This window comes from Hevea brasiliensis, chromosome 8 (genome assembly GCF_030052815.1).
Source record: "Hevea brasiliensis isolate MT/VB/25A 57/8 chromosome 8, ASM3005281v1, whole genome shotgun sequence".
Taxonomy (NCBI): Eukaryota; Viridiplantae; Streptophyta; class Magnoliopsida; order Malpighiales; family Euphorbiaceae; genus Hevea; species Hevea brasiliensis.
The window spans coordinates 52,201,033-52,273,121 of record NC_079500.1 but is presented as its reverse complement, the minus strand read 5'-3'; the positions used below and the strand labels follow the sequence as shown (position 1 = coordinate 52,273,121).

The 72,089-nt window shown below is 35.4% G+C and overlaps 1 protein-coding gene across 2 annotated transcripts; it reads left to right on the top strand.

Moving 5' to 3' along the window:
• The first annotated feature begins 24,806 nt into the window (after nt 1-24,806).
• LOC110669105 (vesicle-associated membrane protein 727) lies at nt 24,807-45,078 on the top strand. Of its 2 annotated transcripts, none has more exons than XM_021830604.2 (6): nt 24,807-24,962; nt 25,705-25,952; nt 26,046-26,244; nt 26,319-26,439; nt 44,536-44,598; nt 44,684-45,078. In XM_021830604.2, exons 2-6 carry the CDS (start codon nt 25,763-25,765, stop codon nt 44,825-44,827), a joined length of 717 nt encoding a protein of 238 aa, XP_021686296.1. In that variant the 5' UTR covers nt 24,807-24,962; nt 25,705-25,762; the 3' UTR covers nt 44,828-45,078. The 2 variants fall into 2 exon arrangements, with proteins under 2 accessions (XP_021686296.1, XP_021686297.1); XM_021830605.2 differs by lacking the exon at nt 24,807-24,962 and adding an exon at nt 24,968-24,997.
• Nucleotides 45,079-72,089: the final 27,011 nt, after the last annotated feature.

The following is a 72,089-nucleotide window of genomic DNA, read 5'->3' as shown; positions in this document are numbered from 1 at the left end:
CCACCTGAAGGTATTGTACCTATAGGGAACAAATGGGTTTTCAAGAAGAAAATTGGTTCTGATGGAAAGGTAGAGACCTATAAGGCAAGGCTAGTAGCGAAAGGGTTTCGCCAAAGGCAAGGAATAGACTATGAGGAGACTTTCTCGCCTGTTGCCATGCTTAAATCAATTAGGATTTTATTAGCAATAGCTGCATACTATGATTATGAGATTTGGCAGATGGATGTCAAAACAGCTTTTCTCAATGGATACATTGAAGAAAACATTTTCATGGAACAAACTAAGGGATTTGAATCCCAAGATGGTTCCAAAGTATGCAAGCTAAAGCGATCCATTTATGGGTTGAAACAAGCTTCGAGGAGTTGGAACATCCGTTTTGATGAAGCCATTAAATCTTTTGGTTTTATCAAAAATGAGGATGAGCCATGTGTATATAAGAAGGTTAGTGATAGTGCTATCACTTTCCTTGTCTTATATGTGGATGACATACTGTTGATGGGTAATGATACAGGTATGTTGACGACTATAAAGGTATGGTTGTCAAATACATTCTCCATGAAAGACTTATGGGAGGCAACCTATATTCTTGGGATTCGCATCTATAGAGATAGAACGAAAAGAATAATTGGTTTATCCCAAAGTCTATACTTGGAAAAGGTGTTAAAAAGGTTTAACATGCTTGATTCCAAGAGAGGATTGTTACCAGTGAGACATGGTATCCACCTTTCTAAAGAGATGTCTCCAAAGACACCTAAAGAAAGAGATAAGATGGCCAGGATTCCATGTGCTTCGGCTATTGGAAGTTTAATGTATGCAATATTGTGTACTAGGCCGGATATCGCATATGCTGTTAGTTTGACTAGCAGGTATCAATCTAATCCAGGTTTGGAACACTGGATAGCTGTCAAGAATATTCTTAAGTACTTAAGAAGAACTAAGGATTTATTCTTGATTTATGGAGGTGGAGACTTGCAATTGGATGGTTATACTGATTCTGATTTCCAATCAGATATCGATGATAGAAAGTCTACCTCTGGATATGTGTTCATTTGTAATGGAGGTGCGATCGGTTGGAAGAGTTCCAAGCGAGCACATTGCAGATTCCACTCTCGAGGTGAGTATATTCTGCATCGGATCTTGCAAAAGAAGTCATTTGGATAAAGAAGTTCGTGAGAACTTACAGTAGTTCCTTCCATTGAGTCGGCGGTTCCACTACTCGTGACAATAATGGAGCGATCATACTGAGCTAAGGAACTAAGGTCTCACCAAAATCCAAACACATAGAAAGGCACTACCACATTATCAGACATATAGTTGGGCAAAGGCGATATAGCCATGCAGAAAAATAACATCAGCTAAAAAAATCCGGCTGATTCATTCACTAAGCCTTTGTCATAAGCTCAGTTAGACTGACATCTTGAGAAGATGGGTCTAAGGTATTGTAATGAATGGCTCTAGTGCTAGTGGGAGATTGTTAGTAGTATGCCCTAGAGCATATCATTTAGTATGTATCTTGTATATATTTTATTAATAAAAGGCATTTCCACTTTTCCGTTTACATAATATATTTATGTGTAATAGAAAAGGTCCATTGATATTTTGTTAGAAATATTATTCTTAAGTTGTTAAGAATATGAGTGACAATATTTCTAGCACAAAGTATCATAAATAGGTTCACAATCAAGGATACTTCATAATAAGGACATGACTTATCCAGAAAGATTGTATTCATGTTTGTTCCCAAGTTATTTATATGAGATATAAATAAGATGGAATGGTGAGTCTCATGCCATATAACATACATGATAGGCACTTATACATGATAAGTAGGCCGAACCAGTGACACTTATGACAAGCACATGGAGTTTACTCTTGTCAATGTTTTGTCATAAATCATATCAGTGCATATAATCTTTAGACCTGAGATAGCACAGTTATCTTGTATATAGGTAGTTTGAGTTTGATCTGCTTTCATACTTATCTGTGTATGGGTATATGGGCATCTGTTGGCTCTGCTAGTTATATATGGAGGTAGGTGTTGATCAAGATGGAATCTGTTCCTCTAAGTAAATAGAGATAAAATCCTATGTTCATTTAATTGTTCTTGATGTTTCAAGTTCTGGCAGAGACAGATAGATTTATTGAGAAAGAGTTTACGATGAGAAAAATCTTTTAATCAAGAACTGGAATTAAAAGAGAACATAATATTCATAGCAAATGGAGTTTGACATAAACCATGACTCGGCTTGAGTTGGGATTTTATGTGAGAGAGATTCTAGTGCATGGTAACATATGATTATAGGTTCATTTAAGGTAAATCTTATTACTAATTGGGTGGCCATGGCATGCTATGCTAGGTGTTAACCATGGTCTATGAGGTTCATAAAATGATTTAGAGAAATCATTTATGGTAAGAAAGAGTTCGATGATATTAAGAGTTGATATCATGTCTCATTGCCAATTAGTGATGAGCCTAGTAAGTCACACACATACACAAGTTATCACCTATTTAAATATGATTTAATTAATTAATTAAAGAGTTTAATTGATTAATTAAATAGATTTGGTTTGCAATAAAATTGCAAAGTCCCTAGCATGACTTGAAACCAAATCTAGATTATTGGATGTGTAGTATAAATTAAATTTATATTTAAAGTGTTTAAATATGAATTTAATTGATGAGAAATTAATTAATAGAGATTAATTAATTAATTTATATTTGATATAAATTAATTAGAAGAAGAAAATAATTATTTTGGGTTAAGAACTCAAAATTAAGACACGAGGCATTTTGGTCATTTCACGATTGTGACACGTGGCACCATGAGATAGTGACACATGGCATAACACATAAGCTTGCCAAATATTTTTAATCATGTAAGATGATTAAAATCAAGATTAAATATAGGTTTGACACTTGGCACAATGTGATTGGGTCACTTAAACCTAGAGCTAATCAAAAGGTGACATGTGGCTAGGGTTTAATGTGTTAACCTAGCTATTTAAGTGGGGTTATGAAAAGAAAACACAACCAGCAGCCTCTCCTCTCATATGTCACGCCACTTTGAGCCTCTCCAGCTATTTCTCTTCATCTCTCATCAATTCAAAGAGATTAGCCATCAATCTCTTGAATTAAGAACACTAGAAATTGTTTCTAGTGTCCTGTTTGCATCTCTAATCTCTTAAAAGCGTAACTTGAATTTCTAATTAATAGAAAAGGCTTTAGAAGCTGTTCAAGGGCTGCCATAGGTGTTCTTGGTGTGGACAAGCTAGAGGGACAACATCCGGTGTCAAGACGAATCTCAAAGCGCAGAACAGCTGCAGCATATCAAGAGGTTAGTGTAATCGTTCTTGATTTAATCTAGGGTTCTAAAATTAATCTGATTAATTTTAAAATCTTAAATGGCAAATACAGATCCAAAAACATATTAAAAGAGTTTTAATATGTTGTTTATCATTGAAATCAAATAGATAAAAATAAATCTTGCATGGTGCTTGTGACCCTAGGTGAAAATTTTTGAATTCAATGGTATAATCTTGTGTTTTTCACGCTTCCGTTCCTTCATCATATGCATCCCCTTGCAGAAGTGATACTGAATATTTGAACTTTAACTCTTCAGCACACTGTAGTTTTCTAAAAACCCATTCCATCCTCTCTAACCACTGTTCCTTTGAATTCTGTAGCCCCAAATTTCATTAACTTCTCATAGTCTTACTGGGGGCTGTGGTTGTGCTGTAGGGGCTTGTGTCTGAGCTTGTGTTGACAAGTTTCCCCCCATTTGTTGAAAGAATGCAGCCATCTGCTATGCAAACTAAGCAGGAAACTGCGGTGCTTGAGGAGGAGCTGGAGTGGCTGACCCACTCACATTCAGGAGTGCTGGGGCTTCTCCACGGGCCTCAGCCTCGACAGATTGTTCTATGGAATGATCTCCCTCTTCCATTCTGTTTTCCAGAATTTTTATTTCTTGAGATCAAACATAAGGAGGTTGACCTCCATTAGTGCATATTCATGAAGTAAATATGTCATATGTATCAATTTAGGACACTTGAGCAGTTGTACTTATCAAAGGAAATATGTGCATGCACAATCAAAATTCATTTCAAAACCATGTTCTGATACCACTAAAACATATCACACCTTACCCCTCTGTAAGGCATAACATGATCCCTTAGTATACTTAATGAATTACTGAACTTCACCTACCGATAAACCATTAAATACACTACAAGGGATTTTAAAACAATTTTCTTACTTTTCGAAGGTGGCGAGCACTTTTGGTAGGAATTAAAAACTTTTATTTGAAGATAAACCACATATCAAATTTTTAATCAACTTAAAGTTTCTACAAATTTTTTCATAAAAAAAATTTGGCAGAGTGCCGTCTATAATTGGGAAAAATCAATTCTTCAAAACCTATGAAAAAAACTTCCAATTAATTCATTTCAACTGAATTGCAACCGCCAAAACTCAAATCATCACAAATCCAACCAATCTCCATAATTTATAACAATTGCAAAACATTTAAGTAAATCCATTCGCATTGCATTGAAAATATTTGATTTCATTCACAATATAGTTCACAGACATAACAAGCCAAAAAATAATATTTTTTCATATGACTATACAACTGCTCAATTAAAAAAAAAATACATATGACTATAACATTATTTACATCAAGTCAAATTTACAAGGGTATAACTAAATACCGGTATAAAAGTCTCAGTGTAGTCCCAACAATTAGCAGCTCACTCTATTGCTTTTTCCTTGTTTCTATCTGCGACAGCAAAGAAAGCTTTCGTTAAGTATAAAAATACTCAGTGGTGTACAATAAAATATAAAATGCAAAATATAAAACATTTTGTTATTAATTCACAGTTCAAATATTTCACAATCACATTTAAATTTTCAAATCACATTTATCACAAATCACAATTTAAATATTTCATTATTTTCAAAGCTTAATATAACACAAATTTGATCAAACAATTTAATAAACATAGTGTTGTCAATCAATAATACAACTTAAGCCATGACACAAAATTTTCAAACATGACGTGTTGTACACCACGACAAGGCGAACTCACCCCACTACTCGAAATCAATGAGGGAGGTGGCTAGCTAGCTAATGAGTACTCATCCAAACTCACCTCAAACTGGCAAGCCAGAGAGGGAGGAATATAGTCAAACTCATCCCATAAATGGAGGAGGAACATAGTGATATTGCTATGCCAAGTGTGAATTAAAAATAATTTAAAACTATGATGTTCAATTATAATTGATACAACCATCAAACAAACTTTATTTCAAATCTTCATTTCTAGAGTAGGCAACACACAAATTCTCAAATAAAATTTTCAAGGCCATAACCAAATTCAAAACCATATTGTTCAAATATTTCATACAAATTAATAAATAATTTTCATTCCAAATTTCGATTGTAAAATAGGTAACACAACATTCTCGAAATTCATAATGAACAAAACACATTCACAATGTATAACAAATCAATTTTCATTGTGAAAACTATAATTTGAAAATTTTTGTGCACAAACCTAATGTGAGTCACCTCTAGGCCTTGACTCAGTTTGCCCTATCCCTTTTCAGGTCTTTTTCAGTTGAAACACACAATTTATAGTGTTTCAGTATCTTATTTCACAATAAATCCAATAATTAATTCATATATACTTAATTCTAGCCCCAATATACTTAAACTAACATTCTTGAAAATTTTCATTTCAAAGTTACTATTCATGATACTATTCAAGTCAATTTGTTGACTTTCTTATGCTTAATAGGTATAGGGATTTCAATTTCACCCACATACTACATTTTGGTTATCAATTTTGTTTGTTTTAATTGCTCCTTAGATTTTTAGGTTGTAACACCCTCCCTGTAGCAACTCCGTACATTCTACTGTTCCGGTAACCAGTGTCGGACCGGACAGGTAGCACGTCCGGAAAAATATTTAAACTAAATTGGGTAACCATAATTAACTCAAATATTAATAAGAAAAATTTAGGAAAAATTTTAGAAATAAAATACAACCAAGTTAAATGAGCCGGTGCCCAAGCGATGGGTAACCTAGTAGGAAGTTGCGGTTCTCGCAACTAGAAGCCCTAGACCTAGGGGAAAATTCATAAAATAATTTTTGGGACTCTAGAGAAGGGTCATTGAGGTTTCTATGGCATTAGAATGCCAAGGAAATACTTAGAAAAATTTTTCAATTGGCACAGAGAATTTTGGTCTGTTAAGCCAAACGGTATTTTGGTCATTTCGCCTTTCAGAGGTGATTTTTGACCAACTTGTCCAATTAAGTAAATAAATTATATGACATAAAATGTGAATAAATATTGCTAAAAATTAAATTAAAAATGAGTAAAAAAGAAAGAAAAAGAAAAATGAAAGTAAATGCTTAAATATGCCATCATGCTTAAGTAAGCATGATGCAATTAAATTTTCCCACCAATTGGAATTTGACAAGCACACATTAAAACAATTAAAAAGGGAAAAAAATGGACAAAAATTCAATTTTCTTCCTCATTTGTTTCAGCTGGCCGAACCCTTCCATTGAAGCACCCTCCCATTTTTCTTCATTTACCTCAATTCTCTCACTCTACTCACCATATTTCCTCTATATTCCAATATTAAAAATTACCCTAGACTCTAGCTAAAGTGTTTGGCAGCCAAGAAAACTAAAGAAAGTGAGGGAAAAATCTAAGTTGGGTCAAGAGAAAATTCTGCCACTAAGGTTAGTGCTATATCTCTTCATTTTTCTCTTTAAATTTGAAGTTAGGTATATGGATTTAGTTAGAAATTCATGAAAATAAAAGAACATATCCATGTATGGACCAATTAAAATTTGTTGGCAGCCTTAGTGATGGAAGTGTTGATGAGTTTTGAATGAATTTAAGTTGTATATGGGTGGTCTTGAACATGAGTATGAGACATAAGCATCATTAAGTATGTTGAATTGATGTATGTGCATTAATGGATATTTGAAAATTAGGGTTTTGAGCTATGTTAGGGTTTGGCCATATTGATGGTAAATGGAAGTTTTAATGGTAAATTAGTGACCATTTGGTTATGGGTAAACAAGAAATAAAGTGTGTTTAGTGATGGGATTTGGGTTTAGTGTGGCTGCCCTAGGTGACCTGCAGAATTGGACATGAGTCCAGCAGGTTTGGGCAGCCATAACTTGAATTGTAGAGGTTCAATTGGTGCAAAGCTAATTGGACATGAAACTAAACACATAATGGCACAACTTTGGTGAAGAAACCATGCCCATAAAACCAAACCAAGTGGACCAAAAGCTTGCCCCAATCCCGGTGACCTGCAGTCTATTTCTGCAAAATGACCAAATGAACAATGACCATTACTCAGTGTAGAATGGTCCAATTGACCTGAAATTTTACCAGCAACAAGTTGAGATATAGACCAACAACTTTCATGAAGAAACCTAACCCAAATTATGACCAGAACATATCCAACAAGTGAGTTGCAGTCACTGTTCACTGTACTGTAGATATGGTCAGTCTAGAAAAATTCCAATCCAGCCAGTTGTGGTTTTTGGACCATAACTTGAGCTACAAAACTCCAAATGGAGTGATTAAAAAAAGGAAATTTAATTAGACAAAATAAGAAACAACTTTCATGTTGATCATTTTGCCAAATTCCCACTGCAAAAATGACTAATAGAACAGTAAAGATAATGTATAAAAACTGAAAATTCTGTTCCATTAACTTTAAGCTTAGAAATGGTATTGGCAACCAATACCAACAAATTTTGAATGCAAAATGTGGTATGTTGGGAGTATTAAAACCAATATACCTATTTTCTATGCAAAAGTCAACATTTTGGTTAACTAATGAAGTGAATAGTAACACCAAAACTTGAAATTCAAAAATTGTAAAACTCAAAAGTGTAAAATGCCCTAGTATACCTAACAAGATTGGTTTGGATAGCTTGGCATACCAATAGGGTTCAGTTAGCAGTACTGCACATGGCATTATGCCATTCTGTGATTTTATGGCTTTTAGCCATTCTGACATTATGTTGATACTTAGCTTTGTGCCTAATGTTATTACAGCTTATTAGCTGTTCTATTGCACACCGGGAGACACATATGTGACCGATGGTGTGACGGCCCGAGATCTTGATACCCAGTGCCAGTCTACCCGTTTATCCAATCAAGTCAATGAGTATGGGTTACTCGGGCAATGTTAATGAACCTTACCAAAATTTTAATCGTATAATAATGCAATAATACCAGAAATTAAGTCTACCCAAAAATGAAATCATACATTCTGCATAATTATTTTATTCTATTTTATTTTATTTTATATTGTCACCACTAAGTGGAATTGCTTAGCGCGTTGCTTTTGCCACGCGCAGGTACTGGAGACCGGTACATTGTGTGACATATCTTGCTCGGCTACACTGTAGACGGGTAAGGGGTGTCACATAGGTTTTCTAGGCACAATTTCAAATTTTCTAGATTTAGTGTCCTATTTTTTATTGTTTCATTGGTCATGTTGCTGTTAGAATTTGACAAAGTTTTCTTCATAGAAGTTGTTCCTTATTGTCTCCATTTGGAGTTTTTTATCCCAAGATATGACTATTTGAATGGGGCTGGCTGGATTTGGTGTTACCCAGAATTCTGGGCATTTTTTGGATTTTGACAATTTTTGTATAATGATTGTAGGTGACTTTTTGACTATGTTATGGTCAAAATTTGGGTTTGTTTTCTTCATGAAAGTTGTAGGGCTATGTCTCAGCTTTCCATTGGTATAAGATTCAGGTCATTTGGACCTTCCTAGACTAAGTTATGGTCATTTACGTAACTACTATTCATTTGGTCATTTTTATACAGGTCAGTGTGCCCTAATCCGGATTTGGCCTAATTGTTCACTAAGTTATGGTCATTTTCTGTGCATGATTCCTAAATGAAAAATGGTCCATTTTGTGTCTAGTTTCATTTCAAATTGGCCTCACACCAATTGGGTTAGTAAATTTTTTATTTTGGTCCCTGAAAGGGACCTAGGTCAAGCTGTCTGCATAATGACCCTAACCAATCCGAATTGAAACTTATTTCTAACAATTCACACACACCACAAAATGGTCACAATTGACCATTTCTCAACTCAAATAAGGTCAACTACATCAATTGACCAATTCTCAAAATTTTCTCCAATTTTTCAAAATGCTCAAAACCCTAATTACATAAAGTTCAAATCTAATGCATTCAAAACATATATCCATACTTCACATACACAACTCAACCTAAACAACCATTCAAACATCTCAAAATTATTTATTTCAAACCCTAACTAAGATTGGCTGAAATTTCTTTTTTGATCACCCAACAAGTGTTTTCTTTTGATTTTAAGTTAAGATCTAAGCTACTTAAACTAAAAACATAAATATTAAACATAAATTTTCAATTCAAACCACTAACCTTGAACTTTGAAGTTCAACTATTCAATTTCTTCCTTTTCTTCTTTTCTTTCCTTCTTCTAAAGCTTCCTCAAGTTGATCTAACAAGCTTTTATGGACTAGTTTGGGGTCAAGTGGTTAGAAGCAAGCTTAAAGCATGCTTTAATGGAGGTTTTTGGTGAGAGAAGAAATGGGATAGAGAGAGCTACGGGAATTTAGAGAAAAAAAAAAAAGAAAAAAAATTGTCTTTTTAATTTTGTTTTTATCCCTTTAATTGACTTAGTCAAATAGAATAATTAAATGGTAATTATTTATGAGGTAATGCTTAGGTTATGTAGGTGATGTCATTATTCTAATTTTCTTTTTCTTTTGCATTTATTTTTCTATTAGTTCTTTAATTTAATTCTTGATCTCGAAAATTTTTTTTCTCTAATTTTATTAGACAGTTAGGTCAGGAGTCAGCTCTAGGGGTGAATTGAACAAATTGCCCCTCGCTGGTTCAATCCGGTTTGAAAGTTATTCGGTATTTCTTTCGGATCCCTGACCTAATTATTTGACCTGCTTAACAACTCTTTTTCGTGATTTTCTCTTTTCCATTGTGTTCGCAATAGTCCTAAGGACCGCGTCGTCACATTTTTCGATTCGAAATTTGAGTTTAGACTGATCTCACAGTCATTTTTCGAGAAGGTCACCCATTGCTGTGACCCTCGGCTCATTTAACTTTTTATGCTTTATTTTTCTTATTTTTACTTTTTCATCTGGTAATCACTCTTTATTTTCGATCAGGGCTTTTCTATATGTCTTAAACATGGTCTAGTCCTTTTAATTGTCTAGACCGACACCGGTCACCGGAATAGTATAATTTATCAGGCTATGCAAATAGGAGTGTTACACCTAGTGGTCCTACCAAAATACACTGTACAGATGAGGTGACATCGGACTACATTGATGTAGATCAAACTCTATCTCCCAGTCGAAGGGCTACTAGGCTCTCTCTCTATATCTCCAATTTCTATGCGTGGCAAAAAACTACGCGCTAAGCATAAAGTTTAGTGGTGCCAATATAATATAAAAAAAATAAACTAAATAATTAAATATACAAAAATTATGTTATTAATTAATGCAGATTGAAATTTTTTGGTAACTATTTTTGTAATATTTTTAATTTAGTGATTTTTATGTTCATTATTTGGTTATAAATTTTAAAACTTATTTTTGTTGCCCAAGTAACCTATACCAGTTGATTGGACTGGATAAATGGGTAAACTAGCATTGAGTACTAAGTACCTCGGACCATTACACCATCGATCATATAGTATCTACTAGGTGTGCAACAGAACGGCTAGCAAGCCATAATAATCATCGGGCATAAAGCCAAGTATGTCAAGAGTATCAGAATGGCCAAAGGCCAAAATGTCACAAAATGGCACTAAAGCCATAAATCACGAAATGGCATCAAGCCATAAGTAGTACTACAATCGGAACCCTATTGGCATGCCAACCTATCCAAACCAATCATACTAGGCATACTATGACATATTAACAAAGTTAGGTATTTAGTTCTTTGCATTTGATATTATGGAGGTTACTATTAACATTACTATTCATGCAAAATGTTAACTTTGTCATAATTAATAGGTATTCAATTTCTAAATACACCATAATACCACATTTTGGATTTTACATTTGTTAGCATTGGTTGGCAATTTGAATTCAAGGCTTGTTAGAAATTATTTCAAAATTTCAGATTTGGTCAGTTATATTTACTGTTCTATTGGACCATTTTACAGTGGAAATTTAGCTAAACTTTCTTCATTAAAGTTGTTTGTCACGACCCAACCTATGGGCCGGACCGGCACTAGGACCTGGGCCAGCCTAAAGCCCCCGAGGCCCGTAGTAAGCCTTAACTGTTCATTTACCCAATTCTAAGGCCCATTTGGGCCCAATATCAAGAAAACAAACGGACAGAGTCCGGCCATAAAATGGACTTACCAACGGGGAGTTTTCGACTCACCCGACCTGTAAACACAATACATAGTCAATTGGGGAGCTCAGCTCACCCTCCACATACTCATCAACATAATAATAAATGGGAGCTCAGCTCCCTCATCCAATCCATCAAAACAGACATAGAATATTAAGTTTACAGGTCCAACATGATAATAATATTACAGACCAAATTCAAATAATTACTGCTAACACATGCGGAAATTCTAGGAATAAATAAAATTACACAAATATTGATAAACAACCTGCGAAGTAGAAAGCAGGTTAACCCAGAACAAAATATCCTCCTGTGGCCTGTAAAAATTTTTGAACAGGAGTGAGCGTTCGACTCAGAGAGTAAAATATCAATTTTAACCATAATCTCTATAACTATCTAAATCTAATGCACCCTGTAGAGTGAAATGCAACATCCACATCATTTTCACATCATAACATCAAAAAGGGTAATTTGGAGCACTCACGCACCCTGTAACATCAATCATAATATATGGGAGCTGATCCCTATCTGACTCTCTTAAATCCAACACGTGCAGTGAAGAACTCAGCTCGGACTTCCACTTAAATACCAAATCGGGGTCCCAGCGAAGAACTCAAGCCGTGTCTACCCCGAAGGATCGGGTCCCAGCGAAGAACTCAAGCCGTGTCTACCCGTCCTATCCATAGTCCACACCACATCACACGCATGCCAACGCACGCACACTGCTCCAAATTACCACAACAACATACATGGCACTTTAACATTTATCAATGCATCATAAATCTTGCCTAGAGTTTAACTACATAAATATATGCATATAAGTGATGCATGGGCATGCTGAACATATAATAATATCGAAATTACAATTAAAATTAATATTTTACACACAGACTTGACGAAAATCACTGTGGCGGTGGCGGAGGAAGAAGGTCATCGCTCACTTGACAATTATATTACAATTATTTAATACAATCGACTCAATACAAAAAGAAAAAGACCAATTACGCCCTAAGTCGTGTAGAAAATCCGTGAGTCTCCCTATACCTAGGAACTACCCAACCTGAAAATGGGTTCAAAACAAACTGAGATACTCACAATCAATATATCCCCAGTTCAATCATATCACACACCCCTCCCGGCCCATCAAATCGATCATCCATCACAATATGTAAAATTTCAATTTAGTCCTTATTATTAATCATTTTTGCAAAAACTGCCCAAACAAGCTCTAAAAATTATAAAACTTTGCCCCGCGGTCCTTAGCAATATTACTAAGCTATTGCAAAAAGAATCGTAATTTTCTAAGCTACCACGAATATTTTATGGATTTTTAATCCTATTTAAGCACTAGAAAGTTACGAAAAAGCAAGGTTCGGGTTTACCTTTGTCGATTCCGACTTCGGGAACGCGCTCGGGACGTCTGACAATGGGGGGCTAGCCAAAACCTCGGTCCAATTCGAGACTTTTCCGTAGCAGTGCATGCGGCCTGAAATTTGCAGACCCGGTCAACTGTCGAATTTCCGCGAATCGAGGATACCTACACGAAGCCCATAACACGGGGGTTAGTACATAAATTTTTCAGAATTTTCTAAGCTCATTAAATGCTCGGAAAAACACTGCGAAGTTTCGTGGGACCCACCGAAAAACGGTGTCGAAAAAATTCGAAATTTATGTCGTTGCGAAGCTCTCGACGAATGGAGCGTCTTTGGTGGCCTCGATTTTCTCGTGGGATTCACGGTTTCGAAATCTAGCCCAAAAGTCGAAATGGGCTAAAATCTTCCCGAGCAAAAATCGGACAATCCGCTCGATGGATTTGGCGTTCTTGATGTCTATGGAAAGCTCTCGAGTAGATGATTTTGGACACAAGACCGGTCCAATTGGTGGCGGATCGGCGGTTGGCCGGGAAGTCGGCGGCGTTCACGCGCAGGGCGTTGCGCGTTTCCGGCCGTTAGAGGCGGCCCAGCTGGTGGGGCAAGCGGCCAGCCGGCTGGCCGGGTGCGCGGTTGGCCCGGCGGTGAGAGGAGAGAGAAAGCGAGAGAGAAGGGAGAGGGACGACGCGAGGAAAGAAAAAGGAGAAGGAAAAGGTCGGTCCGATTCGACCGGTCCGATCCGTCCGGCTCGATTCGAATACAAAATTTTGAATTTTTACTCGCCTCGGGAAACGAGGTCCAAAAATTCCGAAAAAATTCCAGAAAACTCAGAAAAATACGTAGACTCCAAATATATTTTTAGTTTTGCCACGTGGTCTTTAAATTAATTTTTAAAAATCATCAAAGTTTATATTTTCGGAAAATCGAACCCGATTTTTAAAATCCGAAAAATCTCAAAAAAATTCCTAAAATTTAAATAAAATTAAAGTATCAAAAATACTCATAAATAATAAAATTTAAAATCTTGGGGTGTTACATTCTTCCCCCCTTACAGAAAATTCGTCCTCGAATTTTTACACAAGGCAGAATAAAGCACATGATTATACATTGAACAGATAAGGGTACTTGCTATGCATGTCCCGTTCTGACTCCCAGGTGCACTCTTCCACCGACTGACTCCTCCACAAAACCTTAACCATAGGGATCTGTTTGGATCTTAGCTGTCTCACTTGGTAGTCCACTATGGCTACAGGTTGCTCCTCAAATGTCAAGTTCTCTTTTAGCTCTATCACATCCGGCTGCAGTACATGAGAAGGATCGGGAATGTATTTCCTGAGCATGGAGATGTGAAACACGGGATGAACGTGAGAAAGGTTGGGTGGTAGCTCCAACCGGTAGGCAACTGCTCCAACTCTATCCGTAACCTCAAAAGGTCCAATATACCGAGGTGCCAACTTGCCCTTCTTTCCAAATCTCATGACTCCCTTCATTGGAGAAACCTTCAGGAATACATAGTCGCCCACTGCAAACTCCACATCCCTCCGTCTGGGGTCTGCATAACTCTTCTGTCTACTGAAAGCTGTCCTCAGTCGTTCCCTGATTAAAGGAACTACCTCTGAAGTGTACTGCACTAGGTCTACATCACACACCTTCGCTTCCCCCATTTCTATCCAACACAGAGGAGACCTACACTTTCTTCCATATAGTGCCTCATAGGGTGCCATCCCTATGCTGGAGTGATAACTGTTGTTATAGGCAAACTCCACCAAAGCTAGCTGCTCATCCCATTGACCTCCAAAATCCAAGACACTCATGCGAAGCATGTCTTCCAGTGTTTGGATTGTCCTTTCGGACTGTCCGTCTGTCTGAGGGTGGAAAGCCGTACTAAAGTTCAACTGTGTGCCAAGTGCCTCCTGCAACTTTATCCAAAACCGAGAAGTGAACTGGGGCCCTCTGTCAGATATTATGGAAGCCGGAACTCCATGCAATCTGACTATTTCTCGAATGTAGAGCCGGGCATACTGTGCCACAGAGTATGTAGTCTTTACAGGCAAGAAATGAGCTGATTTGGTCAAGCGGTCTACAATTACCCATATGGAATCATATCCTCGAGTGGTACGAGGCAACCCAGTCACAAAATCCATAGTGATCATTTCCCACTTCCATTCTGGGATAGGGAGCTCTTGCAGCTTCCCTGACGGTCTCTGGTGTTCAAACTTCACCTTCTGACACGTCAAGCACTTGGACACAAAGTCCGCTATGTCTCTCTTCATGCCATTCCGCCAATAGCTATCTTTCACATCATGGTACATCTTGGTGGAACCTGGGTGGACACTGTACAGTGTGTAGTGTGCCTCTCGCATGATTTCATTCCTGAGATTGTCCACATCGGGCACACATATCCTAGAACCTTGCACTAGGGCGCCATCATTGGCAAATCCAAACTCACCACCTTCACCTTGCTGTACTCTCTCTATAATCTTCATCAATTGTTGGTCTCTGTGCTGGGAAACTCTAACTCTGTCCCTCAAGTCTGGCCTCACTGAAAAGTGAGCCAACAATGCCCCCTCATCTGAAAGATCTAGGATTAAACCTTGATCCATCAACTCATGTACCTCCTGAATCAATGGTCTCTTCTCTACTGAAATGTGCGCCAAACTGCCAGAAGATTTTCTACTCAAGGCATCTGCTACAACATTGGCCTTTCCAGGGTGGTACTGGATGGTGCAATCATAGTCTTTCAGAAGCTCCATCCATCTCCTCTGTCTCAAGTTCAAGTCCCTCTGTTGGAAGATGTACTTCAAACTCTTATGTTCGGTTTATATATAGCACTCTTCACCATAAATGTTGTGTCTCCAGATTTTTAGTGCAAAGACTACAGCCGCCATTTCCAAATCATGGGTGGGGTAGTTCTGCTCATGCCTCTTCAGCTGCCTTGAAGCATAAGCCACTACCTTTCCATTCTGCATCAAAACACACCCTAGGCCAACTCTGGAGGCGTCACAATACACGGTGTATCCTTCACCACTCACAGGTAGTGTCAACACAGGGCGATGAGTTAGACACTCCTTAAGCTTCGGAAACTCACCTCACAAATGCTTTGTCCAAATGAATGGAACATTCTTCCCGGTCAACTTAGTTAGGAGCCGCCATCTGGAGAAATCTTGCACAAAACGCCTATAGTAACGGCTAAACCCGGAAAACTGCACCTCGGTGATATTGTAGGCCTAAGCCAATCGATTCTGACTTTAATTTTCTTGGGATCCACTTGAATGCCGCTACTAGAAACCACGTGTCCCAAGAATGAGATGCTTCCTAGCCAAAATTCACATTTTGAAAATTTGGCATATACCGGTGCTCCTCAACGCCTCGCAACACCATCCTCAAGTGCCACACGTGTTCTTCCTCCGTCCGAGAGTATACTGAATGTCATCTATGAATACGATGACAAAATGGTCCAAAACGGCTTGAACACCTGCTCATCAAGTCCATGAAGGCTGCTGGTGCATTAGTGAGTCCAAAAGACATCACCAAGAACTCATAATGACCATATCTTGTCCTGAATGCCGTTTTGGACACGTCCTCATCCCTGATTCTCAACTGATGGTAGCCTGATCGCAGGTCTATCTTGGAAAAGAATCTAGCTCCTTGGAGCTGATCAAACAAATCATCGATCCGAGGAAGTGGATACTTGTTCTTCACACCACCTTGTTCACTGCCTATAGTCAATGCACAACCTCAATGACCCATCCTTCTTTCTAACAAATAGAACAGGAGCACCCCAGGGTGAAGTGCTCGGACGTATGAAACCCTTGTCCAAAAGCTCCTGTAGTTGCTCCTTCAGCTCTTTCAATTCTGCTGGTGCCATCCTGTAAGGTGGCATCGATATGGGGTTTGTACCTGGCACAACATCAATGCAAAACTCTATTTCCCTTCCTGGTGGCAACCCTGGAAGCTCCTCTGGGAAGACATCCATAAATTCTCTGACAACAGGAACATTTCCCATGCTGACACCTTCTACAGATGTATCTCTCACCAATGCCAAATACCCTTGGCATCCACGCCTCAACATTTTTCTAGCGCTAATTGCTGACACCAAATTATATGGAGCCACGCTCCTGTCACCATCAAAGCTAAACTCTTCCACACCAGGTATGTGGAAATACACCTTTTTGCTCCTGCAGTCTAAGGTGGCATAATGAGTTGCCAACCAATCCATCCCCAAAATTACATCGAAATCCATTACCGGTAGAGGAACCAAGTCTGCTGGGAGGATCTTTCCATCCACTACCACTGGGCTACCCGGAAAAACCATATCTACATCTATGTTGTCACTAAGTGGGGTAGCTACTGACAAAGGGCACTCTAAAGTTGTGGGGTTTCTACCCAACCTCATGGCAAACACAGGGGAGACAAATGAGTGCGTAGCACCCGGATCTATCAAAACACGAGCCTCATAAGAACAAACCAGAAGAATACCTGCCACAACTGCATTAGAAGCCTGAGCATCCTGGTGGGTCAGGGTGAAAACCCGAGCTTGACCCCTACCCTTAGTGGCAGAACCCTGATACTAACTTCTACCTCCTGATCTGCCTCCAAATCCACGTCCCCCTTGTTCTCGGCCCTGGCCATCGAATCGATCGCCGCCATGTTGGAAGTACCCGGATACAACTGGCGAGGAACATTAGCAATAGAACCCTGTGACCCCATCTGTGGCTCACTGAAAACGGGGCATTCTCTAGCAAAGTGACCTGGTTGGCCACACCTGAAGCATACTCCTGAACCCATCAAACAAGGTCCTGAATGTCCTCTTCCACACTGTGCACAAGGTGCCAAAGAGGATCCTGAACCAGAGCCAGAACTGCCGTACCCTGGTCTGAACCCTCGGGATTTGTGTCTAAAACCACTCCTCTTATTCCTGCTTCTTCCTCTGTAAGTAGTTTGGCCACCACTATCCGTAGTACCCATGTGGGGAACACCTGAAGAACCCTCCGCCTGCTTTTCTTTGCTCTACCGCTGTCATCCACAAAGATAGCTAATCTCAACTGTCTGCGCTCGATCAACCACCACATCAAAAGATCGACGACATCATGGCCAGTTCGCATACCTCTGTCAAGCCCCTTTAGGAATCTTTTCACCTTCATAGTCTCTCAGAGATACTGCCAGTAGGGGCATATCCGCTCAATTCCTGCACTCAAGCATATTCATCTCTGCACTGCCATTCGCCTTAAGGCCTCAAAGGCCCACGCTTCGATCTCTCAAGCTTTCGCACAAACCGATTGATAAAAAGTTCCACAACCGAGCCCATGTCAAGCCCTCCATCCGGTAACACGTAGTCATTCATCCATTGTCTAGGCATAGGCCCCATGACATGCCGCATACACTCTATCGCCTTTTTATCAGGCCAATCAGACTGCTCGCCTGTCATAGGAATCCAAAAACCGATATGCATCGTCTGACACATCATAAGTACCAGGCACCAACTTCTTGAAATTTATGATCTGTTTGTAAGATTCCTCTCTTGGTGCGGTGGACTGCTGCTGCTGTGGAGGGTGGACCATATACTGCGCCATCATATCTATGGTCCTCTGCAACCCAGCTAGAGTAGCTGCCATGGGGTCCATGGGACCCTGTGCCATGAAAGATCGTTTCGAATCGTGGTAGTCGCTTCTTACGCTTGAGCAGCCTCTAGGCCTCCTACCCCGCCTCCTGGCAGCGCTCATCCTGTGCCGACACCTCGTCAGGCACATCTGGTTCTTGTGCAGTGGCAGCTCTCCTGCTTCTACGCATTTTCCTGAAATTCAGCAGCATTAGCCCACAAAAATTCAAAACTGCCCATTACACAGCTCTATAGACTCATATTTATACATAACATATGGAGCAGAAACTAGAAGCAAAGACGACAATGCAAGACGAACATGGACCCTATTTTTCCGCATGTGACTCCTATTAGACTTTTCCCAACACTTTAGACAACATTCCCTAAGAATCTGGAGCCTAAGCTCTGATACCACATTTGTCACGACCCAACCTATGGGCTGGACTGGCACTAGGACCTGGGCCAGCCTAAAGCCCCCGAGGCCCGTAGTAAGCCTTAACTGTTCATTTACCCAATTCTAAGGCCCATTTGGGCCCAATATCAAGAAAACAAACTGACAGAGTCCGGCCATAAAATGGACTTACCAACGGGGAGTTTTCGACTCACCCGACCTGTAAACACAATACATAGTCAATTGGGGAGCTCAGCTCACCCTCCACATACTCATCAACATAATAATAAATGGGAGCTCAGCTCCCTCATCCAATCCATCAAAACAGACATAGAATATTAAGTTTACAGGTCCAACATGATAATAATATTATAGACCAAATTCAAATAATTACTGCTAACACATGCGAAAATTCTAGGAATAAATAAAATTACACAAATATTGATAAACAACCTGCGAAGTAGAAAGCAGGTTAACCCAGAACAAAATATCCTCCTGTGGCCTGTAAAAATTTTTGAACAGGAGTGAGCGTTCGACTCAGAGAGTAAAATATCAATTTTAACCATAATCTCTATAACTATCTAAATCTAATGCACCCTGTAGAGTGAAATGCAACATCCACATCATTTTCACATCATAACATCAAAAAGGTAATTTGGAGCACTCACGCACCCTGTAACATCAATCATAATATATGGGAGCTGATCCCTATCTGACTCTCTTAAATCCAACTTTGGTGCCGTGAAGAACTCGCCTGACTTCCACTTAAATACCAAATCGGGGTCCCAACGAAGAACTCAAGCCGTGTCTACCCCGAAGGACCGGGTCCCAGCGAAGAACTCAAGCCGTGTCTACCCGTCCTATCCATAGTCCACACCACATCACACGCACGCCAACGCACGCACACTGCTCCAAATTACCACAACAACATACATGGCACTTTAACATTTATCAATGCATCATAAATCGTGCCTAGAGTTTAACTACATAAATATATGCATATAAGTGATGCATGGGCATGCTGAACATATAATAATATCGAAATTACAATTTAATTTAATATTTTACTCACAGACTTGACGACAATCACTTTGTGGTGGGCGGAGGAAGAAGGTCATCGGCTCACCGACAATTATATTACAATTATTTAATACAATCGACTCAATACAAAAAGAAAAAGACCAAATACGTCCTAAGTCGTGAAGAAAATCGGGCTGAGTCTCCCCTATACCTAGGACCTACCCAACCTGCAAAAGGGTTCAAAACACACTTCTATACTCACAATCCATATATCCACAGTTCAATCATATCACACAGCCCCTCCTGGGCCCATCAAATCAGTCATCCATCACAATATGTAAAATTTCAATTTAGTCCTTATTATTGATCATTTTTCCAAAAACTGCCCAAACAAGCTCTAAAAATTATAAAACTTTGCCCCGCGGTCCTTAGCAATATTACTAAGCTATTGCAAAAAGAATCGTAATTTTCTAAGCTACCACGAATATTTTATGGATTTTTAATCCTATTTAAGCACTAGAAAGTTACGAAAAAGCAAGGTTCGGGTTTACCTTTGCCGATTCCGACTTCGGGAACGCGCTCGGGACGTCTGACAATGGGGGGCTAGCCAAAACCTCGGTCCAATTCGGAGACTTTTCCCGTGCAGTGCATTCGGCTTTGAAATTTGCATCGGCCAATCGTCGAATTTCCGCGAATCGAGGATACCTACACGAAGCCCATAACACGGGGGTTAGTATATAAATTTTTTAGAATTTTCTAAGCTCATTAAATGCTCGGAAAAACACTGCGAAGTTTCGTGGGACCCACCGAAAAATGGTGTCGGAAAAATTCGAAATTTATGTCGTTGCGAAGCTCTCGACGAATGGAGCGTGCTGGTGGCCTCGGTTTTCTCGTGGGATTCACGATTTTCGAGAAATCTAGCCCAAAAGTCGAAATGGGCTAAAATCTTCCCGAGCAAAAATCGGACAATCCGCTCGATGGATTTCGGCGTTCTTGGTGTCTATGGAAAGCTCTCACCGAGTAGATGATTTTGGACACAAGACCCGGTCCAATTGGTGGCCGGATCGGCTGGATTTGGCCGGGGAAGTCGAGCGGCCAGCCTTGCAGGGCGTTAGCGTGCGTTTTCCGTCCGTTCGGGCCATGGCCGGCCAGGCGGGTGGCGTCTCTTGGCTGGGCGGCGGCTGGCCGGTGGCTGGGGGCGGAGAGGAGAGAGAAACGAGAGAGAGAAGGGAGAGGGACGACGCGCGCGGGGAAAGAAAAAGGGAGAAGGAAAAGGCCGGTCCGATTCGACCGGTCCGATCCGGTCTGGTTCGATTCGGCCGGTTCGATTCAGAATACAAAATTTTGAATTTTTACTCTGCCTCGGGACCGAAAACGAGGTCCAAAAATTTCGAAAAAATTCCAGAAAACTCAGAAAAATACGTAGACTCTAAATATATTTTTAGTTTTGCCACGTGGTCTTTAAATTAATTTTTAAAAATCATCAAAGTTTATATTTTCGGAAAATCGAACCCGATTTTTAAAATCCGAAAAATCTCAAAAAAATTCCTAAAATTTAAATAAAATTAAAGTATCAAAAATACTCATAAATAATAAAATTTAAAATCTTGGGGTGTTACATTGTTCCTCAATGTCTCCACTTTAATTTCATTTTTGAATCACTCTATTTAGAGTTCTGTAGCTCAAGTTATAGCATTTTTACTATAATTGGCTGGATTGGTCCATGTTCAGAATTTTTGGGCAATTTTGGTTTTGACAATTTTGGTGAGCTAAATTTGGTTAGCAATTTGAATAGGTTATGGTCAAAATTTGGGTTTCTGTTCTGCATGAAAATTGTTCTACCATGTCTAAGCTTTTAATGGGTTCAAGATCAGGTCATTTGGACATCTCTACACAAAGTTATGGCCATTTGACCAAACACTGTTCCCAAAGTTTCATTTTAGCACCACACCTAAAATTTAATATTCTAATCCTTATATTCTCACCAAAGGCAATCAATACACCACTTTAATTCAATTAAAATCATCAAAACCCTAGCATACTCATGGCCGTCGAAAATTTATGGGCGCCCTATCACGCACTTTTTGGTTCAATTTCAATAATTTCTAGCTTAGCTTAAGTCCCTAACAATAAATAAAGAAAGAGAGGTAAGATTGGTCACTAGCCTTGAAGTGAAGTAAATCCAAGCTTATTAAATCTCTTTTTCTTTCTACTTCTTTTTGCTGCCTAGTGCTTGCTCAAGGTGCAAGGTCAATTTTTTGTAAAGGAATCAAGTGGTTTTATGGTGAAATTGGGAAGCTTTGTTGAGCAACAATGGTGGAAGCCCTCTAGATGAACTTGGGCCAAGCAAGAAAGAGGAAGAAGATGGCTGATTTTTCTTTTAAATTTTGACTTCTTTTTATCTCTTTTATATGTAGTTGTCTTTAGGTTAATTGGTAGAAAATTATAATGACATCATTATTGCATAATGCTTATGTCATAATTTCATTTTTTAATTTCATTTTCTTTTGTTTTCTTTTCTTCTTTCTTTTTCTCATTTTTAATTAAATTTTCATCAATATTTATTCACATTTTATTTCATATACCTCACTTACTTAAATGGACAAGTTGGTCAAAAATCATCTCTGAAGGTAAAATGACCAAAATGCCCTTCATTTTATTTAATGAGCTAAAATTGTCTATATCGATTTATATAATTTTCTTTGTATTTTCTTAGCAATCTATCGTCATCTAAACCTCAATAATCCTTCACTTGAGTTTTAAAAATTAATTTATAGGATTCCTCACAGGTCTAGGATCGCTAACTGTCTTCACAGTCGCTTTTCGTTAAGGTTACCCATCGCCGTAGTTTTGACTCATTTAATCTTGTTGTATTTTTTTTATTAAATTTTTTCTTAATTTTTATTATCATTATTTGGCTTATTTATGACTCTTCACTCTAATTTAAATATAGTTCCAAGCATTCTGACTGTGCGGACATATGTTAGTCATCAAAATAGTAGAATATACGGATTACCTAAAGTGAAGACATTACATGCATGCTTGGCTTATAATTATTTGGACAACGAAATACCATGCAAGGAAAAAGGAATATAACCTCTAGCTAACACGGAAGAAGTATCATCCCATGCAAATGCATGGAAGGTAATTTAAGTGAGTCAGAGGGTACATGCCTACGGGGATCTTACAACATGCTTTTGTACTGTTATATAATAAGTGTGCAAGAAAGTCAAATGAAACTTGCAATGCATGCATAATGGAAGAGAACATTGAATTCTAGCTAACGTTGAAGGTAAATTGTAAGAAAGGAGGAGAAGTTTGGAAATGACAAGTTTCAAAATTAAATGGCACAATTTTTCATGTATGGCTCAAGCTCAAATTAAGTAAGCTGAACGTGTTACTTCTATGTTGGGCAGAACTAAATTTTTTTTTTCTATGGGACACAGCATAAAAAATGAAGGGAGGAGAAGATCCCTCCGCACGGCACCGTTTAATGAAGGATGAGGAAAAAAAAGGACATAAAACTAGAGGGAATTAACGACGTGTTTTTCATGTATGAGGGAAGACAGGGGTGGCCACGGTTCAGGAACCGCCGGTTACGGTTTCTGAACCGCCGGTTCAGGTTCAATGAAATTATGAACCTGAACCAAACCGTCATGAGACGGTTTGAAAGACGGTTCTTGAACCGCCGGTACCGGTTCGAGCCCCGGTTTAAAACGGTTTAAAGGACGGTTCGAAAAATGACAGTTCAAGACGGTTTGAAAGCGGTTTAGGAGCGGTTTAAGAGCGACTTAAAGGAAAAAATTAGAGGAAAATTTTATTGATTTAGAATTTAAGTTATATTTAAAATATTTTAATTTTTCTTAGAAATCTTTCAATCAAAATAAAATAAGAAAAATAAGAATAAAAATGACTTATTTTTAAGAAAAATTTAATAAGTAAAAACTTGAACTTATTAAAAATTTAATAAGTAAAAACTTGAACTTATTAAAAAAATTAGAGATGAAATTAATTTTTTAAAAAAAATTAGAAAAATGTGCATGAATTTAATTTTGCTTATGTATCCCTTTAGGATTTAGAGGAATCAAAATTTTCAGTTATAAGTTGAGAGAAGGGGGATTGAGGTGGTTTGGTCATGTGAAGCATAGACATAGCAAAACTCCAATTAGACAAGTAGAGCACATTGGGTTGAGGATAGAAAGAAAATAATAGGTAGACTTAAACTGACTTGGAGGAGAATAGTATAACATGACCTAGAAGCATTACAAATTTCCAAGGATTTAACCCAAAATCGTTTAGAGTGGAGAAAGAGAATCCATATAGCCGACCCCAATAAATTTTTAGGATAAAAGCTTAGTTGAATTGAATTGAATTGAGTATTACTTACCCTTTTTTAAAAAATTATATGATAATTGATAATTAAAAAATATAAAAGAAAAAAAAATTAAAATGGAGGGTATTGAAAATTTTATTGAAGATATAAAATAATAACAGAGTAATTGAAATAGCATAAAAATAATAAAGTAGGGAAATTTTGAAAGTACTGAGAATTAAAAGGAATGTAGAAAATAATTATTTAGAAAATTTGAGAGAAATTGAAAGAGTATTAAGAATTAAAGAGAGTGTAGAGAATAATTGTGTACAGAATTAATTAATTATATATATATATATATATATATATATATATATATATATATATATATATGAATTAGGAGTAGAGTGAAGTATTTATTGAATTTTTTTGTATTTAAATCGTTGGTTTTTTTTTTTCCGGTTCGGAATCATCGGTTCAATCCGGTTCGGAACCGCCGGTTCACGGTTTCTAAGAATTATGAACCTGAACCAAACCGTAAAATAACGGTTTCGATCCGGTTTGAAGCCGGTTTCGGTTTTGACCGGTTTCGATCCGGTTTTGACTGAACCGGTTCCGGTTCGGTTCCGGTTCGAAACCGAACCGTGGCCACCCCTAAGGGAAGAAAGCTGAATTTGGGATATATTTTTCCTCCCATGACACACTATCGATATAAAAGGGAAAAAAAAAAAAGTCTAACGCTGGAGGGAATTACAAAATGGTAAAAAAAATTTTTAATGTCCTATCAACAGTAATATAATGTATTTGTTGTCAATTCCACGTTTGAAGTCTTGTTCTCGCAGCAAACTTCAGGTACTCTCTCTCTCTCTCTCTCTCTCGTAGCAATGGTAAAATTCTGTGGTTTCAAATTCTCAAATTTTGGTTGTCATTTCTTAGTTCAACAGAAATCTCTAAAATTTTAATTTCCATTGAATTTATTTGTCTAATTCTGAAATCTATAAACTACGTCTTCAGATTGTGTTTCCATTTTCTTTCACTGATTTCTGTTTGGTTCCTAAGAAAAAAAATTGAAAGAAAAACGGGGGAGAACTTCTGGTTGCTGTTTTTTCATCTTCTCAATATGGATTGACCCGAACAGTCATGTTATTAGGGAAGATTTTTTATTTCGATCTTTTTTCACTTTTCATGGAGTTCCTCAGCAGACAAACGAAGAATTAGGGTTTAGTTCTTTTTAAGTTACTCAGAATTGCGCATGTTTATTTACGACATGCTATGTCAAATTATTAATGCATTTTGATTCATTCTTTTGATCGTCTTGTTGCTGATCTCTGTGTTTTTTTTTCTTTTTTTTTTTTTGTGTTGGAAAAGATCTCTATTTAATTATATGTATTTTTATTTTATTGCTTTCTAGGTAACTAGGTATGCTTGTCTCATGAATTTTCTGATTAGTCAATAAGCAGAGACTAAATTGCAAATTGGGTTTTTGTTGGTGCTTCTCATTCTCATTGTGTTGGGAATTCAAGTTCCTAGTGGAAAAATGTTAACGTTGAGAAATTATCTTTTTTAATTCTTTGGTTCTGCAATTTGTGGGCAGGTTAATATAGCATTAAAGGGCAATTTCATTTGTATCCTGGGCTTGATATAATTTAGGGATGAGTCAGAAAGGTTTTATATATAGCTTTGTGGCAAAGGGTACAGTTGTTTTAGCAGAGCACACGCCATACTCGGGGAACTTTAGTACCATTGCTGTTCAATGTTTACAGAAGCTTCCTTCAAATAGCAGCAAGTACACATACTCATGTGATGGGCATACATTTAACTTCCTTATTGACAATGGATTTGGTATAATTTCTTCTTGTTGAGTTTTTATAAACACTTAGTGCATCTTTCATTTTATGCAAAATCATGCTTGAACATTCTTTTCTTGGCATGCAGTTTTTCTTGTTGTTGTGGATGAATCATCAGGAAGAAGTTTGCCCTTTGTATTTCTTGAGCGTGTGAAGGATGATTTTAAACAGCATTATGGTGCAAGTATTAAGAATGAGGCGCATCCGCTTGCAGATGATGATGACGACGATGATGACTTGTTTGAAGACCGATTTAGCATCGCCTACAATCTCGACAGAGAGTTTGGGTGGGTATCTATTTGGATGTCATTTTTTTATTTCAATGATGAATTTGTTTTAAAGTTCTGCTGCTTCTTATTAGGCCAAGGCTCAAGGAACACATGGAATATTGTATGAACCACCCAGAAGAGATCAGCAAGCTATCCAAATTAAAGGCCCAGATAACAGAGGTCAAGGGAATTATGATGGACAATATTGAAAAGGTAGTGTTCATTTTTGTGGACTGTGGAAACAATTGATTTTTAATATTTGAACACAAAATATACTTGTAACTCTCAACTCTTTTACCATATAATAGCATGTTTCACATGAATGGATGATATTCATGTTCACCACGGTTTCTATGCCATTCACTGCTGCTTTTTATGTCTGCATTTCTTTTGGGTCTCTTTTGATATTGCAGGAAGAGAGTTGTAAAATGTAAAACTGCTGTGGATGATTCTATTTGCTTGTTTTTTCAATCATTTGGTTGATTGGACTTCTAGGCTGTATATAGAATATTCACCTTGTATGGTGAATGAATTTTGATGGCTTCTATGCGAGGTATCTAACTTTTAAGTCAGTATTGAATTGGACTTTAGTAGGTTTCATCAAATTAATCAACTTCTGAAAGGCTAATTGAAATGGAGACTAAACAATATTCTATTATGTAGTAGAATCCGTAACAGGATCGCAAATAGCAGAAAGAATAGACATAGAGCAGAGAAAGAAATAGAGTTTTAGGGAGAAGAGAATAGAGAGAATGAGAGAGAAATTGAATAGATTCTTGATATTTTTCCAGAATGGTCTTCTTCAGTTACAATAGCTATTATTATACAGCTACCAGCCCTTTCTATAACTGTTCCAGCCAATTACAGCTTTCAGTTCTTCAGTTAACTACCACATACCACCCTGACTATATATTACTTTCACGTACAATCATAGCCTCTTATTCTTCTTATTAGTTATAACATTCCTCACTTCTTAAAATCATTCTTGTCCTTATGAATGAGTGATGGAAACTGTAATATAATAGTTAAACTGTTGCCTCCATATCCAGAAAATGATTATTAATTATGCAGCAGAAAATAACCAGCAAGAATCAAAATGTTGTATTGGATTTTTTTTCTGCACCACAGGAGATGACTTTCTTCCTTTGCCTTCTTGCCATTTCCCATGCATCCTCCATGGAAATTAAGAAGTCACAGGAGAGTGGAATCCAATCTCTTTCCATTTCAGCTGAAGATATGTTGCAAAGCTTTGTTTTACTAAATTGCTTCTTATCAAAATATTCCAAAAGAAAATCTTCAGCCTCACTCGTGTCCCCTACCTTAAGAACAATAATCCCACAAGAGAGCTTTGACAACCAGTCTTGGGCTTTCTCCTTGTCAACTGATGCAGGTAATGTTGTATTTTGTAGAACATTAACTTCTTCCTCTCCATCAGCCTTGAATGTTTTGATGCAAGAATTTCATCTTTTAATCTTCCTTCCATCAATTTCCTATCTCCACCATCATGCAAAATTGTTGTGTCATCAAGAATAGTCTACTTCTTGGCATAGAAATCCTCTGTCTTCTTCTCTTGGATTGTTAATTCCATTTCACTGCCACTACTCCAAGAATCTGAAGATATATGGATGATAGTTTTTAAAACTTGAATAGATTCCAGCATCTTACCTGTTTACTCTTCAAATCTTTCCATTTTCTGATCTAATTTTTTCACTTTCTGCATCATTTTTTTGAGCCACTTGTCCTGTCTTTTCAAATTTCTACTGAGAATTTCCTGCACTGCATTAAGAAGCTTTTGTACCTAAAATTGTACTTCCATGATTCAAGAATTTCAAGAACAGGATTTTAGTAGAAGAGAAAGAAAGTAATCTTTTATGAAAATTGAAACAGAGGCCTGACCAAAGAAATAGAAGTGGAAAACCCTAGAAAATAGACCTGAAACAGAGAGAGAGAAAAAAAAATTGCAGGGACAAGAAAAAAAAAGTTGAGGAAGGAACAAGAATTTCAAGAAACAGATTTTCAGGCCTTAGTAAATGTGGAATAGGGAAATTATAGAAGAGAGTGAGAAGAAAGAAACAGAGAAAAGGAAATAAAGAGAAAGAAGATTGAGAGCAGAGAAAAGCGCAGAAACCCTAATAGAAACCCTATAATTAGGATCCCAATATTCAAGAATGCTGGAAGGAGAGAGATTGAGTATCTGTAGGAAGAGAAGATAGAGTTTTAGAGAGAGAGAATTTCAAGAAAGATAGAAGAAGAAGAATTAGGGGAAAGAAAGAAGAATTCTCAGAGAAGAAGAAGAAGTGGAATTAGAGGGAAGAAGAGAGAAGAGAAAAGAATAGAAAAAATCTGTTATTTGGGAACACTACTACTGATCTAACAGCTCTGATACCGCTTTGTTAACAACAAAATCCTAAGTAGCAGAAAGAATAGAAATAAAGCAGAGAAAGAAATAGAGTTTTAGGGAGAAGAGAATAGCGAGAATGAGAGAGAAATTAAGTAGATTCTTGATATTTTTCTAGAATGGTCTTCTTCAGTTACAAATTTACAATAGCTATTATTTATACAGCTACCAGCCTTTCGTATAATTGTTCCTGGTAATTACAACTTTCAGTTCTTCAGCTAACTACCACAGACCACCCTGAAAAGTCTATTACTTTCACATACAATCATAACCCCTTATTCTCCTCATTAGTCGTAACATATTCATGGACTATTCAGCACCCTGTATTGTGTTATATGTTTGAGGCCGTGCTAACGAGAAACTTGCTTCATGAGTTGCATTTGGAGATTAAAATTCACCCATTTTCTATTATAATTATGCTGACCTATCAGTTCAAAGAAGGTTATACTTTTGAATAGTTGGAATCATATATATTTTTTTTAAATGAATGGGCATATCTTCCTGTATTAGCTGGATTTCATCTGAAAAATGATCCACCAATATAGCATTAGGAATTACAGATTAGTGAATCTGGGAATCATGGGTGTTGTCTGTTATAGTGTGTATTGGATAAAAAAACACCTGCACCACACTGTCATGCTATGAAACTCAATGGGCGTATAGGACAAAATAGAAACGGAGGAGAAGAGTTGAGTGCATGGCGGGCAAAAAAGAAAGGGAGGAGAAAAAGAAGAGAGAAGGGGGGACGGGATAGTGACGTACCTGAGCAACTTTTTCTTAGTTGCATGCTGAAGCAACACATTCATTTTGTCTTATTTTCTGTTTAGAACTGAAACTTCTATGTTGGCCTTTTTTAAGACCATACTGATTGGCATATTACCAATGCAACTCTTATATGTTTGTCATCTTTTCCTTTTAAAAACTCTTTAACTTCTATGTTGACCTCTCTCTCTCTCTCTCTCTCTCTCTCTCTCCTCCTCCTCCTACTGAAACCATATTGATTGCTTTCTTATAAATTTGATTCCAAACTTTGACAATAGTTTCAATTTTAACAACCCCTTCGAAATTTCACCACTTAAATTTTTAAGACAAACTACTAGCCATTTATTAAAAAAAAAGAATTTCTTATGTTTCACAAAGCTATTATCTTTTTTAATTTAGCATTTTTCTTTCATTTTTATAATGTAGAATTAGCTTCAATTTTAAACATTGTTATTTCCATTCAATTTTTTTTCTTTTAGATTTTAAGCGTATTGATATGTGTATATTCAGTTAAATATGTAATAAAATATGAGTGATTTTGCTTATTTTAAAAAATTTGCTTAGCAGTAGTTGATAGTGTCAGATATGACAGATAGGGTCCAAAGCTACAATACCACACATGATCAATTCTGTTATTTAAAACTTTTAAGTAGCTTCTCTACAAAGAATAAAACATTTCTGATTTTTGGAATTTGCTGGATGTGAGTCTTAGAAGCTTAGGTTTATTGTTAGAAGTTAGAGAACTTTGAGTGAAGGATTAGGCTTTAGCAGATAAATTTTAAGTCTGACTTGTAACTTAGGAATTTAGCTAGTTTGTGATTGCTTATGTAAAGGTTTGGCGTTTTTACATTGATTGCTCCCAAGACTTGAACCTGCATCCTTTTGGTTACAATCTGAGGAGTTTGACCTTATTTTACCAAGTGGTGACCCTACAATAATTTCACACTTGCTGATTGAATAGTTTTATAAAGGCCATGATGCTCTGATTTTAATAATAAAGATTTCGAATTCTGGCCTGACAAAGTGACATGACACAAACTTGTTGACAAATCAATGATATAGTAGGCACTGCAGTTATCAACAGTTGTCTCCAAAAATTGTAACTATAAATTTCATTTTTGTTTTATGCTTTATAGGGGTGCTGTTTTAGTCATCATCTTTTCCATTTTATATAAATATTCATGCAATCTGTGCTTATTTTTTTAACAATTCAATTTATATGTAATGCTAGTGAATTAACCAACATTGATTGAGTTGACACATGAATATCCTAGAATAATTTGGTTTCTAATAGGTTGGTTGAATGCCATATAGACTATAGTAAAGATTAGAACAACTAATGGTGCATGCATTCTACAATGGTGTAAAATCCCTTGTGAAGGTTGGATTAATTATTTAGAGTGATATCTACTTACTCAAGAAAACCACAAGATGGTTTAAGCAGATATAAGCTACTGATGTGATATACAGTAATTCGCAAATGCAATCTGGCAGAGAATTATACATCTATAGGAGATATTTTAAACTATGCAAAGATGTTCAATAGGATTTTCTTTGAAGAGCTTTGCCCTGTTTAATTTTCTTAGTTTGATAATTTCTATTCTTTCATGGTTCACTTGCATAGACAAAGAAGACACATAAAATCCTATATGTTAGTGTAGAAAGAGATGATTCTCATTGATTTCAATTAATCTGTACATGGGTATATATATACAATTGATTCCTATAATTGTGTTCTACTAATTAGGAAGAAATCCTAAATAAGAAATCCTAAATAGGAGTACAGAATACAGAATATACAGAGAAATAATATAGTGATTGACTTTCCATAACACTCCCCCTCAAGTTGGAGCATAGATGTTAATCATACCCAACTTGTTACAAATGTAGTCAATCATAGCTCCATTTAGAGCTTTTGTGAAAATATTTCCTAACTGCTCTCCAGTTTTGATGTGTCCTGTTGAGATGATCTGTTGTTGAATCTTTTCACGAATAAAATGACAATCAATCTCAATATGTTTGGTCCGCTCATGAAACACCGGATTAGAAGCAATATGAAGAGCAGCTTGATTATCACGCCACAATTTCGCAGGCAGGGAGGTCTTAAAACCTGTCTCATCTAGTAATTGAAGTATCCATATTACCTCACATACTGATTGTGCCATGGCTCTGTATTCGGATTCAGCACTAGATCGAGAAACTACACTCTGCTTCTTGCTTCTCCAAGACACTAAATTTCCTCCAATAAAAACGCAATATCCAGTAGTTGACCTTCTGTCAACCTTAGATCGATCGATCGGCATCCGAAAAACATTCAATATTCAAATGCCCATGATTACCATATAGCAAACCTCTTCTGGGCGTCCTTGGATAACATAAGATTTGTTCCAAGGCTTCCCAATGAGCAACGGTTGGGGAAGACATAAACCGACTTACCACACTAACAAAGATAAGCAATGTCGGGGCCAGTGACTGTAAGGTAGTTCAATTTTCCTACCAATCTCCTGTCTCTCTGGATCTTCAAACAACTCACTATCCCCGCTACTTGATTTGTAAAGTTGGAGTCATTGGTGCGCTACAAGGCTTAGCACCTAATTTTCCTGTCTCTGTCAATAGATCGAGGACATATTTTCTTTAAGACAAGAAAATACCCTTCTTACTTCTCATAACTTCGATACCCAAGAAATACTTTAACGATCCCAAGTCTTTGGTTTGAAACTGAGTTTGGAGGAAGGTTTTAAGAGATGAAATACCTGCAGAGTCACTCCCAGTGATGACAATGTCATCCACATAGACTACCAAGAGAATTAGACCAGCCTCAGATTGCCTATAAAATACTGAGTGATCACACTTACTCTTTTGCATACCAAATTCCTGTACTGCTTCACTGAATCTCCCAAACCATACCCTAGGACTTTGTTTCAAGCCATAAAGAGACTTCCGAAGCCTACAAATTTTACCCAACTCCCCCTAAGCAACAAACCCAGGTGGTTGCTCCATATACACCTCCTCCTGAAGATCACCATGAAGGAAAGTATTCTTGATATCCAATTGATGCAGGGGCCAATCATATGTAGCTGCTAAAGAGATAAATAAGCGAATAGAAGTAAGTTTAGCTACAGGAGAAAAAGTATCAGAGTAATCAACCCCATATGTCTGAGCATATCCTTTTGCCACAAGGCGTGCTTTTAACTTAGCCACAGAACCATCAGGATTTACCTTTACTGTAAATACCCATTTACAACCAATAGCTTTCTTACCAGTGGGCAAAGGCAATAGTTCCCATGTACCATTAGCATCTAAAGCCTCCATTTCCTCTTTCATAGCATCACACCAGCCAGGATGAGACAGTGCCTCACCAACAGTATTAGGGATAGGAACAGAGTCTAAAGAAGTAACAAAACACCGAGAACAAGAAGACAATTGATTATAAGAAACAAAAGAAGAGATAGGGTAATTACATGAACGTTTACCTTTACGAAGAGCAATGGGTAAGTCTAGATCAGAATCATGATCAGTATGAGGTACAGGATCTCCCAACGAAGTAGCTGGTGGAGGATCTGAGTTAGGAATCTCCAATCTCCTGGAATCAGTGTTATCAAGGCGAAAGGCGACACTAAAGCGATAGAGTATTCTATTGCCTTAGGCGAGAGGCGAGAGGCGAGAGGCGAGGCGAGGGCCTTTTTGAAGTGAGGCGCCATAACCTTAATTGTTTAAATTATATATATATATATATATATATATATATATATATACTTTTAAATAGTTGACAAGTAAAAAAACATATTAAAAAGAAAAAAAATATGATTTACACTATGTTTATATCTAAAATAAGAGAAATTGAAAATAGTGCATACCTGTATTTCCAGCTTAAGTATAAGATACAAGTGAAAGTATGAGACTGTAAAATTAAAATATATAGCATAAGTAAAAACACACATAATAATAAGAGATGTTAAAAAAAGAAATAGTTCATACCTGAATTTTCAGCAGATGTATATGATAAAAGTGACGCTATAAAATTATACATAATAAATAAAAAATTAGAAATAAGTCATAAGTCACATAATAGAAAATATAAATTATAGAAGTTTAGACATTAATACATAAAAATAAGTTGTAAGTCATAATAAACAAAATGCAATAAGTACATAAAAAACTTATAACTAAAACTACTCATCATCAAGATTTCCAAAATCATCTTCATTTTCAACAACGGCCATCACAAATTCTTCCTCCTCTTCATCATCATCAACTTGTGAAGAGGATGCACCTGTCATTGCACGAGGCCTTCGAAATGATGGAGTTTCAACTGGTGGTGTTGATCTTGCAGCCGATCTCGATTCATAACGAGATTGAAACTCATTTGCTCTACCAACATCACCCCAGGTCAATACGTCATTCATGAAAACAAGAGAATCATCATCATCATCATCCCCATCACCTTTTTCTAATTCACCAAGCAACCATTCATTACTCTCGTCAATATTTGCCAAATCAATAGGTGTTGTGATATCCCCAAAAGTGTGTCAGCGTAGCAACGCTCTATTGTACTTCACATATACCAAATTGTCCAAGCGTTCTTGAAATAGCCGATTTCTTTTCTTACTATGAAGCTGTCATTTATTTTACAGTAACAAATAAGTTAAACTTCAAACTCAAAAGGCTCAAGATAAAATAACAAATTAAGAAATCTATATATATATATATTACTTACATGCTCAAATACACTCCAATTTCTTTAGCAACCACTTGCACTACATGTGAGACTCAGAACCTTTACAGCAAACTTTTGTAGGTTTGGAGTTGAAGAACCATATGTTTTCCACCAAGCAGCTATTAAAATATAGAACCAATGATTGTTAAATTCATGATATAAATTAATAAATGAGCAAAATGAAAAATTAATAAGAATTAAATTAATAACATGGAGATTTGGTTGTTCTTCCTCTAATAGCTGAAGGAAAACCAAAGGTCCCTGCAGCTGCCTTGTATTTCTCAATTTCATCAAGAATCATATCAACTTTTGCTGAATTTTTTTCCATTTTATGAATGCATGAAAGCAATCCTGTATTGACCTCTTCATCAGATTCAATTCTCATCTTATTTGGATAAAAAAATTCAGGATTCAAAAAGTATCCAGCAGCATGCAAAGGACGATGCAATTGAAGTGACCATCTCGCATCAATAATCTCAAAAATGCTCTTGTATTTCTCTTCATTGCCATTGAGTGAGTTGGCAATGGCTTCTTTAGCCCTATCCATGGCTTCATAAATATATCCCATAGCTGGTTTTTTTTCATTATCAACAAGTCGAAGCACACGAACAAGAGGACCGGAAACCTTAAGAGCATAAACAACATGATTCCAGAAGGCAGGACTCAAAACCGTCCTTTCACACTTTTTGCCTTTCACCTCTTTAGCCCATTTACTAGTTGTCCAACTTTCCGAAGTAAACATTTTTCTAATGTTGGCTTTCTGAAGATGAATCCTTCCCAGTGTAATAAAAGCAGTAGCAAATCTAGTTTGCCCTAGCCTTAGCAATTCTACTCCATTAGTAAACTTCCGCAACATATTTAGAACTCCTGAAGAGCCATATGTGAAACCAGTAAGCTCAACAGCTTTGCGGAATGTTTCTTTGAAAACACGGATCTTAAAGATATCCTCCAACATCAAATCTATACAATGAGCTGCACATGGAGTCCAGTATAGATGAGAAAAATTTGCTTCCAATATTCTCCCTGTCATAAACAAGTAGAAAAATTCATTCCATTAATAATAAAAATAAAATGATATTTTTTTTAGTAATATAAAAAATTAAATAAAAATTTTACCTGCTGCAACATTATTTGATGCATTATCCGTAACAACTTGGACTACTTTTTCAGGACCAATTTCCATCAATTCTTTCTCAATCAAACTAGCCAACAATGCCGCTGTTTTTGATTCATCACTTGCATCAACTGATTTAATAAATACACTTCCCTTTGGACTATTAGCCAAGAAATTAATCAAGGTTCTCCCTTTTCTATCCGTCCATCCATCACACATCAATGTACATCCATAATTTTCCCATTCTTCTTTATGAGACTCGAGAAGATCATTTATGATTTGCACTTCTTTGTTAAGTAACCGAACTCTAACCTCATGAAAACTTGGAGGTTTCATTTCTTTCCCATAATTTCCAATTGCTCGAATCATTTCCCCAAAGCTATCATAATTCACAGCATTAAAAGCTATTCCCACATCATACATCCATCGTGCTATGGCAACACAAGCACGCTCCCTTAACTCCTTTTTAGCTGGACTATTTTCATCAATGGTAGTTTGCCTCATATTTTTTCCCAAAACAGCAGGTCTAGGGGAAAAATAACAGTCAATAGGCCCTCTACTACTTTGTGGTGGTAAAACTTTTGATTTTTTAAAAGCACTAGTACCTGTAACTTCCAGTACTTGCCTTCTTCTTTCACTGCCAATTTCTTGCATCAACTCTTCCTCTTCCTCATTTTCATCTAATCCCAGTACTTCAACATCATCAAATTCAGGTGGTCTTTCCATATTCATAATTGATTTTTGCTCTCTTTTTTTAGCAATGAATTCCTGCATTTGATTCCTTACATCTTCTGGACATTTTGGACACCGAATTACATTTTTGTAACCTCCAGCAAGATGTTGCTTGATTCTATTAATTCCTCCTTTATAAACTTTCATACAGTACATGCATTGAAGATCATTGGTATTGTTTTCACTAACTTGAATTACATGTGCCCATCCTGGGTCCGTTCTTCTACTACTAGCAGAAGATCCAGATGTATTATTCTTATCACCCATTTATAATCTAACAAAAAAATTAACAAGAATAAAAAATAAATTAATTAACAACAAATTAACAATATCCAATATAAATTAAATAAGTAATTAACAAGAATAATAAGTAAAAAGTAAAACAGTAAACTAATTAACAACAAATTAACAATGCCCATATAAATTAAACAATTAATTAATAAGAACAAAAAGTAAAATCATAAATTAACAATGCCTATATAAATTAAACAATTAATTAATAAGAACAAAAAGTAAAATCATCAAATTAATAATAAATTAATAATACCATATAAAATAAACAACTAATGTCTAATTAACAAGACAAAAGTAAAACTAATTAATCGAACAACTAATTAACAATGATAAGAAGTAAAAAGTAAACTAATTAACAACAAAGTAATAATGTCCATATAAATTACACAATTACTTACTAAGAACAAAAATAAAAATAATCAAATTAATAATAAATTAATAATACCCATATAAAATAAACATCTAATATCTAATTAACAAGAAAAAAGTAAAATTAATCAAATTAAAACTAATTAACAATAATAACAAGTAAAAGGTAAACTAATTAATAATAAATTAATAATACCCATATAAATTAAATAATTAATTAACAATAATAAAAAGATAAAAAATTAAATTAACAATAAATTAATAATACCTATATAAAATAAATAATTAATTAATAAATAATATCTAATTAACAAGGTAAAAAGTAAAACTAATCAAATTAATAAGAATAACAAATAAAAATTAAATTAAATACCAACAAATCAACAATACCCATATTAATTAATCAATTAATTAAACAAGAATACAAAGTAAAATAATCAATTTATCAATACCCATAAAATTTAAATAATTAATTAACAAAAATAAAATAATTAAATTAATAAATAAATAAATAATTAATAATAACTAATTAATTAAGAGGAGAAGGAAAAAAAAAAAGAAAAAATAAAAAGGGACTGCTGAAAGAAGAAGGAGAGGAGAGAAAAAAAAAAAAAGAAAAAAGAAAAAATAAAAAACAGAGCAGAGGAAAGGGACGTGCAGTAGAAGAAAAGTGAGATCGAAACAGAGGAGCGCAGCAGAAGAAAAGTGGAGAAGGAGAGAAGAAAAAGAGGGACGTGAGAGCGATGAACAGAGCAGCGGCAAGCAGCCCAGCAGGAAAAGAAAAAAAAAAAAAAGGGACCTCAGAGAGATCGAACAGAGGTGGAGAGGGAGAAAAAAAAAAAAGAAAGGGACGTAAGAGAGAGAGAGATCGAAGCAGGAGAAGAAGAAGAAGAAGAAGAAGAAGAAGAGAGAGAGAGAGAGAGAAAGAGCATACCTGTTGTTGAAGTCGAGGTTGAGCCGTTGAGTAGAAAGCGTCTTCGTGAGGTTCGTGAGGTTGAGGAGAAAGATGTATCTGCTGGTGGTGGCTGCATCAGGTACGCAATTTATTGACTTTTTAATTTATAAAAAAAAAAAAAAAAAAAACAACACTTACCGTTGCTGTGAAGAGGCGTCGCCTCTTGCCTGCCTCGCCTCTCGCCTCTCTGTCCGAAGGCAACGCCTCCTCCAAGCCGAGTCAGGCGTTCCAGTCGAGGCGACAGAGGGGTGTCTCGCCACGCCTGACGCCTCACCTGGGCTCCTCTGTCGCCTTTGATAACACTGCCTGGAATAAACATGAACAAAGGGAGGTCGAGTAGGTCTAGAGACAGAAGGAACAGGCTGTGGGAGAGGACTAGACATTGGTTGGACAGTATATATTAAGATATCATCCTCCTCCCCCTGACTCTCATACACAGATGATGGAGGAAAAAATGGAGTGGACTCAAAAAATGTGACATCTGCAGAAATAAGATAACGATTAAGAGTAGTAGAGAAACAACGGTACCCTTTTTGGAGCCGGAAGTACCCAAGGAATACATATTTGAGAGATTTTGGATCCAATTTAGTAACCTGTGGACGAACATCACGCATAAAACATGTATAACAAAAAATACGGGGTTCAATAGGGAACAAAGATTTTGTAGGAAACAAAGCAGTATAAGGAATATCCCCATTAAGGACAGAAGACGGCATACGATTGATCAAAAAACATGCCGTAGAAACTGCATCCGCCCAAAAGTGTTTAGGTACTTTCATCTGAAAAAGAAGAGCACGAGTTACCTCAAGAAGATGCCGATTTTTTCTTTCGGCCACACCATTTTGGGATGGGGTATCCACACAGGAAGACTAATGAAGAATGCCATTTTGTATCATATAAGACTGAAATTGTGCTGAAAAGTATTCTTTGGCATTGTCACTTCTTAATATGCGCACAGAAATATTAAATTGAGTTTTGATTTCATTACAAAAGGCACAAAAGATAGAAAACAATTCAGAACGATTCTTCATTAAATATAACCAGGTAACACGAGAGTAATTATCGACAAAAGTAACAAAATAACGAAATCCAGTTTTAGAAGTAACAGAACAAGGACCCCAAACATCAGAATGAACTAACTCAAAAGGGGATGAAACCCGTTTATTGACTCTAGACACAGAAGGCAAACGATGATGTTTTGCAAATTGACACGACTCACATTTTAGTACTGATAAAGACTGAAATTGAGGACACAGCTTCTTCATGGTAGACAAAGAAGGATGACCCAATCTACAATGAGCTTCAAGAGGTGTTAAGGTACTGGAGCAAACAAGCGACCGCGGTACATGATTTTCCAGAATGTAGAGACCACCTGACTCGCGTCCTCTACCAATAATCGCCCGTCGTAAGATCACGAAACAAACACCGGTCGGAAAAAGGAAACAGAACAATTTAAGGTACGAGTAAGCTTACTAATGTAAAGTAGATTAAAAGAGAATTTTGGTAGACACAAAGCAGAAGATAAAGAAATTGTGAAGTCGGGTTCGATTCAGAACCCATGACACAAGAAGTAGAACCATCGGCTAAAGTATGATGTTGGAAGTGAGATTAGGTAAAAGCGGATAGAAGACTAGAATTACTGTCATGTGATGCATGCACTGAATTAATAACCCATTTGGATGAGGAAGACACAAGGCATGTAGTGGATTTACGACTCGTGATCGCGATGTGAGGAACTGGTAGGCTTTAGAGATGCCTGATACTGGGAAAATTGTGCAAAATCATCTGCAGATACCAAAATAGTTTTCTCAGAGGAAGATACTGTAGAATTCTCTGCTGCCATATTTGCCATCTGTGATCGCTGATTTTTCTTCTGAAGTTGCGGACAATTATATTTTGTATGGCCAGGCTCGTGGCAATAATAACAAATGACTCCTCTTGAGTCCTGATTAGAACTAGCCTCTCTATTACGCTGATTATACATTTGCTGTAATTCCTCCTCTATTTCCTCTTCTATTACCTGTTGTCCATTTGGATTACGGCTAATAAGAGCACTACTGGCAGGCTGTGAAGATTGAGTACTCTCTGTACGAAGGACCCGTGTGAACGTTTCATGCAAAGAGGAAATCTCAGAACTGGAGAGAATCTGAGATTTAGCAGTCTCATACTCTGAAGGAAGGCCTGCAAGAAAACTCATAACAGCCAGTTGCTCCCGTTGGGCCTGCTGAACTTTCACATCAGGACTAAAAGGCAACAATACATTAAGTTCCTCATATACCCGTTTAAAATCCATAAAATAAGCCGTGAGAGACTTATCCTCTTTCTCAGCACGGTAGAATGCCTTACAAACATCATAAATACGGGAGATATTCCCTTTACGAATCTGAGAAAATCTAAGTAATCCATCAATTCCTTAACAAATTCACAGTGATTAAGTAAACTAATTACCTCACTATGAACCGAGTTCCGAAGCTGCAAAAACAACCGAGCATCCTCCCTTAGCCAAGTTTGTCGTGTATCATCAGTGGGTGGATCTTTAGTAAGGTGATCATCCTTATCAATGCTACGCAAATAGACCATAACAGTCTTACTCCATTCCAGGTAATTCGAACCATTAAGTTTGTGTTCCGTGATCTTAGTCATCACCGGAATCACATCAGAAATAACATTCTTATTGTCTGCCATTTGTTGAGACAAAGAAAACTAACCGAAACGCTAATCCAAAGTGCTTATAGCAGCAAAATAATCCAAAATCACAAATCAAGCAAATACCGAAATAGGATCTGAGAGCCAAACCTCAGAAGTCCTTGATTGGTGTCTTGGATCGAACAACGACATCTGGTGGTGGAATGAGGGGGTTGAGACGACGCCGGCGATGTTGATCGAGGTTGAAACGGCCGATCGGCGGCCAAGGTCTCTCCTGAGCTGGGTAGTGAGAACAAATAGTCACCCTAGATTGATGACCTGCTCTGATACCATGTAGAAAGAGATGATTCTCATTGATTTCAATTAATCTGTACATGGGTATATATATACAATTGATTCCTATAATTGTGTTCTACTAATTAGGAAGAAATCCTAAATAAGAAATCCTAAATAGGAGTACAGAATACAGAATATACAGAGAAATAATATAGTGATTGACTTTTCATAACATGCTATTACAACTTTACAACATCAAGTTCAATTAAATATGTAGTATACTTTTTATCTATTTATTCTTATTTCTGTAATCAAGTTGCTAAAGTGGTGAGGGTTTTTTTGTATAAGTAGGATTTGTCTTGTATGAAATGGCGGGATGGCCAAAAGGAGAACATTTAGGGGAGAGCAAGGTAGTGCTTAGGCGCATAACAAGCGAAGTGGTATTTGGGCAATGAAATTTTGATGGAGGGCATGAGGGTGAGTTGAAGTTATGCAGGAAGGTAATCAATAATGAGGATGATTAGTTTGATACTACATATGAATTCAAAGAATTCCTTTTGAAGGTGGTCCAATCTTCAAGAAAATTTTATGAGAAAAATTTTTAGGTTTCTTTCAGTCATTCAGAATGGCTTAAAAAATCCATGTGCATAAGTCAATGCATAGGTATTTATTTGTATAAGTAGAATTTGTCTTGTATGAAATGGCAGGATGGCCAAAAGGAGAACATTTAGGGGAGAACAAGGTAGTGCTTAGGTGCATAACAAGATAAGTGGTAATTGGGCAATGAAATTTTGATGGAGGAATTAGGGTTAGTTGAAGTTATGTAGGAAGGTAATCAAGACTGAGGATGATTAGTTTGATACTATATATGAATTCAAAGAATTCCTTTTGAAGGTAGTCCAATCTTCAAGAAAATTTCATGAGAAAAATTTTTAGGTTTCTTTTAGTCATTTGGAATAGCTTAAAAATCCATGTGCATAAGTCAGTGCATAGGTATTTATTTGTAAGGACTAAGGAGGATCTTCTACTTAGCAATGCGATAGCTTCATTAAATGTAAGGATCAATGTGTTTACCGAGCTAATGATCACCTATTGAGTATAGTCTTGGATATTTTTAAATGAGGAAGGATTACTTAATTAATTTTGAAAGGAAGAAGAAACATATGTCAAGAACAGTAATACCATATTTTAGAGTGCTTGTTATATCTCCCAATGAAATGTGAATGAATCTAAGGCTCCCTTTTTTTTTTTTGCGAAATATATTTTCAAAGGAAAACATTTTTTGAGAAAATAACTTATTTTTCGTTGTTTGGTTGCAATGCTGAAAAGCAAAGGAAACTTATTTTCTATTGTCTGGAGCATAAGAAAAATGTTAATTTTCTTGGAATTTTTGATACTATGAAAATATTTAAAATATAAAAGTTTTTATATTTTTTATTATTTTGTTGTTGAATATGTGCAAAAAAAAATTATAATAATTGTAAATTGTGGCAGCCACCATCAGTCACTGGTGGCCGCCATTGATGACCAGTGGTCAAGTTGCAACCAGTAAACTAATGGGTATTGGTTTATGTCATACATATATAATTTTCTTCATCCTTTTAACAAGTTAGCAAAATTTGGAAATGACTTCCTCTTTTAAAAAGAGGGATTCATTTTCCATAAAAATGGGCTAGTTTTCCCTTTTGACGAAGAAAACATTTTTGGTGATCAATTTTCCTTAGTGCTCCAAATGCCAAAAAGTGCGAAAAATGTTTTTTTAGGAAAATATTTTTGGTGTAACAAATAGAGCCTAAATCTTGGGAATCAAAGTGTTACGTGACATTGAAATAAACATTCTTGGGCCAACATGTCAAAAATTTCTTAATAAAACATTTTCTTCTTGGGCTGTTTTCCTAATTTGAAAGAGAATATAGTGCATCTAGTTATATTTGAATTAGACAAGCAATGATGAAAAAGGGCAGGAGCAGCAACATTTCTGAAGAAATGTTTATTCCACATGCTCTGGAAGCTATTGCATGTCAGTTTGTATATCATCATAACTCTAATTGTCTCTCAGTTTTTTTTTTTTATTTTTTTATTTTTTTCTGTTTTTAGTTAGATTAAATTTACAATGCCCTAAGGATATTAGAATACCATTAGCTTATATAAGGATATGCAAATTAATCTGTCATTTATGAGAATCACCTGGTAATTAAGAAAATTGATGATGATATAGTGTTGAATTATAACGAAACAAAAGACAGAAAAAACGAAAGATAACTCGATTCATTTGATCATCAGCAAGGATAGTTTGTGTTCCACATTTCCAATGTGTAAAAAGAGCATTATTGGCACCAAAACTTGTTGCAAACAAGGAACATTATACTTTTTAGAAATAAGAAAACCAATCAATCCTATTATAACGATGAAAATTTATTTTGCATAAATAAAAAAGTTCTAATCCTAAAATAGTAAAAGTTTAAATGAAATTCTGAAATACTTTCCTTGTTCTCAACATAAAACCATGAAAGCAGAAAGCTAGAAAAACTAACTAAAAAAAAAAGTCTATGGTAACTTCAATGTAATAATTACCTGTTGCTACTCAGTTGCTAGGACATGGAGGTTGATATTCTAAAGGTAAATGTCATGTATAGAAACTCATACGTCGGGAACTTCTTGATTTGATTATACATTTGGATGATTGAATGTTGTGCTTCAATTAAACAGGTGGCTTACTTTTGAAAACAGTCATTGTGTTAAATAGATGCAAGTAATTCAGAAAACTGAATTTTGCATAATGTTCTAAACCATTTTTGGAAATTTTTTGGAAGCTGAATATATTAGGAATGCTTCAAATGTTTTTCCTGCATTTTGGAATACTGCTCTAAATGAGATGAGCCATTCTCACAAATCAAAATCGGTTTTCATTTCTGAAAAATTCTTTCTTATAGAAAACATGTGCGTGCATATGCTTATGCACACCTTTTTCACTTTCTCTGAAGCTCATTCTTATCGGCATCTTTGTCCTACTTCAAGTAGCCTCCTTACTATTGAAACCTTTTTGTAAGTTGCGCCAGTCACCATTACCTGTTGAAGGCTTAGTCTTTCTTTTCTGCACATCCTCAAACCCAACAATGTGAGATGAGAATCATGGATTCAATTGAATCTGAAGATTTGATTATTATTTGAATGCATACTAGTAAAACCTCTGCAAATTTCTAACCAAAGAGATGAAATTTCTAGTGAATGTTGAATCTTATATGTCTTGCAGAAAATAGAATAATATCTGTAACTTTTAAAGAAGACTAATATTGAAGAATAACATTTTAGGTAGTGGGGGTTGGGATTATAGTGTGCCCTCTGACAATGAGTTGTTATGGAATTGCACATCTGTTGCTAAATTTTAGAATTGGTTCTGTAGCTGTTTTGGATATAAAGAGCCTGTGACTACAGTCAACAACATGTGCTTCATTTTTATGCTTCAGAAGATGCTCCCTCTCTTTTCAAAGTGTTTTTTTGTTGCAGACATGGAAGGACTAGCATTCAAGAGATTCAGCATTTGATTCTCTAGTGAATGACATTTAGGGTTTGTTTGGCATTGTTATTGAAATTATTGAGGAAAGCACTTAATTAAATATATTAGAGTATTAAGAATTGATTAAAAATAAAATTTGATATTTTCTAGTCATAAGAACACTAAAATAACAAAACAACTTTTTTTAAATTGTTTTTTCTAATGGCATCTAAATTTTTTTTTTTTTCTCGAAAAGTGCTTTTTTGACCCTAAAACTCAATGCCAAATAGGGTTTTAGTCTGTTGTAAATTTTGAACAAAATTTATTGGGAGAATAAAACTTTCAAAGTGATTGATAAATCCATGTTATTATGGTCAGGTTATTCCTCACTTGTGTATATTTTGCTAATGCTGTTTCTATCACTATGTTAAGGCTTCAATGGATTACTTGCTTTTCACATTAAGTATAGAGTTATATTACTCTTTTGACCAGCAACGAAGCGATTGGGAACTTTTTGTTGAGGAGGGTGGACTAATCCAATGAGTTGCAGGTTTTGGATCGTGGGGAGAAAATTGAACTTCTGGTAGACAAAACAGAGAACCTACAGTTCCAGGTACTTGCTGTTCCATATGATTAAGTCTGAAAAGTTGGAGTGGAGCTTGTAACAATGTACTTTCTGGACTTCTATTTGATTTCAGGCTGACAGTTTCCAGAGGCAAGGAAGACAACTGCGACGGAAGATGTGGCTGCAGAATCTCCAAATGAAGTTGATGGTAGGAGGAGCAATCCTTGCTCTGATTGTTATACTTTGGCTTCTTGTCTGTCGAGGTTTCAAATGTTAAGTGGGGGACACATCCAGATGGCGAAAGATGGTGGTAGCATTTTCTTGTTTTTTAGTCCTTCGGTGTACAAAAATTTTATATGTTCTTTGAAGAGATCGGTGGTGGAATGAGATCCAACTATTGCTTAGTGCTGTAATTACACCTTTCTACTTATTGATGTAGAGAATGTGACCAACCAAGCAGTTGATATTTGTGTGGTGAAAATGCATTTAAAAAAAAAAAACCACCCTGTGAAATTTCTGTGCTTTTTATCTCTTGAATTTGTTGAACGCTTAAATATACTAATTCATTGGCTTTGAAAATCTTGAATATAAAATCATCGGGAAAAAAAGGGTTTTTTCAATTGATTTGATTTTAAATGTGCTTTGAATTTCATATTTCATAACCTAGTGGTCAATTAAAAATCAGTTTTGTATGGAAAAAGACAATAAAAAGGACTATAAATTTGAGAATTTTTTATTTGATCTTAATGGAAATTCATCTTTTAAAATTTTGTGATTTTGAAAATAATTTTAATATCTTTTGTTAAGGTTGATTAAGAGAAAATAAGTGTTAATATTGTCCATATATGATTTTTCATTTTATCACTTAATAAAGGATGTGGATATCATAAATTTATGTTTATATTATATGTTTATTATAAAATTTATAAAGGGTTAATATAATTATTATTTTAATAATAAACTTTTAATTAACTTTATATAAATGTTGTAATAAATGGTTAATTTAAAAATTATTATATTTATTCTTATATAAAGAGATTTATCGTAACTAGTATTTTCAAACGTGTTTGTTGTGCGTTGTTATATTTTTTTGGTATATTTACTTGTAATTTAATTTTTTTTATATGTAATTTTAAAAAATTTGTAATTTAATTTTTTTATATGTAATTTAAAAAAATTATACTAATTAATTAATAAACTTTAAAATTAGTAGAAATTTTCTTCACGTGTGAGTGTAATAATACAATAAAATTAAAAAAAATTAAAGTAAAGAATTAAATTAAAAATTAAACAAATATAAAAAAAATCATTATATTTTAGTAATATGCATTTAAGTAAACAAAATCTATCAATAGTATCTTTTATTCTGTCTAAGCAGATTTAAAATATTTATCTTATTAAATATAATTTTATTTAGAGTTTTAATTTGGCTAATTTTATTAAGAGTTAAAATTAAGATTTAAAATTAGTGTTAGTTTTATTCTAGTTATATAAATTAGTCAAATTTAAATGCAATTTTAATAATTTTATTGATGTTTTCAATAATTTTTTTTAATTTATTATATAGAAAAAATAATTTGATAATATAAAAATATTTTATTTTTATTTTTAATAAAAAAATAAATTATTAATATGGCTACAAATTTATAATCAATAAAGTGGTTGTTCTACTTGTTTTGGATTAAAAATTCAAATTTTTGATTTTAATATTTAGTTAAAATTTACTAATATATACATACTACTTTTTTAAATGACTACAAATCTATAAGAAATAAAATAGTTGTCATTAAATAGGATTAGAATTTCATATATCTATTGATATATATTTTTGTAATTATGTTAATTAAATAGTTAGTTTTCTAATAGTAATTTTATATTTTTTTTATCCTATTATTTCCTTCCTTTCCACTTATATATATATATTATAATATTTTTATTCAAAAATAAAATAAAATTTAATGTTATAAGTTTGTACATATTTAAAACAATTAAAAAAATTAATGAAAGTAAGATTTAGTGTTTATATTTTTATTGATTTCATTATAATAAATTAAATAATTTTAATATATTAATAATACTTATGAATTAAGCTTATAGAATTACTATTTTAAGAATTGTATTAAGATTTTTTAATAAAAAAAGAATAATTAAAATAATATTAAAATTTTAATTTAAACGAAATATTGTAATGTTTGAAATTAAAATTATTTAGGAGACAATATTGTATGGATTAACCTCTCATTGCTAAATATATTAACTATGTAGATTTTATTACGAAAAGTTATTAACTACGAAATAATTTAAATTAGTGATATAATTTTATCACTAGTATATATTATTGACAACAAATCTTTTACCTATCATTATAAATACGTTTTTAATATTTTTGTGAATAAAAAAAAATGATGAAGGAACGTTTTTGATATTTTTGTAAAAAAAAAATGATGAAGGAAATTTTAGAAATCTCAATGTCGCTCCTTTCCACACACATATAAAACGTGCGTTTCACGTTATAATTTGCATTATACATATTTGCAATTATTTTTTCTAATTTCTAATACATGATATAATATTATAAATATTATATTTAATTATTTAAATATAAAATATTAATTTTAATTTTATTTTTATTAATTATATAGATAAAAATATTTATTAATTTAAATTTATTATATTTTTTATTGGACCATATTTTAAGGAAAGTTATATGTTATAATAATATAATTATAAACTTAAACATAATACGATAAAAAAGATAAAATAATAAGTTTTAAAAATATAAATGGGTGAACGTGTTTACAAATTAAAATAAATTATAAAAAATTCAAGTTAGCTTACTAAATTAAATTTATTTAAACTTTCTTTTTTTTACTTTTTTTAAATAAATTTTATTTGCTTATATTATATTTTTGTAATTTAAAATAATATTAATTTGCATAATGATGTTATGTAACGCCCTCATTTTGGGTAATTCGTACACTTTTATTGTTTTGATGATTAACGTCTGTTCGGACAGTTAGGATGCTGGAACTACACTTAAACTATAGTGAGCAGACATAAATTGATTGAATAAAGATAAAAAAAAAAATTAAGAAAAAATAAAAGAAATGAAATGCCAATAGGTTAAAGGAGTCGAGGTTCCGACGATGGGTAATCTTAACGGGAAGCGACTGTGAATACAGTTGCCAACCCCAGACTCCTAGGGAACCTTGTGAGATAAATATTTGAGACTTAATTGAAGGATTAATGAGGTTTAAATGATAATAAAATGTCAAGAAAATGCAAGGGAATTTATGTCAATTAGTAAAGACAAATTTTGACCCGATGAAGGGCATTTTGGTCATTTCATATGACGAGTTCATTTTTGATCAAAATATCAATTAAGTTAAGTGGAATTAATAAAATAAATTATGAAAGAATTTTTAATGAAAATTTAAATAGAAATGAGTAATGAAAAGAAAGAAAATGAAAATTTTAATTGTTAATAATGACATAAGCATGACCTAGAGATGATTTAATTAAAATTTAAAAGCCAATTAAATTGAGACATATTTATAAACATAAGATAAACTAAATTAATTCATTCCTATCAAAAACAACTCCATCTTCCTCCTTCAATCAAGTTGGCCGAAACCCACCTTAAGCCATCTTCCTCCATTTTTACTTGCTCAAGCTTATAAAACCCTAGTTCCTTTCCATAATTTCCATAACCCCAAACACAAAAGCTTGATTATAGACCTTACCTAAGAGATTAGAAGCAAAAGGGAGAGGAGAAAGTGAATTTGACAAGTTTGGGAATTTCATCTCTTGAGGTTAGTGCCTAACTCTTGCTTTCTTCCTTCTTTAAATCTTAAAACTAAGTTGAATCAAGATGGAATTTCATGAGAAATGACGTAATTGATGCATGAATGAAAGTTTGGATTTTCAATCACCCTAGATGATCTAAAGTTTTAGTGAGTTTGATGGAATTGAATATGTTTACTAATGCCAAATGATGTGTATGCTTGAGTTGAAATGGAAGATTTCATGATTTGCATGAGATGTGAATGGCGGAGGTTAGGGTTTAAAGAAATTTGGGGGTTTTGTGATATGCTACACAATTGAACTATTTGAGGTCAAATATTGACCAATTGATGTGTGTTGGTTGCAAATTGAAGTTGGTTGTTGATGGAATTGAAGAAGTGGAAGTGTTGCTTGTGTGCTGGAATTCTGGACCTCTAAGTCCAGTGTGTTTATGAGGCCATAAGTAAAGTTAGATAGCTCCAATTGGTATGAGGTCAATTGGAGATGAAACTTAAGACCTAAATCCACAAATTTCATGAAGAAATCTTGCCCAGAAACTGCCCACAAAATGATCTAAAATTTGCTTGAATCCGGGTAACCATATGCTGGACCTGGAAAAATAACCTTATGAACAGTAAACGTTCAAATGGTCATAACTCACTCTAGGAAGATCAGAATGCCTTGATTCTTGAACCACTGGAAAGGTTACACATAGGAGCACATTTTTCATGAAGAACACAGAGCCCAGTTTTGACTTTAATCCAACCAATTTGCTAGAAGAAATTAGGTTAACAACTCTGACAAAAAACAGAACCTGACCAGAAATTCTGGACTTGGACCTACCCAACTAGTTTTGGCAAAAATGCCATAACTCAGTCCAAAAAATTGCAAATGCAGTGAATCCAAAACCACAATTTCTATAAGACTTAGAATTACAATTTTAGTGTTTTGACCAAAATCCAGAACCTAATGGAACTTGGACAATTCGCTAGAACAAGTCAGTATTCCAAATTCTGAAATTTCCTGAAATTGGACTAAATAGCCACTTGACCTCAGAATAGTATTTAAATCATATATTCCATTAGGAAACTCCAATTGGGATGAGCAACATTGTTCTAGAAACCTAAGAAACAGGACTCCAACTTTGATTTAGAAACTTTCCTCAAATTTTGAGTGTAACGATCTTAAAATGGGAATTAAAGACACTGACCTGAACAAGAAATCTTGAAGGCACAGGGTTTAGGAGTCTAGGTCAGTTAATTGGTTATAACTCACCCTACATAACCTAAAAAATTGTGATTCTTGAATCTGAGTGACCCTAAGACATAGGAGAACAACTCATATGAAGGATATTAGGCCTAAATATGATTACAACATGTCCAACCATCAGGACAAAGTTTGACTCCAGAATCTGCCTAGTTCTGGAACCATAAAGGGTCAATGAACCAGTTTTGGTAATTTGACTATAACTGTGACACCCCTTACCCGTATACAGTGTAGCCGAGCAAGCTATGCCACACGGTGTACTGGCACACTCTATTTTACCTTAATTAATTTTTGTCAAGGTTTTGAATATAGTTTGTGAAATATAGTTCATTTATTAAAATTATAATTTATTTGAGGTTCCGAAAATTTTATAGAAAATCCGGCAGAATACCGGCTAAAAATGGAGAAAACAGTTCTTCGGAACCTATTAAAAACACTTCCAAAATTTGTATTCAATCATCTCAAACTCCAATATTCAAAATCTCAATAATATTTCTCAATTTCAGTTCTCAATAACCTTTTCATTTCTCAACCATCCATTTCTCATAATACTCATATACAAGCAATAAATAAATGCTTTAAATTTTGCATTCATAGTCATAACTTTCATTATTTACATGAACATCAAAATATATTACATAAGTTCAAATACATATGAGAAAGTAAAAATTTGCTACAAAATATCAAAATGACACCTAGTGTCCTACCAATGCACTGCAGAAGTTGAGGTGACAAGGACACTGTGCAGAACTGCAGGATGGACTCACCCAGTCTGTGGTCTACTGGGTTCACGATCGGGATCTCCAGTACCTACGCGTGGCAAAAGCAACGCGCTAAGCAATAATGCTTAGTGGTGCAATAATATAATAAAAGAAAATAGCAAGAAAATAAATGTGTATAGAATGTGTATGCTTTCTTTGTTTGGTGTTGGTATATTCATTATTTCATTAACTTTGTTCACTTTTATTCATTTGGTTGCCCCAAGTAACCTACACTAGACGACTGGACTGGATAACGGGTAAACTGGCACTGGGTACCTAGTACCTCGGGCCGTCACACCATCGGTCACATATGCATCTCCCGGTGTGCAACAGAACAGCTAACAAGCTGTAAATAATATCAGGCACAAGGCCAAGTCTCAATACAAAGTCAGAATGGCTAAAAGCCATGAAATCACAGAATGGCATTTTTGCCATGTGCAGTACTGCTAATTGAACCCTATTGGCATGCCAAACTATCCAAACCAATCATGTTAGGTATACTAGGGCATTTGAAACTTTTAAATTCTTCAATTTGTGCATTTCAAGTTTTGGGGTCACTATTCACCTCATTGGTCAACAAAAATGTTGACTTTTGGATAGAAAATATGTGTATTAGTTTTAACACCCCAAACATACCACATTTTGTATTTAAAACTTGTTGGAATTGATTGCCATTTCCATTTCTCAACTTAAATCTAGGAGGGCAGAATTTTCAGTTTTGGAGACCCAACTTTACTGTTCAATTGGGCTCTGTTACAGTGGGAATTTGAAGAAATGGAAAACATGAAAGTTGTTCCTTATTTTGTCTAGTTGAATTTCATTTTTTGAATCACTCCATTTGGAGTTTTGTAGCTCCAGATATGGTCCAAAAACCACAGCTGGCCGGATTACCATTCTGCAGAAATTACCATATCTACAGTAACATGAACAGTGACTGTGAGTGCATGTTTGAATTGGTTATGGCCATAATTTGGGGTAGGTTCCTTCATGAAAGTTGTTTTTCTATGTCTTAGATTTTTTCTGTAAAAATTTCAGGTCAATTGACCAAATCTACAGTGAGTTATGGCCAAATGAACAGTTACTGTTCATTTGGTCAATTCTGCAGAATCAGTTGCAGGGTATCCGGATTGGGGCCAAGTTTTGGTCCTCTTGCTTTGGTCTTTTGGGCATGGTTTCTTCAGCAAAAATGTGCCATTATAAGCCTAGTTTCATGTCCAATTGGCCAAACACCAATTGGACTAACACAGCCAAAGTTATGGCTGTGTAATTGGATTGAAATTTCAGTCACCTTTACTGCTGTCCTTAGGCAGCATAGTCACTCTCTTTGCCAAGCTATTTTTCAGTCCAAATTATGGTTAAATTTCCTCAAATGGTCACTAATTGACCATTAGAATGTCCTTTAACAATTTCATAAGCCAAGTCCACATTTTCACCCTCAAAACCCTAGTTTCCATTCCAAATTACCCATACACCTTGATTAAACACACTAATTCATTATCTATGTAGGTATATAACTTAAACATAATCTCCAATTCATTCTAAGTCCATTAAAACCATCAAAACACTCCATTATTGTTCCTTCCTTAGGGCTGCCAAAATTCAAGGCATGCATAAACATAAATTTCATTCATTTAAGTGACAAATTCTTGCTCACTTTAAGGCTTTAACATGGAATAAAGGAGATTTAAATATATATGTGCACTAACCTTGAATAGGGCAGATTTTTCCCAACTCAAAACTTCACTTTTCTTCCTTTTCTTGGCTGCCAAAAGCTTTGTCTAGGTGTGGGATTAATTTTTGATGAAGGGACTTATGGGTTTTAGGGTGAGGAAGCATGGAAATTTGAAGCTTTCAAGAACCAAAAATGGAGGAGCATGGTGAAGGGATTTCGGCTGCAATGGGAAAGGAGGGATGGCTGCTGCATTTTTTGTTATTTTGGTATTCTTTTAACCTCTTTTATTTGTTAGTCAAATGGTTGCTTAATGGTGATTGGTTGGTAATTTTAAATGACATCACAATGATGTCATAAATTGCATATGTTGCATTTTTCTTTTCTTTCCTCCACTACTCATTTTCAATTTAATTTCTAGCAATGTTTCTTCATATTTTATGTCATATTAATTATTTACTCAACTGGACAAGTCGGCCAAAAATCACCTCTGAAGGCGAAATGACCAAAATGCCCTCCGTTCGGCTCAACGGGTCAAAATTGACTGTACCGATTGAAAAATTTTTCTAGGTATTTTCTTGGCATTCTAATGCCATAGGAACCTCAATGACCCTTCTCTGGAGTCTCAAAAATTATTTTATAATTTTTCCCCCGGGTCTAGGGCTCCTCGTTGCGAGAACCGCAACTTCCCTCTGGTTACCCATCGCTTGGGCACCGGCTCGTTTAACTCGGTTGTATTTTATTTCTAAAATTTTTACCAAATTTTTCTTATTAATATTTGAGTTAATTATGGTTCCTAACTTTAGTTTAAATATTTTTCCGGACGTTCTAGCTGTCCGGACCGACACCGGTCACCGGAACAGTAGAATGTACGGAGTTGGTACAGGGAGGGTGTTACAATAACTTGAGTTCTAAAATGACAAATGACATGATTCAAAAAAGGAAAACAAAGATAAGACATAGAGGAACAACTTCCATGAAGGAAGTGTGGCCAAACAGTGTCTATATCTTGGCCAATTTGCTAGGTAAATGTTAAGGGCCAGAATTGGTACCTAAAGGAAGGTTCAAGGAATTAATTGATACATGATATATATAATGTAACACCCTCACTTTAGATAGTCCGTACATTCTACTATTCCGGTGACTAATGTCTGTTCGGATAGCCAGAATGTCTGGAACTATATTTAAACTAGAGTGAGGAGACATAAATCACCTAAACAATGATAAGAAAACTTCAGGAAAAATTTAAGAAATGAAAGGCAATAAGGTTAAATGAGCTGAAGCTATGGCGATGGGTAACCCTAACGGGAAGCGACTGTGAAGACAGTTGCCAACCCTAAACTCATGGGAAAACCCTGTGAAATAATTTTGGGGACTCCAGTAAAGAATTATTGAGGCTTAGATGACAATAGAATGCCAAGGAAATGCCAAGAAAATTTTGTAAATCGGTACAGAAAATTTTAGCTCATTAAGCACAACGAGGAGCATTTTGGTCATTTCACCTTTAGAGATTGTAACACCCCTATATTAAGTAGTCTATACATTCTACCCGGTGACTAGTGCCCATCTGGACAGTCAAGATGTTTAGAACCATGTTTAAATCATCTAGAAAAGTCATAAATAAAAATTAATAGAAATTATATGAAGGTGAAACAGAAATACGAAAAATAAAGCATAATAAGTTAAATGAGCTGAGGTCCCGGTGATGGGTGACCGAACTGGGAAGTGACTACGAGCTCAGTTGCTGCCCTAATTTCATATAGAACCCTAGGACACCTCAGACTTAAGGATAATTGCGAAGCTAATGATAATGTGAAAATCACAGAAAAGAATATAGAACCAGCTCAAATAATTGAATTAGGGTTCAGGAAGTAACCTAGTGCTATTAGAAAAATTGATCAGACCGTTAAAGGGCAAAATAGTCAATTCACCCTTAGAGGTGACTTTTGGCGTAAAGATCCATTAAAATGTAGGAAGCTTTGGAAATTCAACAAAGAGGTAAGTGAATCCAAGCCATTTCTTTTTGAATAATTGATTGAATAGAAGTTGACATTGATGAATTTATATGAAGAAACATGAAAATCATGCATGTTGAGGAGAGAGGAATTTTTGGCAACCATGGGAATTAAGGGGAATCAATATGTTTTAATTCAATTAAATTTGTATTCAAGCTTAAATGACTAAGGATAGGTAATTAGTATACTTGGAATTGCATGAATTAGGCAATTGAAAAATTAGGGTTCTTGGTGATTAGGGTTTTGGGGGAAATTAGGAATTTTTGAGAATTGATGACCAATTGGTATTGTTGATGCTCAAATAGTTATGGTCTTTATTATATTATTGAATACTTTGATTGAGAAAAATTATGTGTTGCTAGCCCAATTTTGGGAAATTATTTGAATGAAATAAGAATGTGAATTGATGAATATTTTGATGCTTGGAAAATTATTGAAATGGTTTGAAACCACAGTTTTCATGACTATATGTTTGAATTCCTCACTAGCTTGCCTAGTGGGACGAATTGGAATTTATTCTCTTTCTGGCTGAAGTGTTGAGGTGTGTGCCAGTTGAGGACGAATTGAATGAGTACTCATATACATGTGCTAGCTAGCCTTTGCATTCCCCATTAGCCTTTGGTTATTGGGATGAATTGGATAATCGTGTCATGATCAAAACTGTGTGACTTTTTGAAATTCTTGTTCTCTGATTTATGTAATAAAATTTGGTTTATTTAAGAAATTTTCTAGCTTTAAAAGTAAAGCATGAATGAATTTATGTGTGTTAATATTTCGATTGATTTAATTTACAAAATTGTAATTACGTTAATGTGTAAATTATTATTTCGTTAAGTTATGCACACTGAGTCTTTGGCTCAGTGATAGCTTGTTTATGCTTTCGCAGGTAAAGAGGCAGATAAAGCAGTAGAGTAGACTGCTTGTGACGTGGAGTGATTTGCATTTTGGAGTCATTACCGGGTATATAGATTATATCCTTGTAAATTTTCGTTTAATGTATATGTATCTGTGTGTATGTACATAATAGACTTGAGCAGTTGTATAAAGATTTTGGAAATTTTATTTTTGATCAGTGTAAATATTTGTAATGTAAACTATTATTTCTTATTACTAAAATGCTTAAGCTTCTTTTTGAATTTTTCAAATAATAAATTGCTTGAAATTGTGTTGTTGAGATTGAATTGTATTGAAAATACTAGAGTTGTGGTTAAGACACATATTGGGAGTGTTTTAACAGGTTTTTGAAGAACTATTTTCTCAAATTATAGACGGCACTCTGCTGAAATTTTTACAAAATTTTCAAAATTCTGAATTAATAATGTAACACCCCTAAGTTCGGTAGTGCGTTCTGCTGTTCCGGTGACCAGTGCTGTCCGGACAGCTAGGATGCCTAGAACCACACTTCAATATGAGTGAGGAGACATAAAATAATGAAATACAAGAAAAGGAAATACAAGAAAAATAAAGGAAAAATAATAGCAAAGAAATGTAACCAAGTTAAGTGAGCCGGGAAACCTAGCGATGGGTGACCGCACCGGGAAGCCACGGCGTGGACCGTTGACTAGCCCTGGACTGCGGGGAACCCTGGAAAACATTTTTGGGACTTAAATAGACCCTTATTGAAGAATAAATATCATTAGAAAGATCAAAGAAAAATTAAATAATTAGTACAAAGAAAAGTGAGAAATCGAAAAACGGACAAAACCCGGTGTTACCGAAAAATCGGGAATGCAACCCGAACAGGGGCATTATGGTCATTTGACATCCCGAAGTGTCTTTTGACTTAAATATCCATTAAAAATAAATAATATTACACTTAGAAAATAAAATGAAAAATTAATTTAGTGGTACCTAAAGTAAATAGTGAGAATTAAGGGTTTAATGTGGGATTAAGTGAAAGTAACTTATAATATGAATTAATTAGAGTAAGTGGACCACTAAGGGAATAAAATAAACACATTATGGGGCAGGTGTACATCCATTATCCAAGGCAGAAAATTTCATCTTCCTCATTTCATCAACATTGCCGTGAATGAAGAAAATGGGAACCACCATGGCCATTTTTCATGCAAGCTCTCTTAACTCTCCATTTTCAACTCCAACCTCTTAAGTTCCTTCATGAAACTTTGTCTACTCATCACAAGGAAGAGTTTGATACTAAATTTGAGAAGTTTAAGCAAGGTTTAACAAACTCCAAGCATAAGGTAAGTTCATAATTTTGAAGATAGCTTTGTTAAGTTTTGTGTGCATGTTATGGGTGTTGGTTTTGTGAAGGAAATTTTGAAGTTTAAATAGTTATTGAGATAGCCATTTTTGGACAGCCATGGGGTCACACATTTGATGATTTATTATGCATATAATTGATGAGAAATAATGTTGATCATGGTAAATTAATAACCTAGTGAATTATTTCATGTTTATATGGTGATTTATGCACTTGGATGGGAATTGGTAACTTGGGCAGCACTTTGATGTTGAAGGACAAATTTGGGCAGCCTTGGGGACACTTGAATAAATGTGTATATTCATGGGAGTGTTGGCAGAATTGTGGCATTAAGGAATGAAGGATATGTATATGAAATTAGTGTGTAAAGTGTATGTGAGAATTAGTGGTGTTTAGGTGTGTATGTAATGGTATTGAGATATTGTAAATGTGAATTATATTTGGTGTGTTGAGGGTAATGGTAATCTGCCCAAAATAATGTTAATGTAAAGTAGATTATACTGTGGTTAATGTACCAAAACAGATTGGTAGGGAAGTGAACCAAATTGCAAGGTATATGTGTGTTTGAAGTGGGGTGTGAAATGCATATTGAGGGCAGTGTACATTTTAGCCCATAACCTGAAATGTGTAACCTCAATTGGTAAGAGACCAATTTGAGGTGAAACTAGGCACAAAATGTGCCAACTTTCATTGAGAAACCATACCAAAATTCTGCTTGCAAGTTGATGTGAAAAATGACCAATTCGGATTAGGTACACTTGAGACCTAAAAACTGACCATTTGGGCAGCAGTGAGTATTTAGGCCATAACTCACTCAAAACAGGTCCAATTGACCTGAAATTTTAACCATGAATAGTTAAGACCCATACCTACAAGTCTTATGAAGACACCAAAGCCCAGAAATGACCAGAAGCAAGTCAAAAAGCTTGCACAAGTTCGGGTCCAAAAACTGGCCGAACCAAAGTTGACCAAATTGACCAAAAAAATGACCTAATTGATGCCATTTGACCAGCAATAGTATAATGACCATAACTTGGTCTACTTAACTCGGATTGACCTGAAATTTTGCCCCGCGTGCAATAAGACCTAGATCTACAAGTTTGTAGTTTCGACCGAGACCCGAAAACCGAGGGAACTAGATCGTCCGGTTAGGTCAAACCAGTATCCCGGAATCCAGCAAGTTGCATTAAAATGCACTAAACAAGGAAATGAGTTTGGCAAAACGTACCAAACCTAAAACCCTATCGAATGTGACATATTAACGACACTAAAACCTAATTTACCTAAAACGCAACGAGGGTCGGTATATTAGGTGATTAAGTGAATAATTGAGTCCAGTGCATTATTTACCAAACACCATCGATAGAGACAGTTTAAATTAGTACTGAAACACTTCAAATTGTGTTTCTCAGTTACCAAAGACTCAGGAAAAGGGAAGGAAACACTGAGTCGGATCGTGGGGACGATCATCGAGGTTTGTGCACAACAATCGCTTTCTTTTGAATTATTTTCAATGGAAATAAATATTGACTATTTGCATATCATTGTTTTAAATTGTGGAAATGTGTTTGGTGGACACTTATTGATTGAAAAACATTGTGAATGGTTTGAAACTGTGAAAAATTGTTTGAATGGTATTTGATGGATACTTATTGATTGAAAAGCACGTAAATGGTTTTGTGGAAAATGACGTGAATTACGAATTGTGTTGCCATTTTGTGAATAAAATTATAACTTTGGAATTGTTTTGACTCACAATTGGCATGACACTGATAATATGTTCCTCCTCCATTAATGGGGTGAGTGTGATTATTCCTCCCTCTTTGACTTATTAGTCTGGGGTGAGTATGATTATGTTCCTCCTCATTGACTTCCCACCGAGGTGAGTATGGATGAGTTCTCATTATATAGCTAGCTTCCTCCTCATTGATTTCGATTATTGGGGTGAGAATGTCATGTCTTGGTGAACAACACTGCATATATGTAAAAAATTGTGTCATGGCCTAAATTGTGTTATAGATTGGCAACACTGTATTCTTGATTATTTGATCGAATTGTGTTATTATGTATTGTGAGATTGTGAAATTGATTTAAACTCTTATTGACATATACTGTCTATTGAATTCAACCATGATCTGACTTATTGAAAATTATTGTGATATTAACAAATGGAGTTTAAATTCTTGTTGACATTTATTGTCCTGAATTTAACTATGGTTTTAAGTATCCACTATTGATATGATTTATGAATTGTGATTTAAAATTTGTATTTGGTAAATGTTGTGCACCACTGAGACATTGGGTAGAGAGACAGACAGGGCAGCAGGCTAGGCTGCTAGTATCGCCAGCGAGAGATTTTTGGGTATAGTGAGTATACCACATGTGGCATTTTGTACTGTAATGTATATTCACTGTATGTATATTTTGTTCTTGGTTTTGAGCAGTTGTAAATTTAAGTTGTACAGTAAAGTTGTAAAATAATTATGAGTTATTTGGCTTGTAAAAATTGTGTTATATCTTTGTATCTTAGTCTTTGAAAATCACTGTGGATTTGACTTGAGAAATGTGTTGTGTTGATAAAAATGTTGGAGTTGAGATTTGAAAATATATTGAAGTGCTTTTTACAGGTTTTCTGAAGAACTGTTTTGTCCAAAATACAAATCGCACCTTGCCAAAATTTTTACAGATACTCCAAATAATTCAAATGTGTTAGTTCTATCACTTCAGATCAAAAAGGTTTTTAACACCTGTAAATAGTGCTCACCACTGTAAAAGAAGTAAGAAAAGTTTTTAAAATCCCTTGTAGTATATTTAATGGGTTATCAGTAGACGGAGTTGGTAATTCATTAGGTATACTACGGGATCATGTTATGCCTTACAGAGGGGTAGGGTGTGACATGTTTTAGTGGTATCAGAGCAAAGTTTTTAAATTCTGTTTTCACTTGTTACTTGAATATTCTTTCTTCACAGTACAACTGCTCAATATCATTGTTTGATACATACAGTACATTACATTATAAAAATACACTAACGGGAGGAAATCTCCTTGTATCATTGTACAGGAGGTCTAAAATCCTCGAATTGATTATGGAAGAGGGTGATCGTTCAGTCGATCAATCGATAGAGGCTGAGGTGCAAGGGGATGCCCCATGCCTACATAATGTCAGTGGTTCAGTAGCACCACTGCGATACGCGATTCTGCTCGATTAAGCTCGTGACATTGCAATGTTCCAACAAATGGATGGTAATGTGCCTACTCAAGCCCCAATACAGACTCCAGTGGTACAACCACAGTCTTCTGCTAGACAATATGACAAATTGATGAAGTATGGGGCTACAGAGTTTAACGGGACAATAGATCCTCTAGAAGCTGAACAGTGGTTAGAAAGGATGGATAGGGTATTCAAGAAACTGACCGCATTGCAGGAGCTTAGATTTGAATACTCGATCTTTGCTCTGAGGGGATGCTTATGATCGGTGGAAAACCATTCCCCACACCAGTAGAACTGCGGTGCTAACATGGAATGACTTCCTCGTGGAATTCAGCAAAAATATGTCCCCGATGCTTATGTAGACCGTGTCGCAAGAATTCCTAAGTCTGAAACAGGGGGGCAGATCAGTGGCTGAGTATGAAAGGGAATTCTCCCGCCTAAGCCATTATGCAGTAAGTCTACTTTCTACCAGCAGGGAGAGATGTAAGAGGTTTGAAACCGGCTTGAAGCCTAGTATCAGATTACAAGTGGTTGGATTCAAACATAATAACTTCTCTGAACTTATTTCTCAAGCACTAGAATTAGAAAGAATTGAATCTGAAGTGGCTCCTGAAAAAAGAAATCAGAGAAGACAAAAAAAGAGGGAAAGTCAGTAGAACAGAGTTCTAGTGGTTTTACTGGAAAGAGGAAAAACTTTGGGGGATACAACAGAGATAGTAAGAAGTCCGGTAGAGATAGATCTTTTGGACAGAAACCACCTCGATCCGATCAGCAAACTCAACAGAAACCCAGAAATGCGCTGTCAGATCGACTTTGTAAAACTTGTGGTAAACCACATAGTGGGGTATGTTATAGAGCCGTAGGAGCATGTTTTAACTGTGGAGAGACTGGTCATTTTGCTAGGGATTGTGTAAATCCAGGTCGTTCTGGATCATTTACTACACCAAAGGGATCAACCCAAGTTTCTACCCCAAATAGTTCACCATCAGTTAGTAGAGGCAAAGGTAGAGGTAGGGGTAGTACACCTAGAAGTCGACTCACGTGAATCAGCCAAAGCAGGTGATGCTTCAACTAGAGTATACGCTATCTGACGTAAAAGAGACTTAGACTTTTGACATTATTCTGGTACCTTCTCAATTAGCAACTAAGATATATATATGTATTGTTTGACACGAGTTTGCATACTTTTATATTAGTGTTAGAACTACATGTTCTGTTGTTATTCCTTTACAGGGGAATAAATTTTGATGCATTAGTGATTAGTCCTTAAGATAAGGATTGTGATAATAAGTGAAATTAGTTTTGAAAGAGTTTATTGGCGAAAAGTATTTTCTAACACACCATAAATTATAAAGCTAATTAGTGAGCCTACTTAATGTAAGGCAAGAGGACGTAAAAGTAAGATGCAGTAATGGAATTACTCTTGATAAGGGCATGGAGGTTACTGTTAGAAATTGCTAATGGATATTGTAATCAGAATAAGATTCGAATATCAATGAATTCAAAAAGGATAAAAGATAGGAAAGTCTGATCTATTGGAATGTATCGTAGTAACTATGCAATATTCTTTATGTTTATACTGTAAGCTGCAGATTACAGTACTGACTTGAGATTATTGTATAGAGCTACGTACTACCCGATAGTATACCTAGATAAGAATAGTTGCCAACGGCATCTGTTTTGGTATAGTTATGCCAGGACAGAATTTAATTGTTAGGAATAAGTTTGAAAATCCTACTTAGGGATCTAAAACTCAAAAGTTAGAATATCGAAAGGTTATAGTTCAGTACCAAAGGAAGTAAGTTATAGAATATTGACAGATAAAAAGAGTTATGAAAGTAGAAATTTGAACAGTTGATTCATATATAACAAAGAAATATTACGAATGTGAGGAAGACTATGGACTAGAATGGTCAGAGGACCAATGACTAGATGAATGATTCTAACATGACCTCAAGGGTCATTCAAGAAGGAACGTGAACCGAAATATTAGACAACACAATAGTAAGAGGAGATTAGTATTATACAAACAAATTAAACGTTGTATTAGATTGTTAAAAGTCTTATACAAATTTGAGGAAAAGAAGATTATACGATCATATAGAAAGGAGAAAATAAACGTATGACTATTGTAAGATAGCTATTGGGTAAAATTTCGTGGACGAAATTTATTTAAGGGGGGGAGAATTGTAACACCCCTAAGTTCGGTAGTGCGTTCTGCTGTTCCGGTGACCAGTGCTGTCCGGACAGCTAGGATGCCTAGAACCACACTTCAATATGAGTGAGGAGACATAAAATAATGAAATACAAGAAAAGGAAATACAAGAAAAATAAAGGAAAAATAATAGCAAAGAAATGTAACCAAGTTAAGTGAGCCGGGAAACCTAGCGATGGGTGACCGCACCGGGAAGCCACGGCGTGGACCGTTGACTATACTGGATGCGGGAACCTGGGAAAACATTTTTGGGACTTAAATAGACCCTTATTGAAGAATAAATATCATTAGAAAGATCAAAGAAAAATTAAATAATTAGTACAAAGAAAAGTGAGAAATCGAAAAACGGACAAAACCCGGTGTTACCGAAAAATCGGGAATGCAACCCGAACAGGGGCATTATGGTCATTTGACATCCCGAAGTGTCTTTTGACTTAAATATCCATTAAAAATAAATAATATTACACTTAGAAAATAAAATGAAAAATTAATTTAGTGGTACCTAAAGTAAATAGTGAGAATTAAGGGTTTAATGTGGGATTAAGTGAAAGTAACTTATAATATGAATTAATTAGAGTAAGTGGACCACTAAGGGAATAAAATAAACACATTATGGGGCAGGTGTACATCCATTATCCAAGGCAGAAAATTTCATCTTCCTCATTTCATCAACATTGCCGTGAATGAAGAAAATGGGAACCACCATGGCCATTTTTCATGCAAGCTCTCTTAACTCTCCATTTTCAACTCCAACCTCTTAAGTTCCTTCATGAAACTTTGTCTACTCATCACAAGGAAGAGTTTGATACTAAATTTGAGAAGTTTAAGCAAGGTTTAACAAACTCCAAGCATAAGGTAAGTTCATAATTTTGAAGATAGCTTTGTTAAGTTTTGTGTGCATGTTATGGGTGTTGGTTTTGTGAAGGAAATTTTGAAGTTTAAATAGTTATTGAGATAGCCATTTTTGGACAGCCATGGGGTCACACATTTGATGATTTATTATGCATATAATTGATGAGAAATAATGTTGATCATGGTAAATTAATAACCTAGTGAATTATTTCATGTTTATATGGTGATTTATGCACTTGGATGGGAATTGGTAACTTGGGCAGCACTTTGATGTTGAAGGACAAATTTGGGCAGCCTTGGGGACACTTGAATAAATGTGTATATTCATGGGAGTGTTGGCAGAATTGTGGCATTAAGGAATGAAGGATATGTGTATGAAATTATTGTGTAAAGTGTATGTGAGAATTAGTGGTGTTTAGGTGTGTATGTAATGGTATTGAGATATTGTAAATGTGAATTATATTTGGTGTGTTGAGGGTAATGGTAATCTGCCCAAAATAATGTTAATGTAAAGTAGATTATACTGTGGTTAATGTACCAAAACAGATTGGTAGGGAAGTGAACCAAATTGCAAGGTATATGTGTGTTTGAAGTGGGGTGTGAAATGCATATTGAGGGCAGTGTACATTTTAGCCCATAACCTGAAATGTGTAACCTCAATTGGTAAGAGACCAATTTGAGGTGAAACTAGGCACAAAATGTGCCAACTTTCATTGAGAAACCATACCAAAATTCTGCTTGCAAGTTGATGTGAAAAATGACCAATTCGGATTAGGTACACTTGAGACCTAAAAACTGACCATTTGGGCAGCAGTGAGTATTTAGGCCATAACTCACTCAAAACAGGTCCAATTGACCTGAAATTTTAACCATGAATAGTTAAGACCCATACCTACAAGTCTTATGAAGACACCAAAGCCCAGAAATGACCAGAAGCAAGTCAAAAAGCTTGCACAAGTTCGGGTCCAAAACTGGCCGAACCAAAGTTGACCAAATTGACCACAAAAATGACCTAATTGATGCCATTTGACCAGCAATAGTATAATGACCATAACTTGGTCTACTTAACTCGGATTGACCTGAAATTTTGCCCCGCGTGCAATAAGACCTAGATCTACAAGTTTGTAGTTTCGACCGAGACCCGAAAACCGAGGGAACTAGATCGTCCGGTTAGGTCAAACCAGTATCCCGGAATCCAGCAAGTTGCATTAAAATGCACTAAACAAGGAAACGAGTTTGGAAAAACGTACCAAACCTAAAACCCTATCGAATGTGACATATTAACGACACTAAAACCTAATTTACATAAAAGCATAGCGAGGGTCGGTATATTAGGTGATTAAGTGAATAATTGAGTCGATGCATTATTTACCAAACACCATCGATAGAGCGAGTTTAAATTAGTCTTGAAACACTTCAAATTGTGTTTCTCGATTACCAAAGACTCGGGAAAAGGGAAGGAAACAGAGTCGGATCGGGGGCGATCATCGAGGTTTGTGCACAACAAGCTGTTTCTTTTGAATTATTTTCAATGGAAATAAATATTGACTATTTGCATATCATTGTTTTAAATTGTGGAAATGTGTTTGGTGGACACTTATTGATTGAAAAACATTGTGAATGGTTTGAAAGCGTGAAAAATTGTTTGAATGGTATTTGATGGATACTTATTGATTGAAAAGCACTGTAAATGGTTTTGTGGAAATTGAAGTGAATTACAATTGTGTTGCCATTTTGTGAATAAAATTATAACTTTGGAATTGTTTTGACTCACAATTGGCATGACCGATAATATGTTCCTCCTCCATTAATGGGGTGAGTGTGATTATTCCTCCCTCTTTGACTTATTAGTGCAGGGTGAGTATGATTATGTTCCTCCTCATTGACTTCGATCTGAGGTGAGTATGGATGAGTTCTCATTATATAGCTAGCTTCCTCCTCATTGATTTCGATTATTGGGGTGAGCATGTCTTGTCGTGGTGTACAACACGGCATATATGGAAAAATTGTGTCATGGCCTAAATTGTGTTATAGATTGGCAACACTTGTATTCTTGATTATTTGATCGAATTGTGTTATTATGTATTGTGAGATTGTGAAATTGATTTAAACTCTTATTGACATATACTGTCTATTGAATTCAACCATGATCGACTTATTGAAAATTATTGTGATATTAACAAATGGAGTTTAAATTCTTGTTGACATTTATTGTCACGAATTTAACTATGGTTTTAAGTATCCACTATTGATATGATTTATGAATTGTGATTTAAAATTTGTATTTGGTAAATGTTGTGCACCATGAGACATTGTCTCGTGATAGCTTTATTCTTGTCGCGCAGTAGAGAGACAGACAGAGAAGCAGCTAGGTCGCTAGTATCGCCAATGAGAGATTTTGGGTATAGTGAGTATACCACATGTGGCATTTTGTCTTGTAATGTATATTCACTGTATGTATATTTTGTTCTTGGTTTTGAGCATTGTAAATTTAAGTTGTACAAGAAAGTTGTAAAATAATTATGAGTTATTTGGCTTGTAAAAATTGTGTTATATCTTTGTATCTTAGTCTTTGAAAATCACCGTGGATTTGACTTGAGAAATGTGTTGTGTTGATAAAAATGTTGGAGTTGAGATTTGAAAATATATTGAAGTGCTTTTTACAGGTTTTCAAGAACTGCTTTTGTCCAAAATACAAATCGCACCTTGCCAAAATTTTTACAGATACTCCAAATAATTCAAATGTGTTAGTTCTATCACTTGGATCAAAAGGTTTTTAACACTGTAAATAGTGCTCACCTTGTAAAAGAAGTAAGAAAAGTTTTTAAAATCCCTTGTAGTATATTTAATGGGTTATCGATGACGGAGTTGGTAATTCATTAGGTATACTACGGATCATGTTATGCCTTACAGAGGGTAGGGTGTGACATGTTTTAGTGGTATCGAGCAAAGTTTTTAAATTCTGTTTTCACTTGTTACTTGAATATTCTTTCTTCACAGACAACCGCTCAATATCATTGTTTGATACATACAAGACATTACATTATAAAAATACACTAACGGAGGAAATCTCCTTGTATCATTGTACAGAGGTCTAAAATCCTCGAATTGATTATGGAAGAGGGTGATCGTTGATCGATCAATCGATAGAGGCCGAGGTGCAAGGGATGCCCCATGCCTACATAATGTCGATGGTTCATAGCACCAGCCCTGCGATCAGTTCTGCTCGATTCTCAGGCAGTGACCGCAATGTTCCAACAAATGGATGGTAATGTGCCTACTCAAGCCCCAATACAGACTCGGTGGTACAACCACGATCTTACGCTAGACAATATGACAAATTGATGAAGTATTAGGCTACAGAGTTTAACGGGACAATAGATCCTCTAGAAGCTGAACAGTGGTTAGAAAGGATGGATAGGGTATTCAAGAAACTGCACTGCACAGAGGAGCTTAGATTTGAATACTCAGTATCTTTGCTCTGGGGATGCTTATGATGGTGGAAAACCATTCCCCACGATGCAGTAGAACTGCAGTGCTAACATGGAATGACTTCTGTGGAATTCAGCAAAAATATGTCCCCGATGCTTATGTAGACCGAAGTCGCAAGAATTCCTAAGTGCAAACAGGGGGCGGATCGGTGGTGAGTATGAAAGGGAATTCTCCGCCTAAGCCATTATGCAGTAAGTCTACTTTCTACCAGCAGGGAGAGATGTAAGAGGTTTGAAACCGGCTTGAAGCCTAGTATCAGATTACAAGTGGTTGGATTCAAACATAATAACTTCTCTGAACTTATTTCTCAAGCACTAGAATTAGAAAGAATTGAATCTGAAGTGGCTCCTGAAAAAAAGAAATCAGAGAAGACAAAAAAAGAGGGAAAGTCAGTAGAACAGAGTTCTAGTGGTTTTACTGGAAAGAGGAAAAACTTTGGGGGATACAACAGAGATAGTAAGAAGTCCGGTAGAGATAGATCTTTTGGACAGAAACCACCTCGATCCGATCAGCAAACTCAACAGAAACCCAGAAATGCGCTGTCAGATCGACTTTGTAAAACTTGTGGTAAACCACATAGTGGGGTATGTTATAGAGCCGTAGGAGCATGTTTTAACTGTGGAGAGACTGGTCATTTTGCTAGGGATTGTGTAAATCCAGGTCGTTCTGGATCATTTACTACACCAAAGGGATCAACCCAAGTTTCTACCCCAAATAGTTCACCATCAGTTAGTAGAGGCAAAGGTAGAGGTAGGGGTAGTACACCTAGAAGTCAGACTACTGTGAATCAGCCAAAACAGGGTGATGCTTCAACTAGAGTATACGCTATACGACAGAAAAGAGACTTAGACTTTTGACATTATTGCTGGTACCTTCTCAATTAGCAACTAAGATATATATATGTATTGTTTGACCTGGAGTTTGCATACTTTTATATTAGTGTTAGAACTACATGTTCTGTTGTTATTCCTTCTGAGGAATAAATTTTGATGCATTAGTGATTAGTCCTTAAGATAAGGATTGTGATAATAAGTGAAATTAGTTTTGAAAGAGTTTATTGGCGAAAAGTATTTTCTAACACACCATAAATTATAAAGCTAATTAGTGAGCCTACTTAATGTAAGGCAAGAGGACGTAAAAGTAAGATGCAGTAATGGAATTACTCTTGATAAGGGCATGGAGGTTACTGTTAGAAATTGCTAATGGATATTGTAATCAGAATAAGATTCGAATATCAATGAATTCAAAAAGGATAAAAGATAGGAAAGTCTGATCTATTGGAATGTATCGTAGTAACTATGCAATATTCTTTATGTTTATACTGTAAGCTGCAGATTACAGTACTGACTTGAGATTATTGTATAGAGCTACGTACTACCCGATAGTATACCTAGATAAGAATAGTTGCCAACGGCATCTGTTTTGGTATAGTTATGCCAGGACAGAATTTAATTGTTAGGAATAAGTTTGAAAATCCTACTTAGGGATCTAAAACTCAAAAGTTAGAATATCGAAAGGTTATAGTTCAGTACCAAAGGAAGTAAGTTATAGAATATTGACAGATAAAAAGAGTTATGAAAGTAGAAATTTGAACAGTTGATTCATATATAACAAAGAAATATTACGAATGTGAGGAAGACTATGGACTAGAATGGTCAGAGGACCAATGACTAGATGAATGATTCTAACATGACCTCAAGGGTCATTCAAGAAGGAACGTGAACCGAAATATTAGACAACACAATAGTAAGAGGAGATTAGTATTATACAAACAAATTAAACGTTGTATTAGATTGTTAAAAGTCTTATACAAATTTGAGGAAAAGAAGATTATACGATCATATAGAAAGGAGAAAATAAACGTATGACTATTGTAAGATAGCTATTGGGTAAAATTTCGTGGACGAAATTTATTTAAGGGGGGGAGAATTGTACCACCCCTAAGTTCGTAGTGCGTTCTAACATTCGGTGACGATCTTTGTCGGACAGATAGGATGCCTAGAACCACACTTCAATATGAGTGAGGAGACATAAAATAATGAAATACAAGAAAAGGAAATACAAGAAAAATAAAGGAAAAATAATAGCAAAGAAATGTAACCAAGTTAAGTGAGCCGGGAAACCTAGCGATGGGTGACCATAGGAAATACGGCGTGGACCGTTGACTAATACTGAATGCGGGAACCCTGGAAAACATTTTTGGGACTTAAATAGACCCTTATTGAAGAATAAATATCATTAGAAAGATCAAAGAAAAATTAAATAATTAGTACAAAGAAAAGTGAGAAATCGAAAAACGGACAAAACCCGGTGTTACCGAAAAATCGGAATGCAACCCGAGCAGGGCATTATGGTCATTTGACATCCCAAGTGTCTTTTGACTTAAATATCCATTAAAAATAAATAATATTACACTTAGAAAATAAAATGAAAAATTAATTTAGTGGTACCTAAAGTAAATAGTGAGAATTAAGGGTTTAATGTGGGATTAAGTGAAAGTAACTTATAATATGAATTAATTAGAGTAAGTGGACCACTAAGGGAATAAAATAAACACATTATGGGGCAGGTGTACATCCATTATCCAAGGCAGAAAATTTCATCTTCCTCATTTCATCAACATTGCCGTGAATGAAGAAAATGGGAACCACCATGGCCATATTACAAGCAAGCTCTCTTAACTCTCCATTTTCAACTCCAACCTCTTAAGTTCCTTCATGAAACTTTGTCTACTCATCACAAGGAAGAGTTTGATACTAAATTTGAGAAGTTTAAGCAAGGTTTAACAAACTCCAAGCATAAGGTAAGTTCATAATTTTGAAGATAGCTTTGTTAAGTTTTGTGTGCATGTTATGGGTGTTGGTTTTGTGAAGGAAATTTTGAAGTTTAAATAGTTATTGAGATAGCCATTTTTGGACAGCCATGGGGTCACACATTTGATGATTTATTATGCATATAATTGATGAGAAATAATGTTGATCATGGTAAATTAATAACCTAGTGAATTATTTCATGTTTATATGGTGATTTATGCACTTGGATGGGAATTGGTAACTTGGGCAGCACTTTGATGTTGAAGGACAAATTTGGGCAGCCTTGGGGACACTTGAATAAATGTGTATATTCATGGGAGTGTTGGCAGAATTGTGGCATTAAGGAATGAAGGATATGTGTATGAAATTATTGTGTAAAGTGTATGTGAGAATTAGTGGTGTTTAGGTGTGTATGTAATGGTATTGAGATATTGTAAATGTGAATTATATTTGGTGTGTTGAGGGTAATGGTAATCTGCCCAAAATAATGTTAATGTAAAGTAGATTATACTGTGGTTAATGTACCAAAACAGATTGGTAGGGAAGTGAACCAAATTGCAAGGTATATGTGTGTTTGAAGTGGGGTGTGAAATGCATATTGAGGGCAGTGTACATTTTAGCCCATAACCTGAAATGTGTAACCTCAATTGGTAAGAGACCAATTTGAGGTGAAACTAGGCACAAAATGTGCCAACTTTCATTGAGAAACCATACCAAAATTCTGCTTGCAAGTTGATGTGAAAAATGACCAATTCGGATTAGGTACACTTGAGACCTAAAAACTGACCATTTGGGCAGCAGTGAGTATTTAGGCCATAACTCACTCAAAACAGGTCCAATTGACCTGAAATTTTAACCATGAATAGTTAAGACCCATACCTACAAGTCTTATGAAGACACCAAAGCCCAGAAATGACCAGAAGCAAGTCAAAAAGCTTGCACAAGTTCGGGTCCAAAAACTGGCCGAACCAAAGTTGACCAAATTGACCAAAAAAATGACCTAATTGATGCCATTTGACCAGCAATAGTATAATGACCATAACTTGGTCTACTTAACTCGGATTGACCTGAAATTTTGCCCCGCGTGCAATAAGACCTAGATCTACAAGTTTGTAGTTTCGACCGAGACCCGAAAACCGAGGGAACTAGATCGTCCGGTTAGGTCAAACCAGTATCCCGGAATCCAGCAAGTTGCATTAAAATGCACTAAACAAGGAAATGAGTTTGGCAAAACGTACCAAACCTAAAACCCTATCGAATGTGACATATTAACGACACTAAAACCTAATTTACCTAAAACGCAACGAGGGTCGGTATATTAGGTGATTAAGTGAATAATTGAGTCCAGTGCATTATTTACCAAACACCATCGATAGAGACAGTTTAAATTAATCTTGAAACACTTCAAATTGTGTTTCTCGTTACCAAAAGACTTCAGAAAAGGGAAGGAAACACTGAGTCGGATCGAGGGACAGTCATCAGAGGTTTGTGCACAACAACTGTTTCTTTTGAATTATTTTCAATGGAAATAAATATTGACTATTTGCATATCATTGTTTTAAATTGTGGAAATGTGTTTGGTGGACACTTATTGATTGAAAAACATTGTGAATGGTTTGAAACTGTGAAAAATTGTTTGAATGGTATTTGATGGATACTTATTGATTGAAAAGCACTGTAAATGGTTTTTGTGGAAATTGAAGTGAATTACGAATTGTGTTGCCATTTTGTGAATAAAATTATAACTTTGGAATTGTTTTGACTCACAATTGGCATGACACTGATAATATGTTCCTCCTCCATTAATGGGGTGAGTGTGATTATTCCTCCCTCTTTGACTTATTAGTGCAGGGTGAGTATGATTATGTTCCTCCTCATTGACTTCCCACCGAGGTGAGTATGGATGAGTTCTCATTATATAGCTAGCTTCCTCCTCATTGATTTCGATTATTGGGGTGAGCATGTCTTGTCGTGGTGTACAACACGGCATATATGGAAAAAATTGTGTCATGGCCTAAATTGTGTTATAGATTGGCAACACTGTATTCTTCAGTTATTTGATCGAATTGTGTTATTATGTATTGTGAGATTGTGAAATTGATTTAAACTCTTATTGACATATACTGTCTATTGAATTCAACCATGATCTGACTTATTGAAAATTATTGTGATATTAACAAATGGAGTTTAAATTCTTGTTGACATTTATTGTCTGAATTTAACTATGGTTTTAAGTATCCACTATTGATATGATTTATGAATTGTGATTTAAAATTTGTATTTGGTAAATGTTGTGCACCATGAGACATTGTCTCGTGATAGCTTTATTCTTTGTCGCGGTAGAGAGAGACAGACAGGCAGGCTAAGGTTGCTAGTATCGCCAATGAGAGATTTTTGGGTATAGTGAGTATACCACATGTGGCATTTTATCTTGTAATGTATATTCCTGTATGTATATTTTGTTCTTGGTTTTGGCATTTGTAAATTTAAGTTGTACTGAGAAAGTTGTAAAATAATTATGAGTTTTTTGGCTGGTAAAAATTTTGTTAGATCGTTGTTTCTTAGTCTTTGAAAATCAACATGGATTTGAATTGATAAATGTGTTGTTTTGATAAAAATGTTGGAGTTGAGATTTGAAAATATATTGAAGTGCTTTTTACAGGTTTTCTGAAGAACTGTTTTGTCCAAAATACAAATCGCACCTTGCCAAAATTTTTACAGATACTCCAAATAATTCAAATGTGTTAGTTCTATCACTTCAGATCAAAAAGGTTTTTAACACCTGTAAATAGTGCTCACCACTGTAAAAGAAGTAAGAAAAGTTTTTAAAATCCCTTGTAGTATATTTAATGGGTTATCAGTAGACGGAGTTGGTAATTCATTAGGTATACTACGGGATCATGTTATGCCTTACAGAGGGGTAGGGTGTGACATGTTTTAGTGGTATCAGAGCAAAGTTTTTAAATTCTGTTTTCACTTGTTACTTGAATATTCTTTCTTCACAGTACAACTGCTCAATATCATTGTTTGATACATACAGTACATTACATTATAAAAATACACTAACGGGAGGAAATCTCCTTGTATCATTGTACAGGAGGTCTAAAATCCTCGAATTGATTATGGAAGAGGGTGATCGTTCAGTCGATCAATCGATAGAGGCTGAGGTGCAAGGGGATGCCCCATGCCTACATAATGTCAGTGGTTCGAGCACCACCCTGCATCGCGATTCTGCTC

What these genes read in the sequence shown, in the direction of transcription:
- LOC110669105 (XM_021830604.2), top strand. Translation starts at nt 25,763, where the DNA reads ATGAGTCAGAAAGGTTTTATATATAGCTTTGTGGCAAAGGGTACAGTT. An exon ending in CCTTATTGACAATGGATTTG is followed by an intron (nt 25,953 to 26,045) that starts GTATAATTTCTT and finishes CTTGGCATGCAG; the next exon opens with TTTTTCTTGTTGTTGTGGAT. An exon ending in CAGAGAACCTACAGTTCCAG is followed by an intron (nt 44,599 to 44,683) that starts GTACTTGCTGTT and finishes ATTTGATTTCAG; the next exon opens with GCTGACAGTTTCCAGAGGCA.